The following is a 71,875-nucleotide window of genomic DNA, read 5'->3' on the forward strand; positions in this document are numbered from 1 at the left end:
GATGATTTACATTAATATAACTCGTGTTTGATTCATTGACATTATGCTCTCTGGATTTTACCCCTTGCTTGTGTTGGTCACATGTTGAACATTTAATAAAGATGTTAAGATTAAATCCTTTCTTGTCATCATTTGCTGTCATTTATCTTTCGTATTTCCAAATGAATGTGGATTCTAATGAGCATATAAAACCTCTGCCATCTTTATCCAACATATTTCCCTACCATTTTGAAAGAAGGGTTAAGGCTATGGTGTGTATCTCTGAAGGAGCAAAGTGTTGTTTGTGGGGATTTCCTTGGAAAGTGTTTTCACTTTATCCAGTGGACCAGTGTCAGTCATAGAGCCACTGCTGCTGCAATGACCCATGTGTGCCAGACTGACTTTATGTCACTTCATATAATAGTAGTTCAGAGAGATGTTCCGGTTTCTGCAGATACAAACTCAGAAACTTGTAAAATTACGTCTCAAAAGACATTCAGTATCTCTCAACAAGACATAAGAACCCTAGCATGCTGAGTGGTGGAAACAGTTACATATTAATAATGTCTGTCTATGAGTTAAAGACCAAACCGACAACGCTAAAAAATGTGTTTCTTTAAACGTATTCTGTGAGCAGTGAGCTGTAGCTATTCAAATGATGTCCAGTTTTAGCTGATGTGCATCTGTGTCTCTTGAGTGACAGAAAGTCAGTGGAAATGTTGGGCTGAGACTTTCAGAAGAGTCTCTGGAGAATCCAGCGAAAGCAGTATGCATACATGTCTCCATACCAGCTCAATGGCGCCCTCTTGTTCCAAACCAAGGCCATTACAGTAAAGACTGATTCCCTGAATTCCACCATTTACGGGTTTTATTAAATATATAGTAGGCTTGATTCTATTCATAGTAATATTGAAAAAGTCGTTCCTTTCATTAGGACCCAAGCTGCTTTACATGTGGGTGAAACAGAACAAAAAATATGAAATATTATATTTTAAAACAATTAAAACAATAAATAAACAAATAAATAAGGCGATGTAATATGTCTAAGTTGAGGTTGTAGATGTATTCAATATGTTGAAGTTTTAGTTGTAAGTAATATGTGGTTGTTCAATTAGCAGTTATACGTAATATCTTGTAGTTGAGGTAGTACTGTGTAATATCTTGTAGTTGAGGTAGTAGTGAGTAATATCTTGTAGTTGAGGTTGTAGTGTGTAATATCTTGTAGTTGAGGTGGTAGTTGTATGATATACGTGGTAGTTGAGGTAGTCGTTCTATTTAGTAGATGAGATAGTAGTTGTAAGTCATACGTGGTAGATGAAGTAGTAGTGTGTAATACGTGATAGTTGAGGTAGTAGTTGTATGTAATATGTGGTAGTTGAGGTAGTAGTGTGTAATATCTTGTAGTTCAGGTATTAGCTGTATGTAATACGTGGTAGTTGAGGTAGTAGTTGTATGTAATACGTGGTAGTTGAGGTAGTAGTTGTATGTAATACGTGGTAGTTGAGGTAGTTGTATGTAATACGTGGTAGTTGAGGTAGTACTTGTCTGTTTAATAATGCTGAGGAATCTAATGCTGGCTCTTGGTGGTGGCCCCTGGTTAGAGCCAGCTCTGTGCTCAGCGCTCTGTGTCAGAGTCTCTTCCCCCTCAGCAGCTGCAGCAGGTTCCTGCTGTAACAGCTCAGTGTCTACGCAGTGTGACTGAGGGAGGTATTTGTACGGCTCTCAATCACTGTGTGAACACATAGCTACCGTGGTCACCCAGACAGTAATATACTCCTGCATCCTCCCTCTGGACACCAGAGATGGTGAGAGTGTAGCTAGTCCCAGATCTACTGCCGCTGAACCGAGCTGAAGTCCCTGAAAAGAGGGTGACTGCACTGTATATCAGCAGTTTGGGAGCTTCTCCAGGTTTCTGGATGTACCAGCTGAGGTCATCACCAATATCTGAGCTCCCCGTGGCACTGATGGACACAGTCCCCTCCAGACTGACAGTCTTGGATTTGTCAGGTTGTGTCAGAAATGAACTGGCAGACGACTCTGAAATAAGAAGTGGAGGATGAGCCTTTTGATCCGACTTGAGACAGTATTCAGCGTAACGTTAGTTTAGAGCACATCAGGAGCAGAGAAGGGAGGAAATACAGCAGGATCAACACCGAATAGAGCCCAAACCAGCAGGAGGGATCAGAGTCAAGTCATAAGAACATGAGCAGAGTGACGGAGCCATAAGTCTCACCATGAGTAAGAAACGCCAACACTGCTAGCAAGGCTGTGGACGACCTCATCTTGCTGTGGGTGTGTTTGTGATGGCTTGCAGCGAGCATATTTAACTCTTGGCCCTCAGAGATACTCCAAGTCATGCAAAACAGCGAGCCTGTGGGCGGACGAGTATCTACTTTGAGAGACATGAAAGTGAGAGAGATGAGGTTGAGTGAGTTCATCACTTTTGAAAGAAAAATGTAAATCTTGCTAATGAATATATTTAGAAACGCTTCATGTTCTGCTAAATGGTGTAGTCATAAAAACATATTCAAATGTGAAATTAATAAATGTATATGCAAAAAGAAAATCCTGCAGTTCTGACCGCATTCATACGCCGCGTTTCCACTGCAGGGTGCGGAACGGATCGGATTGCAAAGGTGCGGTAGGGAGGGGGCGGTATAGCCCAGCTCAGTTCCGAGGTTGCGTTTCCACTGCCGACAGTACCCTTGGTGGTAGGCCGGATGTCGATCGCCGCGGCAGCTACGTAAACATCGTAAACAACGTCTTCCTCCCCAAGAATGCAGACGAACGTCTCCACCTCCTTGTTCGCCCAAGCAAGCTTTTTACGCGACATGTTAATTGTAAAGAATAATACCTCGAGGCTACTGTTTGTTTGTTTTTACCCCCGCGTCACCCGGAAGTGACGATTCTGTCGACCAATCAACGGAGGGGGGGTGTAGCTAGAATTTCACGGGACCCTTTCAGGCGTCTGGTCTCGTTTTGGGTACCGCAACGGAGGAGTCCCGAGAATGGGGCCGGAACGGGTACGGCAAAGTCCGGGTCACGCCCACTTTTGGCGGTGGAAACGCGACCCGACCCGCACCTTTGCGATCCGATCCGTTCCGCACCCTGCAGGTGCAGCCCACGCTGAGCGTCCTCCCTCCCTCCAGAGTGGAGCTGGAGCAGGGCAGTGCTACACTGCTGTGTGTGGCCAGTGGGGGCTTCCCCTCAGACTGGAAGCTTGGCTGGAAGGTGGGGGGCAGCAGCAGGTCTGGGGGGGTGTCTGATAGCCTGGGGGTCCAGGGGAAAGATGGCCACTACAGCTGGAGCAGCACCTTGACCCTCCCTGCAGACCAGTGGAGGAAGGCGGGCTCAGTGAGCTGTGAGGCCAGTAAGAATGGCCAGACGCAGCCTGTCACTCAAACCCTGAATCCTGGAGAGTGTTCAGAGTAGAGAGGCTCCAGCATGGAGGTACTGGAGGATACAGATCTCCTCTGACACGTCTGCTTTATGTCTCTCAGTCTCAGGTGGCACCGCAGCTTTTGTTGATTTACATTAATATAACATCATCCTTTCTGGTTTTTACCCCTTGGTTGTGTTGGTCTCATGTTGAACATTTAATAAAGATGTAAAGAATATATTCTTTCTAGTCATAATTTACTATCATTCATCTTCTGTATTTTAGAATGAATGTGGCTTCTAATGAGCATATAAAACCTCTGCTATCTTAATTTTACAAATGTCAGCACCATTTAGAATGAAGGTTTAAAGCTATAGTTCTTATCTCTGAAAGTGCAAAGTGTTGGTTGTGGGGATGTTGTTGGAAAGTGTGTTCACTTTATTCAGTGGACCAGTGTCAGTCATAGAGCCACTGCTGCTGAAATGACCCACGTGACAGACTGACTTTATGTCGATTCATATAATAATAGTTCAGAGAGAGGTCCAGGTTTCTGCAGATACCATCTTAGAAACATGTAAAAGTAAGTCTCAAAAGACATTCCGTTTCTCCCACCCAGATATAAGAAACCCTAGCAGGCTGAGTTGCAGAAACAGTAACATATTCATTCATAATGTCCGTCTATGAGTCAGACCAAACCGACGTCGCAAAAAAGTGTGTTTCATTAAACGTATTCTGTGAGCAGTGAACTGTAGCTATTCAAATGATGTCCATTTTTAGCTGATGTGCACCTGTCACTCTTGAGTGACAGAAAGTCAGTGGAATTGTAGGGCGGAGGTTTTCAAAGGAGTCTCTGGAGATTCCAGCGAAAGCAGTATGTGTGTGCATTTCTCCATACTAGCTCAATGTCGCTCTCTAGTGTCCGACCAACGCCATTACAATAAAGGCAGATTCCATGAACTCCCCTATCTTCAGGTTTTATTTAATAAACAGCTGGCTTCAATCCATTCATAATACTAATAATAAGAAAGTCGTTCCTTTCATCAGGACGCAAGCTGCTTTAAATGTGGGTGACAAAGAACAAAACAACGTGAAAGATTATATTTTGAAACAATCAAAACAATAAATAAACTAATAAATAAGAAAAGATGATGTTCCAAAGTCCAGGCCCACTAAGTGGGTCTTCAGGCAGCTCTAAAAAACGTCTGAGGGACGGAGATTCCGGGAGGGGGAGTAGGGTCTGAGGAGCTGTGAGAGGAGCGGGGGCTAGAGGGACTGGGGAGGAGGAGGAGGAGGAGGAGGAGGAGGAGGAGCAGGAGGAGGGGGAGCAGGAGGAGGAGGAGGAGGAGGAGGAGGAGGAGGGGGAGCAGGAGCAGGAGGAGGAAGAGGAGGAGGAGGAGGTGCTACAGGACCTTAATGGGAGCCGGTGGAATACAACATGTTGTATTCAACGTGTTGAAGTATTAGTTGTATGTAATACGTGGTAGTTCAAGTAGTAGTTGTGTATGGTAGTTGAGGTAGAACTTGAATGTAATACGTGGTAGTTGAGGTAGTAGTTGTATGTAACACGTGGTAGTTGTACTTGTATGTTTAATAATGCTGAGGGATCTAATGCTGGCTCTTGGTTGAGGCCCCTGGTTAGAGCCAGCTCTGTGCTCAGCGCTCTGTGTCAGAGTCTCTTCCCCCTCAGCAGCTGCAGCAGGTTCCTGCTGTAACAGCTCAGTGTCTACGCAGTGTGACTGAGGGAGGTTTTTGTACGGCTCTCAATCACTGTGTGAACACATTGCCACTATGGTAACTCTGACAGTGATAAACTGCTGCATCTTCACGCTGGGCGGCGGTGATGGTCAGAGAGAAGTCAGTGCTGCTTCCACTGCCACTAAACCGAGCTGGTGTTGGTGATACAAGTTGGTTTGCAAATTTTATGAAGAGCTTGGGGGATTCTCCAGGTTTCTGTTGGTACCAGTTTAGACGCTGACCATTACCATCGCTGTAAACCGCTGGGTTTGTTTTACAGGTCAGAGTGACTGTGGTTCCTTGATTAAAGGACACTACTGGTGTCTGAGTCACAGTCACCTGACTGCTGGTTCCTGTAGAAAACAAACAAACCAAACATTGAGTTATCCGATAGAAAACACAAGCAAACAGAGAAGGGTGGTCCACATCTTGACTGAGTGGAATGAACCAACCTGTTAAGGATCCACAGACCACTGTCCAGAAAAGGAGGGTGAGGTGATTCATGGTTGCCACGGTTTCTGGGGTGTTGAGTGACAGCTCAGAGTCCTGCAGTGTTGAACTCAGAGGACTTTAAACCCTCTCAGAACCCCAGTTTCAGCTGAGCATGCAAAGCTTCCTCTATATGGAAATGACCTGTTTCCACTCATCAGACTGGGGGTGAGAGTGACTGCAGACGTTCTGGGAGGACCGCTGTATCTCTTCTATATTCACACCATTGGAATACAAATTCAGATTTAATGGAAACTATTGGAATTTAAAATGCATAACATTTTATCTGGTTGAAGCCAATCCTGGTTTGTATGAAATCCTTTAACTTTCTATTTGTTTGAAATAAATTGTCGTTACATTATTACCTGAGCCCAGAATAATAGATAAAAACATATTGTTCTGTACACAATAAATGCATGAATATAACATTGGCTTGAAGGTTTTTTATGAAGTCAAATGAATAGACATGTTTTAAAACAATAAACCTTTTGTAAAAGAGCCTTTAAAAATGTTATGACAATAAATGAATGATGAATGTATTTCATTAAATTACTATACATTCATAAAATTTCTATATATTAATTATAATATTTCCAATGAATCAAATATTGACTAATTCATCCATTTTAGTGAAAAGCCAGTGTTTGTGTGTCAGTGAGATGAGACTTTAGTGTGCGGGAGGTTTTTGTACAGCCTCTTAATGAGTTTGTATCACTGTGGTACACTTTTGGTGGAGGCACCAAACTCATCTTTGACTGTAAGTACAAGGACACTTTTCTTTGCCTGGCATATTTATCTTTCTCTAAATATAATTAAGGGTGATAATCTTATGTTTTGGAATTTTCTATATTTTTAATTTCTTGTCGTTTTTTTAAAGATAAGCTGAGGACAAAGTGTAAATATATTGTGGTACAGAGTTCTGACTTTTAAAATACACTGCATATGTTAGATATGTTTATTTTTTTATGAAAAACCTCATTATTGCTGTGGCATTGTTCATTTATTTAATTGTCAAATTTATATAATTGTTATATTTAAGTTTGAAGAAATTCAAACTTGGGTAAAGTCGATTAATGTTAAACCAATATAATGCTAAATTTTGAAGTACAATCATTTTAAATATAAACATGTTGTTACCGTTTTAATGAAGAGATTTTAAACACAATGGTTTCCTTCCTCTTTAATATCACCAACTGCTGGTGAACAGGAAGCTGTCCCTTCCCTCTGTGCTCCTATGAGGCTGATGTTAACTGAGCCTGTTGTCCACTCCTCTCTCTCTCTTCCAGTGGGAGTGGTGCAGCCCACGCTGAGCGTCCTCCCTCCCTCCAGAGTGGAGCTGGAGCAGGGCAGTGCTACACTGCTGTGTGTGGCCAGTGGGGGCTTCCCCTCAGACTGGAAGCTTGGCTGGAAGGTGGGGGGCAGCAGTAGGTCTGGGGGGGTGTCAGATAGCCTGGGGGTCCTGGGGAAAGATGGCCACTACAGCTGGAGCAGCACCTTGACCCTCCCTGCAGACCAGTGGAGGAAGGCGGGCTCAGTGAGCTGTGAGGCCAGTAAGAATGGCCAGACGCAGCCTGTCACTCAAACCCTGAATCCTGGAGAGTGTTCAGAGTAGAGAGGCTCCAGCATGGAAGACCTGAAGAATACAGATCTCCTCTGACAAGTCTGCTTTATTTCTCTTTTTCTGAGGTGACACTGCAGATTTTGATAAATTACATTAATATAACATGTCTTCTAATCAATAACATGATGCTCTCTGGATTTGACCCCTTGCTTGTGTTGGTCACATGTTGAACATTTAATAAAGATGTTAAGATTAAATCCTTTCTTGTCATCATTTGCTATCATTTATCTTTCGTATTTCCAAATTAATGTGGATTCTAATGAGCATATAAAACCTCTGCCATCTTTATCCAACATATTTCCCTACCATTTTGAAAGAAGGGTTAAGGCTATGGTGTGTATCTCTGAAGGAGCAAAGTATTGTTTGTGGGGATTTCCTTGGAAAGTGTTTTCACTTTATCCAGTGGACCAGTGTCAGTCATAGAGCCACTGCTGCTGAAATGACCCATGTGTCTCAGACTGACTTTATGTCACTTCATATAATAGTAGTTCAGAGAGATGCTCCAGATTTCTGCAGATACAAACTCAGAAACTTGTAAAATTACGTCTCAAAAGACATTCAGTATCTCTCAACAGGACATAAGAACCCTAGCATGCTGAGTGGTGGAAACAGTAACATATTAATAATGTCTGTCTATGAGTTAAAGACCAAACCGACAACGCTAAAGAATGTGTTTCTTTAAACGTATTCTGTGAGCAGCGAGCTGTAGCTATTCAAATGATGTCCAGTTTTAGCTGATGTGCATCTGTGTCTCTTGAGTCACAGAAAGTCAGGGTAAATATAGGGCTGAGGTTTTCAGAACAGTCTCTTGAGACTCCAGTGAAAGAAGTATCTGTGCATGTCTCCATACCAGCTCAGTTGCGCCCTCTAGTGTTTAACCAACACATTGCAATAAAGACTGATTCCATGACCTCCACACTCTGTTCACCTCTTCAACAATAATTAAAATATTCCTGAGTAGCATAATTTTGTTTCATCAGGATTGACCCTTAGTTCATAGATAAATCACGTCAATCCAATATTAAATCTCCTTATTCCACGTGTGCCCTCTGACTGGACAGCACAAAGACACCGGGGAGCTATGGGGACAATGGCGTTTGGATCGTATTTATTATTGTTCTACGTACGGTTTGGTGACCCTGGTCAGAGTCCAGTTTATTATTTAGTACATGTTTTTTCGTGTCTGGTGGGGGGGTGGACTTCGGCTGGGGATCCCCCCCCCCCCCCCCTACCTGGTGTTGGGGGGCCGGAGTGTGTGTGGTCGATGGCTGGTTGAAGCAGCCTCACTGGGACAGGCTGCACACCTGTGGTGAATCAGTAATCAAGGCACAGGATAAACCAGTCGTACACGCACGCACGCACGCACGCACGCACGCACGCACGCACGCACGCACGCACGCACGCACGCACGCACGCACGCACGCACGCACGCACGCACGCACGCACGCACGCACGCACGCACGCACGCACACAGGACAGAACAGAGCTCTGTCACGTCTGTGTTCACCTCCTTGCGTTGTTTGTAATTTGTTGTTGTTGAGGCAGTAGGTTTATCCAATATGTTGCAGTTGCGGTAGTAGTTGTATGTAATACGTGGTGGTTGAGGTAGTACTTGTATATCACAGGTGGTAGTTGAGGTAGTAGTTGTATGCAATATGTTGTAGTTGAGGTAGTAGTGGTATATTAAACGTGGTAGTTGTACTTGTATGTTTAATAATGCTGAGGAATCTAATGCTGGCTGTTGGTTGAGGCCCCTGGTTAGAGCCAGCTCTGTGCTCAGCGCTCTGTGTCAGAGTCTCTTCCCCCTCAGCAGCTGCAGCAGGTTCCTGCTGTAACAGCTCAGTGTCTACGCAGTGTGACTGAGGGAGGTTTTTGTACGGCTCTCAATCACTGTGTGAACGCCCAGACACTGTTAGGATAGTGGAGACTCTGACAGTGATAAACTGCTGCATCTTCACGCTGGGCGCCGTTGATGGTCAGAGAGAAGTCAGTGCTGCTTCCACTGCCACTAAACCGAGCTGGTGTTGGTGATACAAGTTGGGTTGTATATTTTATGAAGAGCTTGGGGGCTTCTCCAGGTTTCTGTTGGTACCAGAACATATTATCTCCATCACTGTCTCTGTAAACCGCTGGGTTTATTTTACAGGTCAGAGTGACTGTGGTTCCTGGATTAAAGGACACTACTGGTGTCTGAGTCACAGTCACCTGACTGCTGGTTCCTGTAGGAAACAAACAAACCAAACATTGAGTTATCCAATAGAAAACACAAGCAAACAGAGAAGGGTGGTCCACATTTAGACTGAGTGGAATGAACCAACCTGTTAAGGATCCACAGACCACTGTCCAGAAAAGGAGGGTGAGGTGATTCATGGTTGCCACGGTTTCTGGGGTGTTGAGTGACAGCTCAGAGTCCTGCAGTGTTGAACTCAGAGGACTTTAAACCCTCTCAGAACCCCAGTTTCAGCTGAGCATGCAAAGCTTCCTCTATATGGAAATGACCTGTTTCCACTCATCAGACTGGGGGTGAGAGTGACTGCAGACATTCTGGGAGGACCGCTGTATCTCTTCTACATTCACACTTTTGGAATATGTATTCAGATTTACTGGAAACTATTGGAATTTATAATAATAATAATAAAAAATAATACATTTAATTTAGAGGCGCCTTTCAAGACACCCAAGGTCACCTTACAGAGCATATAGTCATCATTCAAAACTATGTAAAACGGACTAGGAATAAAAGGAAAACAGAGGTTAAACATGAATAATAATAATAATTAATAACACTCAAAGACGCCTAAAGTGAAAGGGGGACCTCACTAACCACCACCAATAATGCATAACTTTTTATCTGGTTGAAGCCGATCTTGGTTGGTATGAAATCCTTTAACTTTCCATTTGTTTGAAAGAAATTGTCGTTACATTATTACCTGAACCCAGAATAATAGATAAAAACATATTGTTCTGTATATAATAAATGCACGATTATAACATTGGCTTGAAGGTTTTTCATTGATTCGAATTAATAGACTTGTTTTAAAACAATAAACCGTTTGTAAGTGAGCCTTTAAAAATGAATGATGAATATATTTCATTAAATTACTATACATTCATACAATTAATATATATCAATTATAATATTTCCAATGAATCAAATATTGACTAATTCATCCATTTTTGTGAAAAGCCAGTGTTTGTGTGTCAGTGAGATGAGTCTTTAGTGTGCGGGAGGTTTTTGTACAGCCTCTTAATGAGTTTGTATCACTGTGGGTCACTTTTGGTGGAGGCACCAAACTCATCGTTGACTGTAAGTACAAGGACACTTTTTCTGGTTGGTTGAAGCAGCCTCACTGGGACAGGCTGCACACCTGTGGTGAATCAGTAATCAAGGCACAGGATAAACCAGTCGCACACACACACACACACACACACACACACACACACACACACACACACACACACACACACACACACACACACAGGACAGAGCTCTGTCACGTCTGTGGTCACCTCCTTGCGTTGTTTGTAATTTGTTGTTGTTGAGGCAGTAGGTTTATCCAATATGTTGCAGTTGCGGTAGTAGTTGTATGTAATACATGGTGGTTGAGGTAGTACTTGTATATTACAGGTGGTAGTTGAGGTAGTAGTTGTATGTAATATGTTGTAGTTGAGGTAGTAGTGGTATATTAAACGTGGTAGTTGTACTTGTATGTTTAATAATGCTGAGGGATCTAATGCTGGCTCTTGGTTGAGGCCCCTGGTTAGAGCCAGCTCTGTGCTCAGCGCTCTGTGTCAGAGTCTCTTCCCCCTCAGCAGCTGCAGCAGGTTCCTGCTGTAACAGCTCAGTGTCTACGCAGTGTGACTGAGGGAGGTTTTTGTACGGCTCTCAATCACTGTGTGAACACATAGACACTGTTAGGATAGTGGCCACTCTGACAGTGATAAACTGCTGCATCTTCACGCTGGGCGCCGTTGATGGTCAGAGAGAAGTCAGTGCTGCTTCCACTGCCACTAAATCGAGCTGGTGTTGGTGATACTAGGGTACTTATATAGCGTATGATGAGCTTGGGGGCTTCTCCAGGTTTCTGTTGGTACCAGTGTAGCCAATTGCTGTACACCGCAGGGTTTGTTTTACAGGTCAGAGTGACTGTGGTTCCTGGATTAAAGGACACTACTGGTGTCTGAGTCACAGTCACCTGACTGCTGGTTCCTGTAGAAAACAAACAAACCAAACATTTAGTCATCCAATAGAAAACACAAGCAAACAGAGAAGGGTGGTCCACATTTAGACTGAGTGGAATGAACCAACCTGTTAAGGATCCACAGACCACTGTCCAGAAAAGGAGGGTGAGGTGATTCATCGTTGCCACGGTTTCTGGGGTGTTGAGTGACAGCTCAGAGTCCTGCAGTGTTGAACTCAGAGGACTTTAAACCCTCTCAGAACCCCAGTTTCAGCTGAGCATGCAAAGCTTCCTCTATATGGAAATGACCTGTTTCCACTCATCAGACTGGGGGTGAGAGTGACGGCAGACGTTCTGGGAGGACCGCTGTGTCCCTTTTATCTTCACACTTTTGGAATTAAAATTCAGATTCACTGGAAACTATTGGAATTTATAATGTACGTAAATATATTTCTTTGGTTTATTTTGTATGATATCCTTAAACTTTCTAATATGTTGGAAAAAAATATTATTACATTATTATTACCTAAAACCAGAATAATAGATTAAAACATGTCATTCTTTTTATAATAAATGCATGATTATAAAATTGGCTTGAAGGTTTTTTTATTAAGTCAAATTATTAGAATTGTGTTAAAAAAAAACGCTTGTAAGTGTTCCTTTACATTTTTTTTGAAAATAAATATATGATGAATGTAGTTCGTTAAATCAATTCAAACAATTAATATATATTACTAATAATATTTCCAGGGAATGAAAAATGTATTAATTCATACATTTTAGTGAAAAGCCAGTGTTTGTGTGTCAGTGAGATGAGTCTTTAATGTGCGGGAGGTTTTTGTACAGCCTCTTAATGAGTTTGTATCACTGTGGTTGACTTTTGGTGGAGGCACCAAACTCATCGTTGATTGTAAGTACAAGAGACTTTTCTTTGCTTGGAATATTTAACTTTCTTTCCATTTATTTAAGCTTGATAATCTTTATATATTTTTACTTTGCTATAGTTTTAATTTCTTGTAGTTTTTTCAGAAAATAAGCTGAGGACAAAGTGTGAATTTATTGTGGTACAGAGTTCTGTCTTTTAAATTACCCTGAATATGTTGCATATGTTCTACAAAATAATGCATTCCATGAAAGACTTAATTATTGCTGTGGCATTATTTAATTGTTAAGTTGGATGATATTTAAACTTGTCGATAAATGTTAACCCAATAAATTGATGAATTTTGAAGTTAAATAAGGAACATGTAATTCCTGGTTTAATGAAGAACTTTTAAGAAAAATGGTTTCCTTCCTCTTTAATGTCACCAACTGCTGTCCCTTTCCTCTGTGCTCCTATGAGGCTGATGTTAACTGAGCCTGTTGTCCACTCCTCTCTCTCTCTCTTCCAGTGGGAGTGGTGCAGCCCACGCTGAGCGTCCTCCCTCCCTCCAGAGTGGAGCTGGAGCAGGGCAATGCTACACTAGTGTGTGTGGCCAGTGGGGGCTTCCCCTCAGACTGGAAGCTTGGCTGGAAGGTGGGGGGCAGCAGCAGGTCTGGGGGGGTGTCAGATAGCCTGGGGGTCCTGGGGAAAGATGGCCACTACAGCTGGAGCAGCACCTTGACCCTCCCTGCAGACCAGTGGAGGAAGGCGGGCTCAGTGAGCTGTGAGGCCAGTAAGAATGGCCAGACGCAGCCTGTCACTCAAACCCAGAATCCTGGAGAGTGTTCAGAGTAGAGAGGCTCCAGCATGGAGGTACTGGAGGATACAGATCTCCTCTGACACGTCTGCTTTATATCTCTCTGTCTCAGGTGGCACCGCAGCTTTAGATGATTTACATTAATATAACATGTCTTTGATTCATTAACATTTCAGATTTTTACCCGTTGCTTGTGTTGGTCACATGTTGAACATTTAATAAAGATATAAAGAATAAATTCTTTCTTGTCATCATTTACTATCGTTTATCTTCTGTAGTTTCGAATTAATGTGGCTTCTAATGAGCATATAAAACCTCTGCCATCTTCATCAAACAAATTTCCCCATGAGGGAAGGCTATGATGTATATCTCTGAATGAGCAAAGTGTTGGTTATTTGGATGTTGTAAAGTGTGTTCAGTGTATACAGTGGACCAGTGTCAGTCATAGAGCCATGGCTGCTGAAATGACCCATGTGTGTCAGACTGACTTTCTGTCACTTCATATAATAGTAGTTCAGAGAGATGTCCAGGTTTCTGCAGATACAATCTCAGAAACATAGAAAATTACGTCCCAAAATAAATTCAGTATCCCTCACCAAGACGTAGGAACCCTAGCATGCTGAGTGGGGGAAACAGTAACATATTCATAATGTCTGTCTATGAGTCAAAGACCAAACCGACAATGCTAAAAGATGTGTCTCTTTAAACGTATTCTGTGAGCAGTGAGCTGTAGCTATTCAAATGATGTCCAGTTTTAGCAGATGTGCACCTGTGTCTCTTGAGTGACTGAAAGTCAGAGTAAATGTAGGGCTGAGACTTTCAGAAGAGTCTCTGGAGAATCCAGTGAAAGCAGTATGTGTGCATGTCGCCATACCTGCTCAATGGCGCCCTCTAATGTCATACCAACGTCATAACAATAAAGACGGATTCCATGAACTCCAATCTGTTCACCTCTTTAGCAATAATTTAAATGTTCCTGAGTAGTTTAGTTTTGTGTCATCTGGATTGACCCATGGTTCATAGATTAATCAGATCAATCCATTTTAAATCTCCTTATTTCATGTTCTCTCTGACTGGACAGCCAAAAGACACCGGGGAGGTGTGGGGACAATGGGGTTTGGATCGTATTTATAAGCGTTCTACTCATGGTTTGGTAACTCTGTTAAGAGTCCGGTTTACTGTTGGGTATGCTAACCCTGGTCAGAGTCTGGTTTATTATTTATGTATTTGTTATGCTTTGGCTCTGGACTCTGGATCATCCATCCCCCCCCTCTCCTCTCTCTCTGGTGTTGGGGGGGGTGGAGTGTGTGTGGTCGATGGCTGGTTGAGGCAGCCTCTCCTGGCCTGAGTCAGGCTGATTGGACTCTGGGGCTTGGAAAGGCTGCACACCTGTGGAGGATCAGTGATCAATAAACACAGGATAAACCAGACCTACACACACACACACACACACACACACACACACACACACACACACACACACACACACACACACACACACACACACACACACACACACACACACACACACACACACACACACACACACACACACACACACACACACACACACACACACACACACTCTGGGCAGAGCTCTGTCACGTCTGCGTTCACCTCCTGCTCAGCTTTTATCGTCGTGACAACTCTCAAATGAAGGGCTTTACAACATCTAGCTGTGTGTTGGTGTCGGAGGAGACCAGCAAAGCAGTAGTTGTAAATAATATGTTGTAGTTGAGGTAGTAGTTGTATGTAATATGTGGTAGTTGAGGTAGTAGTTTTATCTAATATGTTTTAGTTAAGGTAGTAGTTGTATGTAGGCTACTATGTTGTAGTCAGGGTAGTAGTTGTACGTAATATGTGTGGTAGTTGAGGAATTCGTTTTTTCCAATATCTTGTAGTTGAGGTAGTTGTATGTAATACGTGGTAGTTGAGGTAGTAGTTGTATGTAATATCTTTTAGTTTAGTACTTGTATATTTACTAATGCTGAGGAATCTAATGCTGGCTCTTGGTTGAGGCCCCTGGTTAGAGCCAGCTCTGTGCTCAGCGCTCTGTGTCAGAGTCTCTTCCCCCTCAGCAGCTGCAGCAGGTTCCTGCTGTAACAGCTCAGTGTCTACGCAGTGTGACTGAGGGAGGTTTTTGTACGGCTCTCAATCACTGTGTGAACACATCAACACTGTTAGGATAGTGGAAACTCTGACAGTGATAAACTGCTGCATCTTCACGCTGGGCGCCGTTGATGGTCAGAGAGAAGTCAGTGCTGCTTCCACTGCCACTAAACCGAGCTGGTGTTGATGATTCACGTGTACTTATATAGCGTATGATGAGCTCGGGGGCTTCTCCAGGTTTCTGTTGGTACCAATATATACCCTGTTGTACATCACTCCATCTGTAAACCGCTGGGTTTGTTTTACAGGTCAGAGTGACTGTGGTTCCTGGATTAAAGGACACCACTGGTGTCTGAGTCACAGTCACCTGACTGCTGGTTCCTGTAGAAAACAAACAAACCAAACATTGAGTTATCCAATAGAAAACACAAGCAAACAGAGAAGGGTGGTCCACATTTAGACTGAGTGGAATGAACCAACCTGTTAAGGATCCACAGACCACTGTCCAGAAAAGGAGGGTGAGGTGATTCATGGTTGCCACGGTTTCTGGGGTGTTGAGTGACAGCTCTGAGTCCTGCAGTGTTGAACTCAGAGGACTTTAAACCCTCTCAGAACCCCAGTTTCAGCTGAGCATGCAAAGCTTCCTCTATATGGAAATGACCTGTTTCCACTCATCAGACTGGGGGTGAGAGTGACTGCAGACGTTCTGGGGGACCGCTGTATCTCTTCTATATTCACACTTTTGGAATACAAATTCAGATTTACTGGAAACTATTGGAATTTATAATGTATAACATTTTATCTGGTTGAGGTCGATCTTGGTTTGTATGAAATTCATTAATTTTCAAAATTGTGTGTAAAAAAGTTACTCAGCGGAACCTAAAATGTTATAATAAATAAAAACATATTATTCTTTGGAATCAAATGCATGTTTATTACCTCATTCTTTCATTTTGAAAGCTCTCACAAGTTCAATTTGTGGACTGGTTTGGCTCGTTTATTTGTTCAGTTTGATTGTGAGACACAAAAGATTGTTTTAAAATGTTATATATTTTTTTAATTCTACTAATTCGATCTAAAGTAGAAAAATCAATAGCTGTAGAGAGTAAAACATTGAATAATTAAAATATTTCTGTGAAAAGCAAGTGTTTGTGTCAGTGAGATGAGTCTTTAATGTGCGGGAGGTTTTTGTACAGCCTCTTAATGCGTTTGTATCACTGTGGTGGACTTTTGGTGGAGGCACCAAACTCATCGTTGACTGTAAGTACAAGGACACTTTTTGTGTGTCTGGCATTGTACTAACTATTGTCTATCTTTCCTGTAAAGATATATATAGATTTAATTTTTAACTAACTTTAATTGTAACTTTTTTCTTAAGAAAGGTTAATGACAGTGTAAACATTTTCTCTGGAGTTCAGTCATTAAATGTTATTGTTGATAGTGTTTTTCAAATGCTTTCTTTATTGTGAGAATTCATAATTCATTGAGAATATAATTGAGTTACTTTGAACTTCATTAATTTGACTAAACAGTTTCGTTCAGTTTCTGTTTCGAAATCTAAAAATGCAGTCATCATTTATTTAATATAATATGTAATCTGTATTGTATTGATGTGCTTAAAATATCCAGTTAATAGAATTTTCTTGCTAAATCCGAATTGAAATATTATAAAAAGGAAGTGAAAGAAAGAATTATTAAGAAAAGCAACCTGACAGTTCAAATGTGTCATGAATGAGGTTGTACATTTCCATGTTACAAGAAACAATATTTCTTGATGATTGCTAATGTTCCCTTCCCTCTGTGCTCCTATGAGGCTGATGTTAACTGAGCCTGTTGTCCACTCCTCTCTCTCTCTTCCAGTGGGAGTGGTGCAGCCCACGCTGAGCGTCCTCCCTCCCTCCAGAGTGGAGCTGGAGCAGGGCAGTGCTACACTAGTGTGTGTGGCCAATGGGGGCTTCCCCTCAGACTGGAAGCTTGGCTGGAAGGTGGGGGGCAGCAGCAGGTCTGGGGGGGTGTCTGATAGCCTGGGGGTCCTGGGGAAAGATGGCCACTACAGCTGGAGCAGCACCTTGACCCTCCCTGCAGACCAGTGGAGGAAGGCGGGCTCAGTGAGCTGCGAGGCCAGTAAGAATGGCCAGACGCAGCCTGTCACTCAAACCCTGAATCCTGGAGAGTGTTCAGAGTAGAGAGGCTCCAGCATGGAGGTACTGGACGATACAGATCTCCTCTCACATGTCTGCTTTATGTCCCTCTGTCTCAGGTGGCACCGCAGCTTTTGTTGATTTCCATTGATATAACACGTGTTTGATTCATTAACATGTTGCTCTCTGGATTTTACCCCTTGCTTGTGTTGGTCACATGTTGAACATTTAATAAAGATTTAAAAAATAAATTCTTCATTATCATCATTAATTATTATTTATCTTCTGTATTTTAAATTGAATGCTGCTTCTAATGAGCATATAAAACCTCTGCTATCTTCATTAAACAAATTTCAACACCATTATGAATGAAGTCTTAAAGCTATGGTGTGTATCTCTGAATGAGCAAAGTGTTGGTTGTGTGGATTTCCTTGTAAAGTTTGTTCAGTGTATTCAGTGGACCAGTGTCAGTCATAGAGCCACTGCTGCTGAAACGACCCACGTGTCAGACTGACTTTCTGTCGATTCATAAAATAGTTCAGAGAGATGTCCAGGTTTCTGCAGATACCAACTTAGAAACTTGTAAAGGTACGTCTCAAAAGACATTCAGTTTCTCCCACCAAGATATAAGAACCCTAGCATGCTGAGTGGTGGAAACAGTAACATATTTGTAATGTCTGGATATGAGTCAAAGAACAAACCGACGTCAAAAAGATGTGTTTCATGAAACATATTCTGTGAGCAGTGAACTGTAGGTATTCAAATGATATCCATTTTTAGCTGATGTGCACCTGTGTCTGTTGAGCGACAGAAAGTCAGTGGAATTGTAGGGCGGAGGTTTTAAATGGAGTCTCAGGAGATTCCAGTGAAAGCAGTATGTGCGCATTTCGCCATACTAGCTCAATGTCGCTCTCTAGTGTCCGACCAACGCCATTACAATAAAGGCTGATTCCATGAACTCCCCTATCTTCAGGTATTATTTAATAAATAGCTGGCTTCAATCGATTCATAATATTAATAATAAGAAAGTCATTCCTTTCATCAGGACGCAAGATGCTTTATATGTGGGTGACAAAGAACAAAATAATGTCAAATATTATATTTTGAAACAATCAAAACAATAAATAAACAAATAAATAAGAAAAGATCATGTTCCAAAGTCCAGGCCCAGTAAGTGGGTCTTCAGTCAGCTTGTGAAAACGCAGATGGATCCAGCGTTGAGGATCTCCCGGGGAGCGAGTTCCACAGAGTGGGGGCAGCCACCCTAAAGGCTCTGTCCATAGCTGAAGTCCCTAACCCGGGGTGGGGGGTGGGGGGGGTAAAGCAGTCCGTGGTCTGAGGAACGGAGATTCTGGGAGGGGGAGTAGGGTCTGAGGAGCTGTGAGAGGAGCGGGGGCTAGAGGTACTGGGGGGTGAGGAAGAGGAAGAGGAGGAGGGGGAGGAGGAGGAGGAGGAGGAGGAGGAGGAGGAGGAGGTGCTGCAGGACCATAATGGGAGCCGGTGGAGGTGGATGAGGGGGGGGGGGGGGGGATTGGTACACTGGAGCCGATCCAGGGCTCTGAGGGGACCCCCCAGTGAGGGACGGCCCCAGTCTGGACATGTTTCTGAGGGGGTCCAATGCCTCTCTGTTGATGGACTCCATGTGGGGAACCAGTGATAGGGATGAGTCTGGGACCCCCCCAGGGTGGGGACTGGAGAGAAGGGGCAGACGGAGCAGCCGTCCATGGAAGGACCAGACCCCCGACCTTCTGGGGCCTTGGGGGCCCCAACCAGCCCCAAACGGGGGGGGGGGGGGGGGGGGGGGGGGGTTGTAGTTGAGGTTGTAGTTATATTCAATAGGTTGAAGTTTTAGTTGGATGCAAAACAATGTAGTTCATGTAGTACTTGTATGTAAAATCTTGTTGTTGAGGTAGAAGTAATATATTACATGCAGTAGGTGAGGTAGTTCTATTTAGTAGTTGAGGTAGTAGTAGTAGTATGTAATATATTGTAGTTGATGTGGTACTTGTATGTAATACGTGCTAGTCGAGGTAGTACTTGTCTGTTTAAAAATGTTGAGGGATCTAATGCTGGCTCTTGGTTGAGGCCCCTGGTTAGAGCCAGCTCTGTGCTCAGCGCTCTGTGTCAGAGTCTCTTCCCCCTCAGCAGCTGCAGCAGGTTCCTGCTGTAACAGCTCAGTGTCTACGCAGTGTGACTGAGGGAGGTTTTTGTACGGCTCTCAATCACTGTGTGAACACATAGACACTGTTAGGATAGTGGAAACTCTGACAGTGATAAACTGCTGCATCTTCACGCTGGGCGCCGGTGATGGTCAGAGAGAAGTCAGTGCTGCTTCCACTGCCACTAAACCGAGCTGGTGTTGATGATTCACGTGTACTGACACGTGTTATTAGGAGCTTGGGTTCTTCTCCAGGCTTCTGTTGATACCAGAATATAAAATCATTGTTGTAAACCGCTGGGTTTGTTTTACAGGTCAGAGTGACTGTGGATCCTGGAGTAACGGACACTACTGGTGTCTGAGTCACAGTCACCTGACTGCTGGTTCCTGTAGAAAACAAACAAACCAAACATTGAGTTATCCAATAGAAAACACAAGCAAACAGAGAAGGGTGGTCCACATCTTGACTGAGTGGAAAGAACCAACCTGTTAAAGATCCACAGACCACTGTCCAGAAAAGGAGGGTGAGGTGATTCATGGTTGCCACGGTTTCTGGGGTGTTGAGTGACAGCTCTGAATCCTGCAGTGTTGAACTCAGAGGACTTTAAACCCTCTCAGAACCCCAGTTTCAGCTGAGCATGCAAAGCTTCCTCTATATGGAAATGACCTGTTTCCACTCATCAGACTGGGGGTGAGAGTGACTGCAGACGTTCTGGGAGGACCGCTGTATCTCTTCTACATTCACACTATTGGAATACAAATTCAGATTTACTGGAAACTATTGGAATTTTTAATGCATAACATTTTATCTGGTTGAGGTCGATCTTGGTTTGTATGAAATCCTTTGACTTTCTAATTGAGGGATATTATGACCTAAAACCAGAAAAATAGATAAAAACATATTGTTCTGTTTGTAATAAATGCATGATTATAACATTGGCTTGAAGGTTTTTTATTCGGTCAAATAATTAGACTTGTGTTAAAACAATAAACCTTTTGTAATTTTGCGTTTAAAAATGTTATGAAAATAAATTACTAAATGTATTTCATTAAATCTATTCCAACAATTAATGTATATTGATTATAATATATCCAGTGAAGCAAATATTGACTTATTCATCCATCTAGTGAGAAGCCAGTGTTTGTGTGTCAGTGAACTGAGTCTTTATTGTGCGGGAGGTTTTTGTACAGCCTCTTAATGAGTTTGTATCACTGTGGGTCACTTTTGGTGGAGGCACCAAACTCATCGTTGACTGTAAGTACAAGGACACTTTTCTTTGCCTGGCATATTTAACTTTCTCTAGATATAATTAAGCGTGATAATCTTATCTTTTGGAACTTTCTATATTTTTAATTTCTTGTTGTTTTTTTAAAGATAAGCTGAGGACAAAGTGTAAATATATTGTGGTACAGAGTCCTGTCTTTTAAATTACACTGCATACGTTACATATGTTCTACAATATAATGTATTTCATGAAAGACCACATTATTGCTGTGACATTATTCATTTATTGAATTGGCAAATCAGTCATATTTAAGTTTGAAGAAATTCACACTTGTCAATTATTGTTAACCCAATAAAATGCTAAATTTTGAAGTTCAATCATTTTAAATATAAACATGTTGTTACCGTTTTAATGAAGAGATTTTAAACACAATGGTTTCCTTCCTCTTTAATGTCACCAACTGCTGGTGAACAGGAAGCTGTCCCTTCCCTCTGTGCTCCTATGAGGCTGATGTTAACTGAGCCTGTTGTCCACTCCTCTCTCTCTCTTCCAGTGGGAGTGGTGCAGCCCACGCTGAGCGTCCTCCCTCCCTCCAGAGTGGAGCTGGAGCAGGGCAGTGCTACACTAGTGTGTGTGGCCAGTGGGGGCTTCCCCTCAGACTGGAAGCTTGGCTGGAAGGTGGGGGGCAGCAGCAGGTCTGGGGGGGTGTCAGATAGCCTGGGGGTCCTGGGGAAAGATGGCCACTACAGCTGGAGCAGCACCTTGACCCTCCCTGCAGACCAGTGGAGGAAGGCGGGCTCAGTGAGCTGTGAGGCCAGTAAGAATGGCCAGACGCAGCCTGTCACTCAAACCCTGAATCCTGGAGAGTGTTCAGAGTAGAGAGGCTCCAGCATGGAGGTACTGGAGGATACAGATCTCCTCTGACACGTCTGCTTTATGTCTCTCTGTCCAATGTCGCACTATAGCTTTTGTTGATTTACATTAATATAACTTGTGTTTGATTCATGAACATTATTCTCTCTGGTTTTTACCCCTTGCTTGGATTTGTCACATGTTGAACATTTAATAAAAACGCAAAAAATACAATATTACTTGTGATATTTTCTAATCGTGTAACTGCTGTGTCTGTCGATTAATCTTTACACCAATGAGTGTATCCAATAAAGGTTATCTTTATTAGACAAGCTTCATCACCATTTTGAATGAAGGCTTAAAGCTACGATGTATATCTCTGAATGAGCAAAGTGTTGGTTGTGTGGATGTCGTTGTAAAGTGTGTTCAGTGTATCCTGTGGACCAGTGTCAGTCATAGAGCCACTGCTGCTGAAATGACCCATGTGTGTCAGAATGACTTTATGTCACTTCATGAAATAGAAGTTCAGAGAAATGTCCAGGTTTCTGCAGGCACATACTTGTAAACATGTGAAAGTATGTCTCAAGAGACAATCAGTATATCCCACACAGACCTTAGAACCCCTAGCATGCTGAGTGGTGGAAACAGTAACATATTCATTTTGTCTGTCTACGAGTCAAAGAACAAACCGGCATCGCTAAAAGATGTGTTTCATTAAACGTATTCTTTGAGCAGTGAACCGTAGCTATTCAAATTATGTCCAGTTTTAGCAGATGTGCACCTGTGTCTGTCGAGTGACAGAAAGTCAGTGGAAATGCAGGGCTGAAACTTTCAGAACAGTCTCTGGAGATTCCAGGGAAAGCAGTATGTGTGCATGTCTCCATACCAGCTCACTGGCGCCCTCTAGTGTCAAACCAACGCTATACAATAAGGACTGATTACATGAACTAAATTATGTTCAGGTTTTATGAAATATAGAGCAGACTATATTCTATTCATAATAATACAAATAAAGTCGTTCCTTTCATCAGGACCCAAGCTGCTTTAAGTGTTGTGGACACAGAACAAGAAAATATGAAATATTATATTTTCAAACAATCAAAACAATAAATAAACGAATCAATAAGAAAAGATCATGTTCCAAAGTCCAGGCCCAGTAAGTGGGTCTTCAGGCAGCTTGTGAAAACGAAGATGGGTCCAGCGTTGAGGATCTCCCGGGGAGCGAGTTCCACAGAGTGGGGGCAGCCACCCTAAAGGCTCTGTCCATAGCTGAAGTCCCTAACCCGGGGTGGGGGGGTGGGGGGGGGTAAAGCAGTCCGTGGTCTGAGGGACGGAGATTCTGGGAGGGGGAGTAGGGTCTGAGGAGCAGTGAGAGGAGCGGGGGCTAGAGGGACTGAGGGGTGAGGAGGAGGAGGAAGAGGAAGAGGAAGAGGAAGAGGAGGAGGAGGAGGGGGAGGGGGAGGAGGAGGAGGTGCTACAGGACCTTAATGGGACCCGGTGGAGGTGGATGAGGGGGGGGGGGATTGGTACACTGGAGCCGATCCAGGGCTCTGTGGGGACCCCCCAGTGAGGGACGGCCCCAGTCTGGACATGTTTCTGAGGGGGTCCAATGCCTATCTGTTGATGGACTCCATGTGGGGAACCAGTGATAGGGATGAGTCTGGGACCCCCCCAGGGTGGGGACTGGAGAGAAGGGGCAGACGGAGCAGCCGTCCATGGAAGGACCAGATCCCCGACCTTCTGGGGCCTGGGGGGCCCCAACCAGGACTCTGTCTTCTTACTGCTGAGGTGGAGGAGGTTGGCAGACATGCAGAGTGACGGGGGGGGGGGGGGGGGGTGATGTAATGTGTGGAAGTTGAGGTTGTAGCTGTATTCAATATGTTGATGTTTGAGTTGTATACAAAGTATTGAAGTTGAGGTAGTAGTTGTATGTATGATATTGTAGTTGAGGTAGTACTTGTGTGTGATATGTGGTAGTTGAGGTAGTATTTGTGTGTGATACGTGGTAGTTGAGGTAGTATTTGTGTGTGATACGTGGTAGTTGAGGTAGTATTTGTATGTAATACGTATTAGTTGAGGTAGTAGTTGTATGTTTAATAATGCTGAGGGATCTAATGCTGGCTCTTGGTTGAGGCCCCTGGTTAGAGCCAGCTCTGTGCTCAGCGCTCTGTGTCAGAGTCTCTTCCCCCTCAGCAGCTGCAGCAGGTTCCTGCTGTAACAGCTCAGTGTCTACGCAGTGTGACTGAGGGAGGTTTTTGTACGGCTCTCAATCACTGTGTGAACACCCAGACGCTGTTAGGATAGTGGAGACTCTGACAGTGATAAACTGCTGCATCTTCACGCTGGGCGCCGGTGATGGTCAGAGAGAAGTCAGTGCTGCTTCCACTGCCACTAAACCGAGCTGGTGTTGGTGATACAAGTTGGTTTGCAAATTTTATGAAGAGCTTGGGGGATTCTCCAGGTTTCTGTTGGTACCAGTTTAGATGCTGACCATTACCATCGCTGTAAACCGCTGGGTTTGTTTTACAGGTCAGAGTGACTGTGGTTCCTTGATTAAAGGACACTACTGGTGTCTGAGTCACAGTCACCTGACTGCTGGTTCCTGTAGAAAACAAACAAACCAAACATTGAGTTATCCGATAGAAAACACAAGCAAACAGAGAAGGGTGGTCCACATCTTGACTGAGTGGAATGAACCAACCTGTTAAGGATCCACAGACCACTGTCCAGAAAAGGAGGGTGAGGTGATTCATGGTTGCCACGGTTTCTGGGGTGTTGAGTGACAGCTCAGAGTCCTGCAGTGTTGAACTCAGAGGACTTTAAACCCTCTCAGAACCCCAGTTTCAGCTGAGCATGCAAAGCTTCCTCTATATGGAAATGACCTGTTTCCACTCATCAGACTGGGGGTGAGAGTGACTGCAGACGTTCTGGGAGGACCGCTGTATCTCTTCTATATTCACACCATTGGAATACAAATTCAGATTTAATGGAAACTATTGGAATTTAAAATGCATAACATTTTATCTGGTTGAAGCCAATCCTGGTTTGTATGAAATCCTTTAACTTTCTATTTGTTTGAAATAAATTGTCGTTACATTATTACCTGAGCCCAGAATAATAGATAAAAACATATTGTTCTGTACACAATAAATGCATGAATATAACATTGGCTTGAAGGTTTTTTATGAAGTCAAATGAATAGACATGTTTTAAAACAATAAACCTTTTGTAAAAGAGCCTTTAAAAATGTTATGACAATAAATGAATGATGAATGTATTTCATTAAATTACTATACATTCATAAAATTTCTATATATTAATTATAATATTTCCAATGAATCAAATATTGACTAATTCATCCATTTTAGTGAAAAGCCAGTGTTTGTGTGTCAGTGAGATGAGACTTTAGTGTGCGGGAGGTTTTTGTACAGCCTCTTAATGAGTTTGTATCACTGTGGTACACTTTTGGTGGAGGCACCAAACTCATCTTTGACTGTAAGTACAAGGACACTTTTCTTTGCCTGGCATATTTATCTTTCTCTAAATATAATTAAGGGTGATAATCTTATGTTTTGGAATTTTCTATATTTTTAATTTCTTGTCGTTTTTTTAAAGATAAGCTGAGGACAAAGTGTAAATATATTGTGGTACAGAGTTCTGACTTTTAAAATACACTGCATATGTTAGATATGTTTATTTTTTTATGAAAAACCTCATTATTGCTGTGGCATTGTTCATTTATTTAATTGTCAAATTTATATAATTGTTATATTTAAGTTTGAAGAAATTCAAACTTGGGTAAAGTCGATTAATGTTAAACCAATATAATGCTAAATTTTGAAGTACAATCATTTTAAATATAAACATGTTGTTACCGTTTTAATGAAGAGATTTTAAACACAATGGTTTCCTTCCTCTTTAATATCACCAACTGCTGGTGAACAGGAAGCTGTCCCTTCCCTCTGTGCTCCTATGAGGCTGATGTTAACTGAGCCTGTTGTCCACTCCTCTCTCTCTCTTCCAGTGGGAGTGGTGCAGCCCACGCTGAGCGTCCTCCCTCCCTCCAGAGTGGAGCTGGAGCAGGGCAGTGCTACACTGCTGTGTGTGGCCAGTGGGGGCTTCCCCTCAGACTGGAAGCTTGGCTGGAAGGTGGGGGGCAGCAGTAGGTCTGGGGGGGTGTCAGATAGCCTGGGGGTCCTGGGGAAAGATGGCCACTACAGCTGGAGCAGCACCTTGACCCTCCCTGCAGACCAGTGGAGGAAGGCGGGCTCAGTGAGCTGTGAGGCCAGTAAGAATGGCCAGACGCAGCCTGTCACTCAAACCCTGAATCCTGGAGAGTGTTCAGAGTAGAGAGGCTCCAGCATGGAAGACCTGAAGAATACAGATCTCCTCTGACAAGTCTGCTTTATTTCTCTTTTTCTGAGGTGACACTGCAGATTTTGATAAATTACATTAATATAACATGTCTTCTAATCAATAACATGATGCTCTCTGGATTTGACCCCTTGCTTGTGTTGGTCACATGTTGAACATTTAATAAAGATGTTAAGATTAAATCCTTTCTTGTCATCATTTGCTATCATTTATCTTTCGTATTTCCAAATTAATGTGGATTCTAATGAGCATATAAAACCTCTGCCATCTTTATCCAACATATTTCCCTACCATTTTGAAAGAAGGGTTAAGGCTATGGTGTGTATCTCTGAAGGAGCAAAGTATTGTTTGTGGGGATTTCCTTGGAAAGTGTTTTCACTTTATCCAGTGGACCAGTGTCAGTCATAGAGCCACTGCTGCTGAAATGACCCATGTGTCTCAGACTGACTTTATGTCACTTCATATAATAGTAGTTCAGAGAGATGCTCCAGATTTCTGCAGATACAAACTCAGAAACTTGTAAAATTACGTCTCAAAAGACATTCAGTATCTCTCAACAGGACATAAGAACCCTAGCATGCTGAGTGGTGGAAACAGTAACATATTAATAATGTCTGTCTATGAGTTAAAGACCAAACCGACAACGCTAAAGAATGTGTTTCTTTAAACGTATTCTGTGAGCAGCGAGCTGTAGCTATTCAAATGATGTCCAGTTTTAGCTGATGTGCATCTGTGTCTCTTGAGTCACAGAAAGTCAGGGTAAATATAGGGCTGAGGTTTTCAGAACAGTCTCTTGAGACTCCAGTGAAAGAAGTATCTGTGCATGTCTCCATACCAGCTCAGTTGCGCCCTCTAGTGTTTAACCAACACATTGCAATAAAGACTGATTCCATGACCTCCACACTCTGTTCACCTCTTCAACAATAATTAAAATATTCCTGAGTAGCATAATTTTGTTTCATCAGGATTGACCCTTAGTTCATAGATAAATCACGTCAATCCAATATTAAATCTCCTTATTCCACGTGTGCCCTCTGACTGGACAGCACAAAGACACCGGGGAGCTATGGGGACAATGGTGTTTGGATCGTATTTATTATTGTTCTACGTACGGTTTGGTGACCCTGGTCAGAGTCCAGTTTATTATTTAGTAGATGTTTTTTCGTGTCTGGTGGGGGGGTGGACTTCGGCTGGGGATCCCCCCCCCGCTCCCTACCTGGTGTTGGGGGGGTGGAGTGTGTGTGGTCGATGGCTGGTTGAAGCAGCCTCACTGGGACAGGCTGCACACCTGTGGTGAATCAGTAATCAAGGCACAGGATAAACCAGTTGTACACACACACACACACACACACACACACACACACACACACACACACACACACACACACACACACACACACACACACACACACACACACACACACACACACACACACACACACACACAGAGAGGACAGAGCTCTGTCACGTCTGTGTTCACCTCCTTGGGTTGTTTGTAATTTGTTGTTGTTGAGGCAGTAGTTTTATCCAATATGTTGCAGTTGCGGTAGTAGTTGTATGTTATACGTAGTAGTTGAGGTAGTAGTTGTAAGTAATATGAGGAGGTTGAGGTAGTAGTTGTATATGTAATATGTTGTAGTTGAGGTAGTAGTGGTATATTAAACGTGGTAATTGTACTTATATGTTTAAAGGTTGGGTACGGAATTTGCTTTTTTGGCCATTTTTGCAAAATTACTTGAAATCCTTATCATAACCCGCTTACAGCCACTGAGTTAGAAGTACTGACATGAAAATTAAACAAGTCAATCATCTGTGGAACGGGCAGGGCTCGAAAAACTCCAGCCAATCATTTGGATTGCCACCTCGTTGCATTGGACAGTAAGTACGTCAATCAAACGGTCGTACTGCACTCCCCCTCCCCCGCGCCCCGCGCGCGACCCCTTCGTGCAGTACTCGTGACCCAGAGCAAGCTCCTGTTTGTTGTTATCCTGCGGTAGCTACTGGAACTAGTTAATCCACATTTGGACCTAGCAGTAGAAGACAATTTCCATGGCAGACAAGACGCCACCATCCCCACCACCACCACCACCACCACCACCACCACCAGCAAAGAGAAGGAAAACTCTTTTTCAGAGAGTAATTGATAATAAAAACGCTGAAAGAGAAAAACTGAAATCAAGAATAATCCTAGGCGCTGCTTTCGAACGTTGGCGGCAACTGAAGGACGAGAAGGGTCTAAAAACCGATGCTTGTGTGGCGGTTGACATAGTTTCAAAGTTTATACCGTTTATACTCGGTAATACCGGTGTTGAGACGAGTGTATTACTCGTTGTGAAAATGTCCACACCGCAGCAACCCTAGTGAAAACCAGGACTTCCAATACAATTATATGAAACAAACATACATTTTCTAAAAATAGTACTGATTTATGTGACCGTTTAATGTTTATAACATCTGGTGCAACCATAGCCGCGAGAACGTATTCTCAGCAGGGGGTGCTGGAAAAAAAAAACTCAGCCTGCACTAGACTCGCAACTCGTTACATTGATAAAAAAAGATATATAGCAGCACAGCTCAATTACACCAGTGCATGCGCGCACAGTTGAAAATCGATCGTTGTGTTCACTTTCTTCACACCATGGTTCACATCCAGCTGCTCACAGAACAAGTTTAGCGCACCACCGCTACCCTCACACTTTTTCATCTAACCTTTTTTCAGCACTAGGTCATATGAGCATTAAATAAATGCTGCGTCTCAAAATGCCTTGGACAGCAGCGAGGATGACTCGCTTTGCCACGGGCCGAAACAGTTCGGAGCGACCACAGCCAGAGCGAACACAGCGGGGCAGAGGAGTGTCAGGAATAGTCTTTGGTGTACACATCAGTACGGCCTATTTGCACTACTGTTTAGTGGCAATGCAGTGTTTTATTCTATGCCTTTTTATTTTCGTATATTATTTCAATGAATACAATTTATTTATTCATAAAAACAAGATCTGGTCTTCAAATCTTTTTTCCAAATATAGGTCGTCTTACAATGGGGTTTGTGTTTATATTCGGACCAATACGGTACAGCGGGCGCTCACATGACGTTAAGCATTTCCTGGTGCATAATGTGACGCTTCAGAACCTAAAATCCCGTTTATCCCCGTTGACACGACAACACATAACCGCCGTTTTCAGAAATCTCCGCTTTGGCCGGAGTTTTTAGAAATGATCGTTTTCTGTGATAAGACAGGGCCTCGGACAGGGGGTGTTGCAGCACCCCCAGCACCCCTACTTCCCGCGGTACTGGGTGCAACTTACAGCTGAATGTAGTGCCATGTTGTTAAACGAAAACCTACGCTAGCCTGGCTCGCTCTCGCGCATCTCTGTTCGCGCTCGTGCATGATTGCGCGTCCAGGTACTTGGAATGGGTGGATTCAGAAGTCAGCGTTGAAGGAGAGGGGGTAGGACCATTTGAGTTGTGTATTTTCAAAATCTGCTGGCGTTTCGCAAATCGCATACCCAACCTTTAATAATGCTGAGGAATCTAATGCTGGCTCCTGGTTAGAGCCAGCTCTGTGCTCAGCGCTCTGTGTCAGAGTCTCTTCCCCCTCAGCAGCTGCAGCAGGTTCCTGCTGTAACAGCTCAGTGTCTACGCAGTGTGACTGAGGGAGGTTTTTGTACGGCTCTCAATCACTGTGTGAACACATAGCTACTATGGTAACTCTGACAGTGATAAACTGCTGCATCTTCACGATGGGCGCCGTTGATGGTCAGAGAGAAGTCAGTGCTGCTTCCACTGCCACTAAACCGAGCTGGTGTTGGTGATACAAGGGTATTTTTGTTTTTTATGATGAGCTTGGGGGCTTCTCCAGGTTTCTGTTGGTACCAGTGTAGACAATAATTATTCCGAACCGCCGGGTTTGTTTTACAGGTCAGAGTGACTGTGGATCCTGGAGTAAAGGACACTACTGGTGTCTGAGTCACAGTCACCTGACTGCTGGTTCCTGTAGAAAACAAACAAACCAAACATTGAGTTATCCAATAGAAAACACAAGCAAACAGAGAAGGGTGGTCCACATTTAGACTGAGTGGAATAAACCAACCTGTTAAGGATCCACAGACCACTGTCCAGAAAAGGAGGGTGAGGTGATTCATGGTTGCCACGGTTTCTGGGGTGTTGAGTGACAGCTCAGAGTCCTGCAGTGTTGAACTCAGAGGACTTTAAACCCTCTCAGAACCCCAGTTTCAGCTGAGCATGCAAAGCTTCCTCTATATGGAAATGACCTGTTTCCACTCATCAGACTGGGGGTGAGAGTGACTGCAGACGTTCTGGGAGGACCGCTGTATCTCCTCTACATTCACACTTTTGGAATACAAATACAGATTTAATGGAAACTATTGGGATTTAAAATGTGTTATATTTCTCTGGTTAAATTGATCTGGGTTTGTATGAAATCCTTTAATTTTATTATTTTGATGAAATGTATTCTCATAACATTATTTACTAAAAATAGAATAATAGATAATAATTTATTCTTCAGTTTTTAATAAATACATGATTATAACATTGTCTTGAGGTTTTTTAATGAGTCAAATGATTGGACTAATGTTAAAGCAATCCACTGTTTGTTAGTGATCCTTCAACAATTAAATGAAAATATATGTTGAATAAATACATTTGTTTAATCCATGTACATTCAGACAATAGATAAAAAATTATAATAATTGTTTGAGCGAATCAAATATTGAATGTTTCAGAGATTTTTGTCAAAAAGCGAGTGATTGTGTGACAGTAAGATGAGCCTTTAATATGCGGGAGGTTTTTGTACAGCCTCTTAACGAGTTTGTATCACTGTGGTACACTTTTGGTGGAGGCACCAAACTCATCGTTGACTGTAAGTACAAGGACACTTTTTTGTATCATACAAACTTAGAAAACTACCTTTTGATTAACTTACATGGAAAGATAGATTTAGATTTTCTTTGTTTTTAACTAATATCATTTTTCGTAGGATAGGCTAATGACAGTTTAAACATCATTTAATGGAGTTCAGTCGTTCGATTTTATTGTTGACATTTTTTCCAAATCATGTCTTTCTTATGAGAATTCATAATTTATTGAAAACATTATTGATTTACTTTTAACTACATTATATTGAAAATCAAGTTTCAATCAGGTTCTGTTTTAAAAGCAAAAAATGCAGTCATCATTTAATGAATATAATATTATATCCGTATTATGTGCTTATAATATCCTGTTAAGAGTTTTCTTGCAAAATCCGAAATGAAATATAAAAAAAAGGAAGTGAAAGAAATATTTATTAAGATGGCAACCTGGCAGTTGACATGTGTCATGAATAAGGTTGTATACATTTCCACTTTACAATAAACAACATCTCTTGATGACTGCTGATGTTCCCTTCTCTGTGCTCCTATGAGGGCTGATGTTAACTGAGCCTGTTGTCCACTCCTCTCTCTCTCTTCCAGTGGGAGTGGTGCAGCCCACGCTGAGCGTCCTCCCTCCCTCCAGAGTGGAGCTGGAGCAGGGCAGTGCTACACTGCTGTGTGTGGCCAGTGGGGGCTTCCCCTCAGACTGGAAGCTTGGCTGGAAGGTGGGGTGCAGCAGCAGGTCTGTGGGGGTGTCTGATAGCCTGGGGGTCCTGGGGAAAGATGGCCTCTACAGCTGGAGCAGCACCTTGACCCTCCCTGCAGACCAGTGGAGGAAGGCGGGCTCAGTGAGCTGTGAGGCCAGTAAGAATGGCCAGACGCAGCCTGTCACTCAAACCCTGAATCCTGGAGAGTGTTCAGAGTAGAGAGGCTCCAGCATGGAGGTACTGGAGGATACAGATCTCCTCTGACACGTCTGCTTTGTGTCTCTCTGTCTCAGGTGGCACCGCAGCTTTAGATTTACATTCATAGAACATGTCTTGGATTCATTATATTATGCTTTCAGATTTTTACCCGTTGCTTGTGTTGGTCACATGTTGAACATTTAATAAAGATTTAAAGAATAAATTCTTTCTTGTCATCATTTACTATTGTTTATCTTCGGTGTTTTCGAATTAATGTGGCTTCTAATGAGCATGTAATACCTCTTCCATCTTCATCAAACAAATTGACCCACCATTTTGAAAGCAGTCGGTGTGTATCTCTGAATAAGCAAAGTGTTGGTTTCGGGATGTCGTTAATGTAAAGTGTGTTCACTGTATTCAGTGGACCGGTGTCAGTCATAGAGCCACTGCTGCTCACTGTCAGACTGACTTCTGTCACTTCAATTAATAATAGTTCAGAGAGATGTCCAGGTTTTTGCAGATACAAACTCAGAAACATGTCAAAGTAAGTCTCAAAAGACATTCAGGTTCTCCCACCCAGACATAAGAACCCTAGCAGGATGAGTGGGGGAAATAGTAACACATTCATAATGTCCGTCTATGAGTCAGACCAAACCGACGTCGCAAAAGAATGTGTATCATTAAACGTATTCTGTGAGCAGTGAACTGTAGCTATTCAAATGATATCCATTTTTAGCTGATGTGCACCTGTGTCTCTTGAGCGGCAGAAAGTCAGTGGAATTGTAGGGCTGATGTTTTCAAAGGAGTCTCTGGAGATTCCAGTGAAAGCAGTATGTCCGCATTTCTCCATACCAGCTCAATGTCGCCCTCTAGTGTCCGACCAACGCAATTACGATAAAGACTGATTCCATGAACTCCACTATCTTCAGGTTTTATTTAATAAATAGCTGGCTTCAATCCAATCATAATACTGATAATAATAAAGTCATTCCTTTCATCAGGACGCAACCTATTTTAAATGTGGGTGACAAAGAACAAAACAACGTGAAAGATTATATTTTGAAACAATCAAAACAATAAATAAACTAATAAATAAGAAAAGATCATGTTCCAAAGTCCAGGCCCAGTAAGTGGGTCTTCAGGCAGCTTGTGAAAACGCAGATGGATCCAGCGTTGATGATCTCCCGGGGAGCGAGTTCCACAGAGTGGGGGCAGCCACCCTAAAGGCTCTGTCCATAGCTGAAGTCCCTAACCCGGGGTGGGGGGGTGGGGGGGTGGGGGGGTAAAGCAGTCCGTGGTCTGAGGAACGGAGATTCTGGGAGGGGGAGTAGGGTCTGAGGAGCTGTGAGAGGAGCGGGGGCTAGAGGGACTGGGGGGGAGGAAGAGGAAGAGGAGGAGGAGGAGGAGGAGGAGGAGGAGGAGGTGCTACAGGACCTGACTGGGAGCTGGTGGAGGTGGATAAGGGGGGGGGGGGGGGGGGGGAGGTTGGCAAGAGATTGGCAGGCATGCAGAGTGACTGGGGGTGGGGGGTGGGGGGGGTGATGTATTATGTTGAAGTTCAGGTTGTAGTTGTATTCAATGTGTTGAAAGTTTAGTTGTATGCAAAATATTGTATTTTATGAAGTACTTGTACGTAATATCTTGTAGTTGAGGTAGAAGTTTTATGTCATACGTGATAGTTGAGGTAGTACTTGTATGTTTAATAATGCTGAGGAATCCAATGCTGGCTCTTGGTTGAGGCCCCTGGTAAGAGCCAGCTCTGTGCTCAGCGCTCTGTGTCAGAGTCTCTTCCCCCTCAGCAGCTGCAGCAGGTTCCTGCTGTAACAGCTCAGTGTCTACGCAGTGTGACTGAGGGAGGTTTTTGTACGGCTCTCAATCACTGTGTGAACACACTGCCACTATGGCGACTCTGACAGTGATAAACTGCTGCATCTTCACGCTGGGCGGCGTTGATGGTCAGAGAGAAGTCAGTGCTGCTTCCACTGCCACTGAACCGAGCTGGTGTTGGGGATACAAGTTGGTTTGCAAATTTTATGAAGAGCTTGGGGGCTTCTCCAGGTTTCTGTTGATACCAGAACATACCCTCATCTCCATCACTCCATCTGTGAACGGCTGGGTTTGTTTTACAGGTCAGAGTGACTGTGGTTCCTGGATTAAAGGACACTACTGGTGTCTGAGTCACAGTCACCTGACTGCTGGTTCCCGTAGAAAACAAACAAACCAAACATTGAGTTATCTAATTGAAAACACATCAAACAGAGAAGGGTGGTCCACATTTTGACTGAGTGGAATGAACCAACCTGTTAAGGATCCACAGACCACTGTCCAGAAAAGGAGGGTGAGGTGATTCATGGTTGCCACGGTTTCTGGGGTGTTGAGTGACAGCTCAGAGTCCTGCAGTGTTGAACTCAGAGGACTTTAAACCCTCTCAGAACCCCAGTTTCAGCCGAGCATGCAAAGCTTCCTCTATATGGAAATGACCTGTTTCCACTCATCAGACTGGGGGTGAGAGTGACTGCAGACATTCTGGGGGGACTACTATATCTCTTCTACACACACCATTGGAATACAAATTCAGATTTAATGGAAACTATTGGAATTTAAAATGCATAACATTTTATCTGTTTGAAGCCAATCCTGGTTTGTATGAAATCCTTTATCTTTCTATTTGTTTGAAATAAATTGTCGTTACATTATTACCTGAACCCAGAATAATAGATAAAAACATATTGTTCTGTACATAATAAATGCATGAATATAACGTTGGCTTGAAGGTTTTTTATGAAGTCAAATTAATAGATATGTTTTAAAACAATAAACCTTTTATAAAAGAGCCTTTAAAAATGTTATGACAATAAATGAATGATTTATGTATTTCATTAAATTACTATACATTCATAAAATTACTATATATTAATTATAATATTTCCAATGAATCAGATATTGACTAATTCATCCATTTAAGTGAAAAGCCAGTGTTTGTGTGTCAGTGAGATGAGTCTTTAATGTGCGGGAGGTTTTTGTACAGCCTCTCGATGAGTTTGTATCACTGTGGTACACTTTTGGTGGAGGCACCAAACTCATCGTTGACTGTAAGTACAATGACACTTTTCTTTGCCTGGCATATTTAACTTTCTCTAAATATAATTAAGGGTGATAATCTTATGTTTTGGAATTTTCTATATTTTTCATTTCTTGTCGTTTTTTAAAGATAAGCTGAGGACAAAGTGTAAATATATTGTGGTACAGAGTTCTGACTTTTAAAATACACTGCATATGTTAGATATGTTCTACAATATAATGTATTTCATGAAAGACCTCATTATTGCTGTGGCATTATTCATTTATTGAATTGGCAAATCAGTCATATTTAAGTTTGAAGAAATTCACACTTGTCGATTAATGTTAACCCACTAAAATGCTAAATTTTGAAGTTCAATCATTTTAAATATAAACATGTTGTGACCGTTTTAATGAAGAGATTTTAAACACAATGGTTTCCTTCCTCTTTAATGTCACCAACTGCTGGTGAACAGGAAGCTGTCCCTTCCCTCTGTGCTCCTATGAGGCTGATGTTAACTGAGCCTGTTGTCCACTCCTCTCTCTCTCTTCCAGTGGGAGTGGTGCAGCCCACGCTGAGCGTCCTCCCTCCCTCCAGAGTGGAGCTGGAGCAGGGCAGTGCTACACTAGTGTGTGTGGCCAGTGGGGGCTTCCCCTCAGACTGGAAGCTTGGCTGGAAGGTGGGGTGCAGCAGCAGGTCTGTGGGGGTGTCTGATAGCCTGGGGGTCCTGGGGAAAGATGGCCACTACAGCTGGAGCAGCACCTTGACCCTCCCTGCAGACCAGTGGAGGAAGGCGGGCTCAGTGAGCTGTGAGGCCAGTAAGAACGGCCAGACGCAGCCTGTCACTCAAACCCTGAATCCTGGAGAGTGTTCAGAGTAGAGAGGCTCCAGCATGGAGGTACTGGAGGATACAGATCTCCTCTGACACGTCTGCTTTATGTCTTTCTGTCCCAGGTGGCACTGCAGCTTTTGTTGATTTACATTAACATAACACGTGTTTGATTCATTAACATGATGCTGTCTGGATTTCTGGATTTCTCTCTGCCTTCAGATTTTTACCCCTTGCTTGGATTTGTCACATGCTGAATACTGAATAAAGATTTAAAAAATAAATTACCTCTATTCATCATTTACTATCATTTATCGAATGTATTTTTTAATTAATGTATCTTCTAATGAGAATATAACACCTGTTATCTTTATTAAACAAACTTCACCACCACCATTTTGAATGAAGGGTTAGAGCTATAGTGTGTATCTCTGAATGAGCAAAGTGTTGGTTGTCTGGATGTCCTTGTAAAGTGTGTTCAGTGTATTTAGTGGACCAGTGTCAGTCATAGAGCCACTGCTGCTGAAATGACCCATGTGTGTCAGACTGAATGTCACTCCATAAGATAGTAGTTCAGAAAAATTTCCAGTTTTTGAAGATACAACTTAGAAGCATGTAAAAGTAGGTCTCAAGAGACATTCAGTATCCCTCACCAAGACACAGGAACCCTAGTTTGATGAGTGGTGGAAACAGTAACAAATTCATAGTCTGTCTATGAGTCAAAGACCAAACCGACATCGCTAAAAGATGTGTTTCTTTAAACGTATTCTATGAGCAGTGAGCTGTAGCTATTCAAATGATGTCCAGTTTTAGCTGATGTGCACCTGTGTCTCTCGAGTGACAGAAAGTCAGAGTAAATGTAGTGCTGAAACTTTCAGAAGAGTCTCTGGAGATTCCAGTGAAAGCAGCATGTGTGCAGGTCTCCATACAAGCTCGATGGCGCCCTCTAGTGTCAAACTAACGCCATAACAATAGGATTCCATGACTTCCACTCTGGTGAACAATATCTTAACAATTTTGGAGTAGTATGCTTTTGTTTCATCAGGATTGACCTTGGCTTATAGATAAATCACAATTACATTTAAAAGTTCAAAAGTTTCAAACGCTCAAAAGTTTTATTCTCTTTTTTATTCTCTACAAACTTTGGGACCCTACTCATTCCACATTGTGTCAACTAGAGACTCGACTAATTCTAAAATGTTCAGATTAGCTTGGAATCGTGCGCTTCTATTCAAATATTTTTTATATTTTAAACTTAAGATATTCTACTTTGAAATATATATTATTTTACATTGCAAGTCAATGGGATTATAATATATATTATTTCCTAAAGAAATAATAGTTATATGAAAGATAAAAAAAAGCATTGGGATTCCTCAGCTCCAACTGAACAACATTCAGGATTTTCTTTATCAGATGTTTATTAAAAGCCTTTTGTTTTTAAACATAGAGTTGAATATAATCTCTCAGGGAAACGTGTCAGAAGGGAGATGAAGAAGTGCTGTACGATATTGAAATAATCAGCGTTGATTTAATGCCTCGCCAACGCCCACCCCTCCGCAGCGTTCGTTGAAAGGGGCCCTATTATGCCATTTTTTACTGTTCATTATTTAATTTGTTTGACCTCATAGAATTGATTTACAACAATAAAGGGTTGTCTAGCGCATTATTTTTTCTCCTACTTTTATGAGTATTACAACCCCTATATGAAACACCCTGTTGCTTAGAATTGGACTGCTACCCATGCAAGTGAACGGAGCGTTCCACGGCATTGAGAAGACCCGTGTAATAAAGGCCTATAAAATGTCTGTTTACGGCATAGATTTCTCCTCAAATTAGGCCAATAAAGCAATGATAAAAAATACTAAAAAAACCCTAACGCTTGATCAAAGGCCCGACCCGACCCGGCAGGCCAGGTCGGGTCAATAAAAAACCCTCATTGTTTAACATGAATTGGCTAAACAAATGACCACTGTAGTATATTTAAACACAATTCAAATTGTGCAGAGAATTATTTCCATTGGTCATTCTCAGTGGCGGCTGGCGATCAAACATGTTGGTGGGGCACAGTAATAGACAGGAGGTCTGAGGTTCTCCCCCCCCCCCGCCCCCCCCATAATATTTTTGGGAATTAAATAGATTTATTTCCTGTATTCTGGTGCATTTTGGGGATGGCCACTACCTATTTACCTGCTTTTCATTCAGATTCATAGCCTACATCCTGACTTGCAGGGCCTGGACCAGCTTACACTACATATACAGACCAACTTCATGGCCATTACAGGGTTTGCTATTTCACCCATTGTTGTTATTCTGATATTGAGACAAATCATGATCATTGTCCTATAGCGTCCATTTTTTGTGAGTCTCAATGTCTACTTCAAATGCAGTTAGAAATATGGAACAGTTGCTTAATTTTGTTTACATGCTACAGGCCGAAAGACTAAATTAATATGTAACTTACTTGCTCCTTTTAAGTATAACATTGCTTGGGGAGTCCAATTCCTCCACTGAAAAGTGTGGAAAGTGCTTACAACTCTCTGCTGGTTAGCGATCTATGACACTGTTGTTTTTTAGTGGTCGTCAGGAAAAAAACAAAAGGGGTAACACTGTCGATAATTATCAAATAAAACATAGGGGGTAAAACTGTTGTCTTTCTTTGGTCATCAAGAAAAAAACACATGGGGTAACACTGTCGTTTTAATCAAATGAAACACAAGGGGTAACACTGTCGTTTTAATCAAATTAAACATAAGGGGTAACACTGTCGTTTTTTATCGGTCGTCATGAAAAAAACAAAAGCGGTAACACTGATGTTTTTATCAAATGAAACATGAGGGGTGACACTGTCATTTTTCTTTGGTCGTCATGAAAAAAACCATAAGGGGTAACACTGTTGTTTTTCATTGGTCGTCATGAAAAAAAACACAAGGGGCAAGACTGTTGTTTTTTATTGATCGTCATGAAAAAAACCTAAGGGGTAACACTTTCGATTTTTATTGCTCGTCATGAAAAAAAAAGGTATTTGAAAATAAAATGTTGTCCTTGTCAAATAAAATATAAGGTGTAATATGGCGACACATTAGTGCCATAATTCACTAACGTGATAAAAGATGCATTCGGGCGTATTATATTATTCCACACGTGTAGATATTAACTGCGAGCGCGCAAATGATCTCTGCGCGCGCAAAACAGCCTCTCGCGCGCGCAAATTACCACAGCGCGCGCAAAACAGCCTCTCTCGCGCGCAAATTACCTCAGCTCGCGCAAAACCTCTCGCGAAAGATGTTTTTACGCTCTCGCTCAAATTTAATTTTGGCACTATGGGGGAGGGAACCATGGCAGGGCGGGCTTTCCTATGATTGGCCGTTTCTGAAGCGCGATATTTGATTGACAGCCCTCCTCTCATTCAATTCGGAATTGTACAGTAAATGGCTGAAACGATAGTTACGTATTGTAACTCCAGATTCTATGAGTATAGGCGCAGCCTATACTCATAGAATCGGCCATAGAAGTGTCGGCCTCATTGTCCTTTAAATAGCTGAAGAAAAGCTGTTTATTGGGAGCAGAATGTCCGCCGGCGCCCGACTATATCTGCGAAATGCGGACGTCGTTGAGGCACGCCGCACGCGGACGTAATTGAGGCCCACGCTGTTGGTGGTCGGGGATTACAAAATGTTCAGTGCTACGGCTCACGCCTAGGGATAACCCAATAGCGATAGCCTTAAAAGGCTGCGCCTTTACTCATAGAATCTAGAGATACAATAAGTAGGTAACTATCGTTTCAGCCATTTACTGTACAATTCAGAATTGAATGAGAGGAGGGCTGAGGAGGGCTGTCAATCAAATATCGCGCATCAGAAACGGCCAATCATAGGAAAGCCCGCCCTGCCTTGGTTCCCTCCCCCATAGTGCCAAAATTAAATTTGAGCGAGAGCGTAAAAACATCTTTCGCGAGAGGTTTTGCGCGTGCTGAGGTAATTTGCGCGCGCGAGAGGCTGTTTTGCGCGCGCTGAGGTAATTTGCGCGCGCGAGAGGCTGTTTTGCTCGCGCAGAGATCATTTGCGCGCTCGCAGTTAATATCTACGCGTGTGGAATTATATAATACGCCCGAATGCATCTTTTATCACATTAGTGAATTATGGCACTAATGTGTCGCCATAGTGTAACACTGATGTTTTTCATCAGTCATCATGGGAAAATAACATAAGGGGTAATACTGTTGTTTTTATAAAATGAAACGTCGAGGGTAACACTGTTGTTTTTTATTTGTCGTCATGAAAAACCCATAAGGGGTAACACTGTCGAAATGTATCGAATAAAACTGTCGTTTTTATCAAATGAAACATGAGGGGTGACACTGTTGTTTTTTATTGGTCGTCATGAATAAAATATAAGGGGTAACACTGTTGTTTTTCATCAGTCATCATGGGAAAATAACATAAGGGGTAACACTGTCGTTTTTATCAAATGAAACGTCGAGGGTAACACTGTCGTTTTTTATTGGTCATGAAAAAAAACATAAGGGGCAACACTGTTGTTTTTTATTGGTCATCATGAAAAAAACATAAGGGGTAACGCTGTTGTTTTTTATTCGTCGTCATGAAAAAAAACATAAGGGGTAACACTGTCGTTTTTTATTGGTCGTCAAGAAAAAAAACATAAGGAGTAACACTGTCGTTTTTTATTTGTTGTCATGAAAAAAAACATAAGGGTAACACTGTTGTTTTTTATTGGTCATCATGAAAAAAAACATAAGGGGTAACACTGTTGTTTTTTATTGGTCATCATGGAAAAAAACATAAGGGGTAACACTGTGGTGTTTTATTGGTCATCATGAAAAAAAACATAAGGGGTAACACTGTTGTTTTTTATTGGTCGTCATGAAAAAAAACATAAGGGGTAACACTGTCGTTTTTTATTGGTCATGAAAAAAAACGTAAGGGGTGACACTGTTGTTTTTAATTGGTCATCATGAAAAAAAACATAAGGGGTAACACTGTTGTTTTTTATTGGTCATCATGAAAAAAAACATAAGGGGTAACACTGTGGTGTTTTATTGGTCATCATGAAAAAAAACATAAGGGGTACCACTGTTGTTTTTTATTGGTCGTCATGAAAAAAAACATAAGGGGTAACACCGTTGTTTTTTATCGGTCGTCATGAAAAAAAACATAAGGGGTAACACTGTCGTTTTTTATCCGTCGTCATGAAAAAAAACATAAGGGGTAACACTGTTGTTTTTTATTGGTCGTCATGAAAAAAAACATAAGGGGTAACACTGTTGTTTTTTATTTGTCGTCATGAAAAAAAACATAAGGGGTAACACTGTCGTTTTTTATTGGTCATGAAAAAAAACGTAAGGGGTGACACTGTTGTTTTTAATTGGTCATCATGAAAAAAAACATAAAAAACACTGTTGTTTTTTATTCGTCGTCATGAAAAAAAACATAAGGGGTAACACTGTTGTTTTTTATTCGTCGTCATGAAAAAAAACATATGGGGTAACACTGTTGTTTTTTATTCGTCGTCATGAAAAAAAACATAAGGGGTAACACTGTCGTTTTTTATTCGTCGTCATGAAAAAAAACATAAGGGGTAACACTGTTGTTTTTTATTGGTCGTCATGAAAAAAGACAAAATGGGTAACACTGTTGTTTTTTATTCGTCGTCATGAAAAAAAACATATGGGGTAACACTGTTGTTTTTTATTCGTCGTCATGAAAAAAAACATAAGGGGTAACACTGTCGTTTTTTATTCGTCGTCATGAAAAAAAACATAAGGGGTAACACTGTCGTTTATTATTCGTCGTCATGAAAAAAAACAAAGGGTAACACTGTTGTCTTTGTCAAATAAAATATAAGGGGTAACACTGTCGTTTTTACTGGTCGTCATGAAAAAAAACATAAGGGAAATAATAGAAATACACACATATATTTTAATGTCATCTATATCCTCTTTATTGATGATTGATTATTGTGTGTTGTCTACGTCTCAGTGGTGCACTGGAGTGCACTCTGCCTAATGCCCTGGAGACCGGGGTTCAAGTCCGGTTGATGTCTTCTGTCGGATGGCTCTTATTTCTATTTCATACGATTTATAAAGTCAAGTGTAACATTTGTGATGAAATTATCGGGTGTCTTGTTGGTGCATTGTTAAGTTCGGAGGTTATCACTCTTAACAGCTCATGTTCGCAACCCTGCAAAAACGTTCGACAGGGGTGCCATTGTAGTTATTTATTGGTCAACATGGAAAAAACATTAGGGGTAACTGTCGTTTTTTATTGGTCGTCATGAAAAAAAACACACTGTTGTTTTTTATTGGTCTTCATGAAAAAAAACATAAGGGGTAACACTGTCGTTTTTTATCCGTCGTCATGAAAAAAAACATAAGGGGTAACACTGTTGTTTTTTATTAGTCGTCATGAAAAAAAACATAAGGGGTAACACTGTTGTTTTTTATTTGTCGTCATGAAAAAAAACATAAGGGGTAACACTGTCGTTTTTTATTGGTCATGAAAAAAAACGTAATGGGTGACACTGTCGTTTTTTATTGGTCATCATGAAAAAAAACCTAAGGGGTAACTCCGTTGTTTTTTATTGGTCATCATGAAAAAAAACATAAGGGGTAACACTGTTGTTTTTTGTTGGTCATCATGAAAAAAAACATAAGGGGTAACACTGTTTTTTATTGGTCATCATGAAAAAAATCATAAGGGGTAACACTGTTGTTTTTTATTGGTCATCATGAAAAAAAACATAAGGGGTAACACTTTCGTTTTTTATTGGTCGTCATGAAAAAAAACATAAGGGGTAACACTGTTGTTTATTATTCGTCGTCATGAAAAAAAACATAAGGGGTAACACTGTTGTTTTTTATTGGTCGTCATGAAAAAAAACATAAGGGGTAACACTGTCATTTTTTATTGGTCGTCATGAAAAAAAACATAAGGGGTAACACTGTTTATTATTCGTCGTCATGAAAAAAAACATAAGGGGTAAAACTGTTGTTTTTATTGGTCGTCATGAAAAAAAACATAAGGGGTAACACTGTTGTTTATTATTCGTTGTCATGAAAAAAAACATAAGGGGTAACACTGTCGTTTTTTATTGGTCGTCATGAAAAAAAACATAAGGGGTAACACTGTTGTTTTTTATTGGTCGTCATGAAAAAAAACATAAGGGGTAACAGTGTTGTTTTTCATTGGTCATCATGAAAAAAAACATAAGGGGTAACACTTTCGTTTTTTATAGGTCATTTTTTTTTTCACAGCTCATGTTCGCATCCTTGCAAAAACGTTCGACAGGGGTGCCATTGTAGTTATTTATTGGTCAACATGGAAAAAACATTAGGGTTAACTGTCGTTTTTTATCGGCCGTTATGAATTAAATATCAGGGGAAACACTGTCGATATTTATCAAATGAAAGATAGGGGGTGGCACTGTTGTATTTTTCTTTGGTCCTCATAAAAAAAAACATAGGGTAACACTGTCGTTTTTTATTGGTCGTCATGGAAAAAAACATAAGGGGTAACACTGTCGTTTTTTATTGGTCGTCATGAAAAAAAACATATGGGGTAACACTGTTGTTTTTTATTGGTCGTCATGAAAAAAAACATAAGGGGTAACACTGTCGTTTATTATTCGTCGTCATGAAAAAAAACATAAGGGGTAACACTGTTGTTTTTTATTGGTCATCATGAAAAAAAACAAAGGGTAACACTGTTGTCTTTGTCAAATAAAATATAAGGGGTAACACTGTCGTTTTTACTGGTCGTCATGAAAAAAAACATAAGGGAAATAATAGAAATACACACATACATTTTAATGTCATGTATATCCTCTTTATTGATGATTGATTATTGTGTATTGTCTACGTCTCAGTGGTGCACTGGAGTGAACTCTGCCTATTGCCCTGGAGACCGGGGTTCAAGTCCGGTTGATGTCTTCTGTCGGATGACTCTTATCTCTATTTCATACGATTTATAAAGTCAAGTGTAACCTTTGTGATGAAATTACCAGGTGTCTTGTTGGTGCATTGTTAAGTTCGGAGGTTATCACTCGTAACAGCTCATGTTCGCATCCCTGCAAAAACGTTCGACAGGGGTGCCATTGTAGTTATTTATTGGTCAACATGGAAAAAACATTAGGGGTAACTGTCGTTTTTTATCGGCCGTCATGAATTAAATATCAGGGGAAACACTGTCGATATTTATCAAATGAAAGATAGCGGGTGGCACTGTTGTTTTTTTCTTTGGTCCTCATAAAAAAAAACATAGGGTAACACTGTCGTTTTTTATTGGTCGTCATGAAAAAAAAAACACTGTTGTTTTTTATTGGTCTTCATGAAAAAAAACATAAGGGGTAACACTGTCGTTTTTTATCCGTCGTTATGAAAAAAAACATAAGGGGTAACACTGTTGTTTTTTATTGGTCGTCATGAAAAAAAACATAAGGGGTAACACTGTTGTTTTTTATTGGTCGTCATGAAAAAAAACATAAGGGGTAACACTGTCGTTTTTTATTGGTCGTCATGAAAAAAAACATAAGGGGTAACACTGTCGTTTTTTATTGGTCGTCATGAAAAAAAACATAAGGGGTAACACTGTCGTTTATTATTCGTCGTCATGAAAAAAAACATGAGGGGTAACACAATTGTTTTTTATTGGTCATCATGAAAAAAAACAAAGGGTAACACTGTTGTCTTTGTCAAATAAAATATAAGGGGTAACACTGTCGTTTTTACTGGTCGTCATGAAAAAAAACATAAGGGAAATAATAGAAATACACACATACATTTTAATGTCATGTATATCCTCTTTATTGATGATTGATTATTGTGTATTGTCTACGTCTCAGTGGTGCACTGGAGTGAACTCTGCCTATTGCCCTGGAGACCGGGGTTCAAGTCCGGTTGATGTCTTCTGTCGGATGACTCTTATCTCTATTTCATACGATTTATAAAGTCAAGTGTAACCTTTGTGATGAAATTACCAGGTGTCTTGTTGGTGCATTGTTAAGTTCGGAGGTTATCACTCGTAACAGCTCATGTTCGCATCCCTGCAAAAACGTTCGACAGGGGTGCCATTGTAGTTATTTATTGGTCAACATGGAAAAAACATTAGGGGTAACTGTCGTTTTTTATCGGCCGTCATGAATTAAATATCAGGGGAAACACTGTCGATATTTATCAAATGAAAGATAGCGGGTGGCACTGTTGTTTTTTTCTTTGGTCCTCATAAAAAAAAACATAGGGTAACACTGTCGTTTTTTATTGGTCGTCATGGAAAAAAACATAAGGGGTAACACTGTCGTTTTTTATTGGTCGTCATGAAAAAAAACATAAGGGGTAACAATGTTGTTTTTTATTGGTCTTCATGAAAAAAAACATAAGGGGTAACACTGTTGTTTTTTATTTGTCGTCATGAAAAAAAACATAAGGGGTAACACTGTCGTTTTTTATTGGTCATCATGAAAAAAAACATAAAAAACACTGTTGTTTTTTATTCGTCGTCATGAAAAAAAACATAAGGAGTAACACCGTTGTTTTATATTCGTCGTCATAAAAAAAAACATAAGGGGTAACACTGTCGTTTTTTATTGGTCATCATGAAAAAAAACATAAGGGGTAACACTGTTGTTTTTTATTGGTCATCATGAAAAAAAACATAAGGGGTAACACTGTTGTTTTTTATTGGTCATCATGAAAAAAATCACTGTTGTTTATTATTGGTCATCATGAAAAAAAACATAAAGGGTAACACTTTTGTTTTTTATTGGTCGTCATGAAAAAAAACATAATGGGTAACACTGTTGTTTTTTATTGGTCGTCATGAAAAAAAACATAAGGGGTAACACTGTTGTTTTTTATTGGTCGTCATGAAAAAAAACATATGGGGTAACACTGTTGTTTTTTATTTGTTGTCATGAAAAAAAACATAAGGGTAACACTGTCGTTTTTTATTGGTCATGAAAAAAAAACATAAGGGGTAACACTTTTGTTTCTTATTCGTCGTCATGAAAAAAAACATATGGGGTAACACTGTGTTTTATTTGTCGTCATGAAAAAAAACATAAGGGGTAACACTGTGGTGTTTTATTGGTCATCATGAAAAAAAACATAAGGGGTAACACTGTTGTTTTTTTTAGGTCATCATGAAAAAAAACATAAGGGGTAACACTGTGGTGTTTTATTGGTCATCATGAAAAAAAACATAAGGGGTAACACTGTCGTTTTTTATTGGTCATCATGAAAAAAAACATAAAAAACACTGTTGTTTTTTATTCGTCGTCATGAAAAAAAACATAAGGAGTAACACCGTTGTTTTATATTCGTCGTCATAAAAAAAAACATAAGGGGTAACACTGTCGTTTTTTATTGGTCATCATGAAAAAAAACCTAAGGGGTAACACCGTTGTTTTTTATTGGTCATCATGAAAAAAAACATAAGGGGTAACACTGTTGTTTTTTATTGGTCATCATGAAAAAAAACATAAGGGGTAACACTGTTGTTTTTTATTGGTCATCATGAAAAAAATCACTGTTGTTTATTATTGGTCATCATGAAAAAAAACATAAAGGGTAACACTTTTGTTTTTTATTGGTCGTCATGAAAAAAAACATAATGGGTAACACTGTTGTTTTTTATTGGTCGTCATGAAAAAAAACATAAGGGGTAACACTGTTGTTTTTTATTGGTCGTCATGAAAAAAAACATATGGGGTAACACTGTTGTTTTTTATTTGTTGTCATGAAAAAAAACATAAGGGTAACACTGTCGTTTTTTATTGGTCATGAAAAAAAAACATAAGGGGTAACACTTTTGTTTCTTATTCGTCGTCATGAAAAAAAACATATGGGGTAACACTGTGTTTTATTTGTCGTCATGAAAAAAAACATAAGGGGTAACACTGTGGTGTTTTATTGGTCATCATGAAAAAAAACATAAGGGGTAACACTGTTGTTTTTTTTAGGTCATCATGAAAAAAAACATAAGGGGTAACATTGTGGTGTTTTATTGGTCATCATGAAAAAAAACATAAGGGGTAACACTGTCGTTTTTTATTCGTCGTCATGAAAAAAAACAAAAGGAGTAACACTCTTGTTTTTTATTGGACGTCATGAAAAAAAACATGAGGGGTAACACTGTTGTTTTTTATTCGTCATCGTGAAAAAAAACATAAGGGGTAACACTGTTGTTTTATATTCGTCGTCATGAAAAAAAACATAAGGGGTAACACTGTTGATTTTTATTGGTCATCATGAAAAAAAACATAAGGGGTAACACTTTTGTTTTTTATTGGTCGTCATGAAAAAAAACATAAGGGGTAACACGGTCGTTTTTTATTGGTCATCATGAAGAAAAACCTAAGGGATAACACTCTTGTTTTTTATTGGTCATCATGAAAAAAAAAATAAGGGGTAACACTGTTGTTTATTATTGGTCGTCATGAAAAAAAACATGAGGGGTAACACTGTTGTTTTATATTCGTCGTCATGAAAAAAAACATAAGGGGTAACACTGTTGATTTTTATTGGTCATCATGAAAAAAAACGTAAGGGGTAACACTTTTGTTTTTTATTAGTCGTCATGAAAAAAAACATAAGGGGTAACACTGTCGTTTTTTATTGGTCATCATGAAGAAAAACCTAAGGGATAACACTCTTGTTTTTTATTGGTCATCATGAAAAAAAAAATGAGGGGTAACACTGTTGTTTATTATTGGTCGTCATGAAAAAAAACATGAGGGGTAACACTGTTGTTTTATATTCGTCGTCATGAAAAAAAACATAAGGGGTAACACTTTTGTTTCTTATTCGTCGTCATGAAAAAAAACATATGGGGTAACACTGTGTTTTATTTGTCGTCATGAAAAAAAACATAAGGGGTAACACTGTGGTGTTTTATTGGTCATCATGAAAAAAAACATAAGGGGTAACACTGTTGTTTTTTTTAGGTCATCATGAAAAAAAACATAAGGGGTAACACTGTGGTGTTTTATTGGTCATCATGAAAAAAAACATAAGGGGTAACACTGTCGTTTTTTATTGGTCATCATGAAAAAAAACATAAAAAACACTGTTGTTTTTTATTCGTCGTCATGAAAAAAAACATAAGGAGTAACACCGTTGTTTTATATTCGTCGTCATAAAAAAAAACATAAGGGGTAACACTGTCGTTTTTTATTGGTCATCATGAAAAAAAACCTAAGGGGTAACACCGTTGTTTTTTATTGGTCATCATGAAAAAAAACATAAGGGGTAACACTGTTGTTTTTTATTGGTCATCATGAAAAAAAACATAAGGGGTAACACTGTTGTTTTTTATTGGTCATCATGAAAAAAATCACTGTTGTTTATTATTGGTCATCATGAAAAAAAACATAAAGGGTAACACTTTTGTTTTTTATTGGTCGTCATGAAAAAAAACATAATGGGTAACACTGTTGTTTTTTATTGGTCGTCATGAAAAAAAACATAAGGGGTAACACTGTTGTTTTTTATTGGTCGTCATGAAAAAAAACATATGGGGTAACACTGTTGTTTTTTATTTGTTGTCATGAAAAAAAACATAAGGGTAACACTGTCGTTTTTTATTGGTCATGAAAAAAAACATAAGGGGTAACACTTTTGTTTCTTATTCGTCGTCATGAAAAAAAACATATGGGGTAACACTGTGTTTTATTTGTCGTCATGAAAAAAAACATAAGGGGTAACACTGTGGTGTTTTATTGGTCATCATGAAAAAAAACATAAGGGGTAACACTGTTGTTTTTTTTAGGTCATCATGAAAAAAAACATAAGGGGTAACATTGTGGTGTTTTATTGGTCATCATGAAAAAAAACATAAGGGGTAACACTGTCGTTTTTTATTCGTCGTCATGAAAAAAAACAAAAGGAGTAACACTCTTGTTTTTTATTGGACGTCATGAAAAAAAACATGAGGGGTAACACTGTTGTTTTTTATTCGTCATCGTGAAAAAAAACATAAGGGGTAACACTGTTGTTTTATATTCGTCGTCATGAAAAAAAACATAAGGGGTAACACTGTTGATTTTTATTGGTCATCATGAAAAAAAACATAAGGGGTAACACTTTTGTTTTTTATTGGTCGTCATGAAAAAAAACATAAGGGGTAACACGGTCGTTTTTTATTGGTCATCATGAAGAAAAACCTAAGGGATAACACTCTTGTTTTTTATTGGTCATCATGAAAAAAAAAATAAGGGGTAACACTGTTGTTTATTATTGGTCGTCATGAAAAAAAACATGAGGGGTAACACTGTTGTTTTATATTCGTCGTCATGAAAAAAAACATAAGGGGTAACACTGTTGATTTTTATTGGTCATCATGAAAAAAAACGTAAGGGGTAACACTTTTGTTTTTTATTAGTCGTCATGAAAAAAAACATAAGGGGTAACACTGTCGTTTTTTATTGGTCATCATGAAGAAAAACCTAAGGGATAACACTCTTGTTTTTTATTGGTCATCATGAAAAAAAAAATTAGGGGTAACACTGTTGTTTATTATTGGTCGTCATGAAAAAAAACATGAGGGGTAACACTGTTGTTTTATATTCGTCGTCATGAAAAAAAACATAAGGGGTAACACTGTTGTTTTTTATTGGTCGTCATGAAAAAAAACATAAGGGGTAACACTGTTGTTTTTTATTGGTCGTCATGAAAAAAAACATAAGGGGTAACACTGTCGTTTTTTATTGGTCGTCATGAAAAAAAACATAAGGGGTAACACTGTCGTTTTTTATTGGTCGTCATGAAAAAAAACATAAGGGGTAACACTGTCGTTTATTATTCGTCGTCATGAAAAAAAACATGAGGGGTAACACAATTGTTTTTTATTGGTCATCATGAAAAAAAACAAAGGGTAACACTGTTGTCTTTGTCAAATAAAATATAAGGGGTAACACTGTCGTTTTTACTGGTCGTCATGAAAAAAAACATAAGGGAAATAATAGAAATACACACATACATTTTAATGTCATGTATATCCTCTTTATTGATGATTGATTATTGTGTATTGTCTACGTCTCAGTGGTGCACTGGAGTGAACTCTGCCTATTGCCCTGGAGACCGGGGTTCAAGTCCGGTTGATGTCTTCTGTCGGATGACTCTTATCTCTATTTCATACGATTTATAAAGTCAAGTGTAACCTTTGTGATGAAATTACCAGGTGTCTTGTTGGTGCATTGTTAAGTTCGGAGGTTATCACTCGTAACAGCTCATGTTCGCATCCCTGCAAAAACGTTCGACAGGGGTGCCATTGTAGTTATTTATTGGTCAACATGGAAAAAACATTAGGGGTAACTGTCGTTTTTTATCGGCCGTCATGAATTAAATATCAGGGGAAACACTGTCGATATTTATCAAATGAAAGATAGCGGGTGGCACTGTTGTTTTTTTCTTTGGTCCTCATAAAAAAAAACATAGGGTAACACTGTCGTTTTTTATTGGTCGTCATGGAAAAAAACATAAGGGGTAACACTGTCGTTTTTTATTGGTCGTCATGAAAAAAAACATAAGGGGTAACAATGTTGTTTTTTATTGGTCTTCATGAAAAAAAACATAAGGGGTAACACTGTTGTTTTTTATTTGTCGTCATGAAAAAAAACATAAGGGGTAACACTGTCGTTTTTTATTGGTCATCATGAAAAAAAACATAAAAAACACTGTTGTTTTTTATTCGTCGTCATGAAAAAAAACATAAGGAGTAACACCGTTGTTTTATATTCGTCGTCATAAAAAAAAACATAAGGGGTAACACTGTCGTTTTTTATTGGTCATCATGAAAAAAAACATAAGGGGTAACACTGTTGTTTTTTATTGGTCATCATGAAAAAAAACATAAGGGGTAACACTGTTGTTTTTTATTGGTCATCATGAAAAAAATCACTGTTGTTTATTATTGGTCATCATGAAAAAAAACATAAAGGGTAACACTTTTGTTTTTTATTGGTCGTCATGAAAAAAAACATAATGGGTAACACTGTTGTTTTTTATTGGTCGTCATGAAAAAAAACATAAGGGGTAACACTGTTGTTTTTTATTGGTCGTCATGAAAAAAAACATATGGGGTAACACTGTTGTTTTTTATTTGTTGTCATGAAAAAAAACATAAGGGTAACACTGTCGTTTTTTATTGGTCATGAAAAAAAAACATAAGGGGTAACACTTTTGTTTCTTATTCGTCGTCATGAAAAAAAACATATGGGGTAACACTGTGTTTTATTTGTCGTCATGAAAAAAAACATAAGGGGTAACACTGTGGTGTTTTATTGGTCATCATGAAAAAAAACATAAGGGGTAACACTGTTGTTTTTTTTAGGTCATCATGAAAAAAAACATAAGGGGTAACACTGTGGTGTTTTATTGGTCATCATGAAAAAAAACATAAGGGGTAACACTGTCGTTTTTTATTGGTCATCATGAAAAAAAACATAAAAAACACTGTTGTTTTTTATTCGTCGTCATGAAAAAAAACATAAGGAGTAACACCGTTGTTTTATATTCGTCGTCATAAAAAAAACATAAGGGGTAACACTGTCGTTTTTTATTGGTCATCATGAAAAAAAACCTAAGGGGTAACACCGTTGTTTTTTATTGGTCATCATGAAAAAAAACATAAGGGGTAACACTGTTGTTTTTTATTGGTCATCATGAAAAAAAACATAAGGGGTAACACTGTTGTTTTTTATTGGTCATCATGAAAAAAATCACTGTTGTTTATTATTGGTCATCATGAAAAAAAACATAAAGGGTAACACTTTTGTTTTTTATTGGTCGTCATGAAAAAAAACATAATGGGTAACACTGTTGTTTTTTATTGGTCGTCATGAAAAAAAACATAAGGGGTAACACTGTTGTTTTTTATTGGTCGTCATGAAAAAAAACATATGGGGTAACACTGTTGTTTTTTATTTGTTGTCATGAAAAAAAACATAAGGGTAACACTGCTTTTTTTTATTGGTCATGAAAAAAAAACATAAGGGGTAACACTTTTGTTTCTTATTCGTCGTCATGAAAAAAAACATATGGGGTAACACTGTGTTTTATTTGTCGTCATGAAAAAAAACATAAGGGGTAACACTGTGGTGTTTTATTGGTCATCATGAAAAAAAACATAAGGGGTAACACTGTTGTTTTTTTTAGGTCATCATGAAAAAAAACATAAGGGGTAACATTGTGGTGTTTTATTGGTCATCATGAAAAAAAACATAAGGGGTAACACTGTCGTTTTTTATTCGTCGTCATGAAAAAAAACAAAAGGAGTAACACTCTTGTTTTTTATTGGACGTCATGAAAAAAAACATGAGGGGTAACACTGTTGTTTTTTATTCGTCATCGTGAAAAAAAACATAAGGGGTAACACTGTTGTTTTATATTCGTCGTCATGAAAAAAAACATAAGGGGTAACACTGTTGATTTTTATTGGTCATCATGAAAAAAAACATAAGGGGTAACACTTTTGTTTTTTATTGGTCGTCATGAAAAAAAACATAAGGGGTAACACGGTCGTTTTTTATTGGTCATCATGAAGAAAAACCTAAGGGATAACACTCTTGTTTTTTATTGGTCATCATGAAAAAAAAAATAAGGGGTAACACTGTTGTTTATTATTGGTCGTCATGAAAAAAAACATGAGGGGTAACACTGTTGTTTTATATTCGTCGTCATGAAAAAAAACATAAGGGGTAACACTGTTGATTTTTATTGGTCATCATGAAAAAAAACGTAAGGGGTAACACTTTTGTTTTTTATTAGTCGTCATGAAAAAAAACATAAGGGGTAACACTGTCGTTTTTTATTGGTCATCATGAAGAAAAACCTAAGGGATAACACTCTTGTTTTTTATTGGTCATCATGAAAAAAAAAATGAGGGGTAACACTGTTGTTTATTATTGGTCGTCATGAAAAAAAACATGAGGGGTAACACTGTTGTTTTATATTCGTCGTCATGAAAAAAAACATAAGGGGTAACACTTTTGTTTCTTATTCGTCGTCATGAAAAAAAACATATGGGGTAACACTGTGTTTTATTTGTCGTCATGAAAAAAAACATAAGGGGTAACACTGTGGTGTTTTATTGGTCATCATGAAAAAAAACATAAGGGGTAACACTGTTGTTTTTTTTAGGTCATCATGAAAAAAAACATAAGGGGTAACACTGTGGTGTTTTATTGGTCATCATGAAAAAAAACATAAGGGGTAACACTGTCGTTTTTTATTGGTCATCATGAAAAAAAACATAAAAAACACTGTTGTTTTTTATTCGTCGTCATGAAAAAAAACATAAGGAGTAACACCGTTGTTTTATATTCGTCGTCATAAAAAAAAACATAAGGGGTAACACTGTCGTTTTTTATTGGTCATCATGAAAAAAAACCTAAGGGGTAACACCGTTGTTTTTTATTGGTCATCATGAAAAAAAACATAAGGGGTAACACTGTTGTTTTTTATTGGTCATCATGAAAAAAAACATAAGGGGTAACACTGTTGTTTTTTATTGGTCATCATGAAAAAAATCACTGTTGTTTATTATTGGTCATCATGAAAAAAAACATAAAGGGTAACACTTTTGTTTTTTATTGGTCGTCATGAAAAAAAACATAATGGGTAACACTGTTGTTTTTTATTGGTCGTCATGAAAAAAAACATAAGGGGTAACACTGTTGTTTTTTATTGGTCGTCATGAAAAAAAACATATGGGGTAACACTGTTGTTTTTTATTTGTTGTCATGAAAAAAAACATAAGGGTAACACTGTCGTTTTTTATTGGTCATGAAAAAAAACATAAGGGGTAACACTTTTGTTTCTTATTCGTCGTCATGAAAAAAAACATATGGGGTAACACTGTGTTTTATTTGTCGTCATGAAAAAAAACATAAGGGGTAACACTGTGGTGTTTTATTGGTCATCATGAAAAAAAACATAAGGGGTAACACTGTTGTTTTTTTTAGGTCATCATGAAAAAAAACATAAGGGGTAACATTGTGGTGTTTTATTGGTCATCATGAAAAAAAACATAAGGGGTAACACTGTCGTTTTTTATTCGTCGTCATGAAAAAAAACAAAAGGAGTAACACTCTTGTTTTTTATTGGACGTCATGAAAAAAAACATGAGGGGTAACACTGTTGTTTTTTATTCGTCATCGTGAAAAAAAACATAAGGGGTAACACTGTTGTTTTATATTCGTCGTCATGAAAAAAAACATAAGGGGTAACACTGTTGATTTTTATTGGTCATCATGAAAAAAAACATAAGGGGTAACACTTTTGTTTTTTATTGGTCGTCATGAAAAAAAACATAAGGGGTAACACGGTCGTTTTTTATTGGTCATCATGAAGAAAAACCTAAGGGATAACACTCTTGTTTTTTATTGGTCATCATGAAAAAAAAAATAAGGGGTAACACTGTTGTTTATTATTGGTCGTCATGAAAAAAAACATGAGGGGTAACACTGTTGTTTTATATTCGTCGTCATGAAAAAAAACATAAGGGGTAACACTGTTGATTTTTATTGGTCATCATGAAAAAAAACGTAAGGGGTAACACTTTTGTTTTTTATTAGTCGTCATGAAAAAAAACATAAGGGGTAACACTGTCGTTTTTTATTGGTCATCATGAAGAAAAACCTAAGGGATAACACTCTTGTTTTTTATTGGTCATCATGAAAAAAAAAATGAGGGGTAACACTGTTGTTTATTATTGGTCGTCATGAAAAAAAACATGAGGGGTAACACTGTTGTTTTATATTCGTCGTCATGAAAAAAAACATAAGGGGTAACACTGTTGATTTTTATTGGTCATCATGAAAAAAAACATAAGGGGTAACACTTTTGTTTTTTATTGGTCGTCATGAAAAAAAACATAAGGGGTAACACTGTCGTTTTTTATTGGTCGTCATGAAAAAAACCATAAGGGGTAGCTCTGTTGTTTATTATTCGTCGTCATGAAAAAAAACATAAGGGGTAACACTGTTGTTTTTTATTGGTCATCATGAAAAAAAACATAAGGGGTAACACTGTTGTTTTTTATTGGTCATCATGAAAAAAAAACAAAGGGTAACACTGTTGTCTTTGTCAAATAAAATATAAGGGGTAACACTGTCGTTTTTACTGGTCGTCATGAAAAAAAACATAAGGGAAATAATAGAAATACACACATACATTTTAATGTCATGTATATCCTCTTTGTTGATGATTGATTAATGTGTATTGTCTACGTCTCAGTGGTGCACTGGAGTGCACTCTGCCTATTGTCCTGGAGACCGGGGTTCAAGTCCAGTTGATGTCTTCTGTCGGACGACTCCTATCTCTATTTTATACGATTTATAAAGTCAAGTGTAACCTTTGTGATGAAATTATTAGGTGTCTTGTTGGTGCATTGTTAAGTTCGGAGGTTATCACTCTTAACAGCCCATGTTCGCATCCCTGCAAAAACGTTCGACAGGGGTGCCATTGTAGTTATTTATTGGTCAACATGGAAAAAACATTAGGGGTAACTGTCGTTTTTTATCGGCCGTCATGAATTAAATATAAGGGGAAACACTGTTGATATTGATCAAATGAAAGATAGGGGGTGGCACTGTTGTATTTTTCTTTGGTCCTCATAAAAAAAAACATAGGGTAACACTGTCGTTTTTTATTGGTCGTCATGAAAAAAAACATAAGGGGTAACACTGTTGTTTTTTATTGGTCGTCATGAAAAAAAACATAAGGGGTTACACTGTTGTTTTTTATTGGTCATCATGAAAAAAAACATAAGGGGTAACACTGTTGTTTTTTATTGGTCGTCATGAAAAAAAACATAAGGGGTAACACTGTTGTTTTTCATTGGTCATCATGAAAAAAAACATAAGGGGTAACACTGTTGTTTTTTATTGGTCGTCATGAAAAAAACCATAAGGGGTTACACTGTTGTTTTTTATTGGTCATCATGAAAAAAAACATAAGGGGTAACAGTGTTGTTTTTCATTGGTCATCATGAAAAAAAACATAAGGGGTAACACCGTTATGTTTTTTTTCATGACGACGAATATAAAACAAGGGGTAACACCGTTGTTTTATATTCGTCGTCATTAAAAAAAACATAAGGGGTAACACTGTCGTTTTTTATTGGTCATCATGAAGAAAAACCTAAGGGATAACACTCTTGTTTTTTATTGGTCATCATGAAAAAAAAAATAAGGGGTAACACTGTTGTTTATTATTGGTCGTCATGAAAAAAAACATGAGGGTTAACACAGTTGTTTTTGATTGGTCGTCATGAAAAAAAACATAAGGGGTAACACTGTTGTTTTTTATTCGTCATCGTGAAAAAAAACATAATGGGTAACACTGTTGTTTTTTATTGGTCATCATGAAAAAAAACATAAGGGGTAACACTGTTGTTTTTTATTGGTGATCATGAAAAAAAACAAAGGGTAACACTGTTGTCTTTGTCAAATAAAATATAAGGGGTAACGCTCGTTTTTACTGGTCGTCATGAAAAAAAACATAAGGGAAATAATAGAAATACACACATACATTTTAATGTCATGTATATCCTCTTTATTGATGATTGATTATTGTGTATTGTCTACGTCTCAGTGGTGCACTGGAGTGCACTCTGCCTAATGCCCTGGAGACCGGGGTTGAAGTCCGGTTGATGTCTTCTGTCGGACGACTCTTATCTCTATTTTATACGATTTATAAAGTCAAGTGTAACCTTTGTGATGAAATTATCAGGTGTCTTGTTGGTGCATTGTTAAGTTCGGAGGTTATCACTCTTAACAGCTCATGTTCGCATCCCTGCAAAAACGCTCGACAGGGGTGCCATTGTAGTTATTTATAGGTCAACATGGAAAAAACATTAGGGGTAACTGTCGTTTTTTATCGGCCGTCATGAATTAAATATAAGGGGAAACACTGTCGATATTTATCAAATGAAAGATAGGGGGTGGCACTGTTGTTTTTTTCTTTGGTCCTCATAAAAAAAAACATAGGGTAACTGTCGTTTTTTATTGGTCGTCATGAAAAAAAACATAAGGGGTAACACTGTCGTTTATTATTCGTCGTCATGAAAAAAAACATAAGGGGTAACACTGTTTATTATTCGTTGTCATGAAAAAAAACATAAGGGGTAGCACTGTCGTTTTTTATTGGTCGTCATGAAAAAAAACATAAGGGGTAACACTGTTGTTTTTTATTGGTCGTCATGAAAAAAAACATAAGGGGTAACACTGTTGTTTTTTATTTGTCGTCATGAAAAAAAACATAAGGGGTAACACTGTCGTTTTTTATTGGACATCATGAAAAAAAACGTTAGGGGTGACACTGTTGTTTTTTATTGGTCATCATGAAAAAAAACATAAAAAACACTGTTGTTTTTTATTCGTCGTCATGAAAAAAAACATAAGGGGTAACACTGTCGTTTTTTATTCGTCGTCATGGAAAAAAACATAGGGGGTAACACTGTCGTTTTTTATTCGTCGTCATGAAAAAAACCAAAAGGAGTAACACCGTTGTTTTATATTCGTCGACATGAAAAAAAACATAAGGGGTAACACTGTCGTTTTTTATTGGTCATCATGAAAAAAAACCTAAGGGGTAACACTCTTGTTTTTTATTGGTCATCATGAAAAAAAACATGAGGGGTAACACTGTTGTCTTTTTCAAATAAAATATAAGGGGTAACACTGTCGTATTTTATTGGTCGTTATGAAAAAAAACATGAGGGAAATAATATAAATACACACATACATTTTAATGCCATGTATATCCTCTTTATTGATGATTGATTATTGTGTATTGTCTTCGCCTCAGGGGTAACACTGTCGTTTTTTATTGGTCGTCATGACAAAAAACATAAGGGGTAACACTGTTGTTTTTTAATGGTCGTCATGAAAAAAAACATAACCCTGCGTTCACAACAAAAAATGCATTTGCTGCCCGTACGCGTTGTCGCCGAGGTTTTGCGGCCGGCAAATCAAGTTTTGCAGCGCAGCAAAAGTTTTGCGGCGCAGCAAAACTTTTTTTCCATATATGCATGGCATGGCCTGCCCGGCATGCCATGCATATATGGATGCAGCTTTTAAGGGGACGCAAAACACAGCTTTGGCAACGCTGTTGAACGCTGATTGGCCGTCATCACGCGTTTGCTGCAGAAAAGTTGAAATATCTCGTCTCTACATTCATTTTGAATGGGATCGTGCTGCGCGGCATCTTTTTGCATCTTTTGGTGTGAACCCAGGGTGACGCCTCGTTTCCACATACATACATTCTCGTATGCGATCCAACCGTCTCCGACCGAAAGTCCATTCATTCCTATGTGATTCTCCGTAATGTCCGTTTTTCCTCCGAGACTCCTCCCCTCCGTAAAATTTCTGTCCGGTATGTCCGTAATATACGTTCAAAAAATTTAACTTTCGCCGTCGTTTTACGGAGATACCGTATGAAAGTTTTTATGTTTTTCACAAAACATGTGAGTACCTGGCAGGCCAAACTCCTCACCGATCTCTTTCCAAGACTGGTTGGTTTTGTTTTTATCTCTGTATATGTCGATCCTCATGTTCCAAAGTACCGGTCTCCTAAAAACGGCCATTATCATACGCTCCCCTATCTTTTGTCCGTAAATAAATTCATATCCGTAGGTAAAACACTAGCATAGCAGCGGGAACGTATTCTCCGCAGGGGGTGCTTGGTCATCATGAAAAAAAAAATAAGGGGTAACACTGTTGTTTATTATTGGTCGTCATGAAAAAAAACATGAGGGTTAACACAGTTGTTTTTGATTGGTCGTCATGAAAAAAAACATAAGGGGTAACACTGTTGTTTTTTATTCGTCATCGTGAAAAAAAACATAATGGGTAACACTGTTGTTTTTTATTGGTCATCATGAAAAAAAACATAAGGGGTAACACTGTTGTTTTTTATTGGTGATCATGAAAAAAAACAAAGGGTAACACTGTTGTCTTTGTCAAATAAAATATAAGGGGTAACGCTCGTTTTTACTGGTCGTCATGAAAAAAAACATAAGGGAAATAATAGAAATACACACATACATTTTAATGTCATGTATATCCTCTTTATTGATGATTGATTATTGTGTATTGTCTACGTCTCAGTGGTGCACTGGAGTGCACTCTGCCTAATGCCCTGGAGACCGGGGTTGAAGTCCGGTTGATGTCTTCTGTCGGACGACTCTTATCTCTATTTTATACGATTTATAAAGTCAAGTGTAACCTTTGTGATGAAATTATCAGGTGTCTTGTTGGTGCATTGTTAAGTTCGGAGGTTATCACTCTTAACAGCTCATGTTCGCATCCCTGCAAAAACGCTCGACAGGGGTGCCATTGTAGTTATTTATAGGTCAACATGGAAAAAACATTAGGGGTAACTGTCGTTTTTTATCGGCCGTCATGAATTAAATATAAGGGGAAACACTGTCGATATTTATCAAATGAAAGATAGGGGGTGGCACTGTTGTTTTTTTCTTTGGTCCTCATAAAAAAAAACATAGGGTAACTGTCGTTTTTTATTGGTCGTCATGAAAAAAAACATAAGGGGTAACACTGTCGTTTATTATTCGTCGTCATGAAAAAAAACATAAGGGGTAACACTGTTTATTATTCGTTGTCATGAAAAAAAACATAAGGGGTAGCACTGTCGTTTTTTATTGGTCGTCATGAAAAAAAACATAAGGGGTAACACTGTTGTTTTTTATTGGTCGTCATGAAAAAAAACATAAGGGGTAACACTGTTGTTTTTTATTTGTCGTCATGAAAAAAAACATAAGGGGTAACACTGTCGTTTTTTATTGGACATCATGAAAAAAAACGTTAGGGGTGACACTGTTGTTTTTTATTGGTCATCATGAAAAAAAACATAAAAAACACTGTTGTTTTTTATTCGTCGTCATGAAAAAAAACATAAGGGGTAACACTGTCGTTTTTTATTCGTCGTCATGGAAAAAAACATAGGGGGTAACACTGTCGTTTTTTATTCGTCGTCATGAAAAAAACCAAAAGGAGTAACACCGTTGTTTTATATTCGTCGACATGAAAAAAAACATAAGGGGTAACACTGTCGTTTTTTATTGGTCATCATGAAAAAAAACCTAAGGGGTAACACTCTTGTTTTTTATTGGTCATCATGAAAAAAAACATGAGGGGTAACACTGTTGTCTTTTTCAAATAAAATATAAGGGGTAACACTGTCGTATTTTATTGGTCGTTATGAAAAAAAACATGAGGGAAATAATATAAATACACACATACATTTTAATGCCATGTATATCCTCTTTATTGATGATTGATTATTGTGTATTGTCTTCGCCTCAGGGGTAACACTGTCGTTTTTTATTGGTCGTCATGACAAAAAACATAAGGGGTAACACTGTTGTTTTTTAATGGTCGTCATGAAAAAAAACATAACCCTGCGTTCACAACAAAAAATGCATTTGCTGCCCGTACGCGTTGTCGCCGAGGTTTTGCGGCCGGCAAATCAAGTTTTGCAGCGCAGCAAAAGTTTTGCGGCGCAGCAAAACTTTTTTTCCATATATGCATGGCATGGCCTGCCCGGCATGCCATGCATATATGGATGCAGCTTTTAAGGGGACGCAAAACACAGCTTTGGCAACGCTGTTGAACGCTGATTGGCCGTCATCACGCGTTTGCTGCAGAAAAGTTGAAATATCTCGTCTCTACATTCATTTTGAATGGGATCGTGCTGCGCGGCATCTTTTTGCATCTTTTGGTGTGAACCCAGGGTGACGCCTCGTTTCCACATACATACATTCTCGTATGCGATCCAACCGTCTCCGACCGAAAGTCCATTCATTCCTATGTGATTCTCCGTAATGTCCGTTTTTCCTCCGAGACTCCTCCCCTCCGTAAAATTTCTGTCCGGTATGTCCGTAATATACGTTCAAAAAATTTAACTTTCGCCGTCGTTTTACGGAGATACCGTATGAAAGTTTTTATGTTTTTCACAAAACATGTGAGTACCTGGCAGGCCAAACTCCTCACCGATCTCTTTCCAAGACTGGTTGGTTTTGTTTTTATCTCTGTATATGTCGATCCTCATGTTCCAAAGTACCGGTCTCCTAAAAACGGCCATTATCATACGCTCCCCTATCTTTTGTCCGTAAATAAATTCATATCCGTAGGTAAAACACTAGCATAGCCGCGGGAACGTATTCTCCGCAGGGGGTGCTGGAAAAAAAAACCTCAGCCTGCACTAGACTCGCAACTCGCTACATTGATAAAAAAGATATATAGCAGCGCAGCTCAATTACACCAGTGCATGCGTGCACAGTCGAAAATCGATCGTTGTGTTCACACCATGGTTCACATCCAGCTGCTCACAGAACAAGTTTAGCGCACCACCGCTCCCCTCACGCTTTTTCATCTAAATTTTTTCCGCACTAGGTCATATGACCATTAAATAAATGCTGCGTCTCAAAATGCCTTGGACAGCAGCGAGGATGACTCGCTTTGCCACGGGCCGAAACAGTGCGGAGCGACCACAGCCAGAGCGAACATAGCGGGGCAGAGGAGTATCAGGAATAGTCTTTGGTGTACACATCAGTACGGCCGATTGGCACTACTGTTTAGTGGCAATGCAGTGTTTTATTCTATGCCTTTTTATTTTCGTATATTATTTCAATGAATGACCGGGGACATTAGAATTGTTGATCCTCCTCATTTTTTTCCGGTCAATGACCGGTAATAACCGACAACGGAAACTCTGCTAGAATTTATAGCAGAGTGAAGATTTTGTCAGATTTTTGGTGTTGACGGTGAAAGTTAGGCCGGTTTATAGCCTATAAACCGGCCTAACTTTCACCGTCAACACTGAACCCCTTCTTCTTCGCACGGCTGTCAACATCCGAAACATACGCTAGTTAGATTTTCTCAAACAGCAGTTTCAAGTACGGGTAGCATAGAACTAACGTTAGCCAAGTGGGGGCTCCATGATTGCTAAATCTAACGAGAGAGGTAAAATTGCCATTAAGGAAGGAAAGCATAGTATGCCTTGCGACTGTGCTTCGCAGTATGCCTTGCGAAACCCAGTAGGCCTATGCCTTTCGAAACACCTCGTGATTGGTTGATGAAACGCTACCAGGAACGCCTAAAGGGCGTTCTTGTGTCATGACGGAAACGCCCAAGCCTGCAGCTGGACCCTTCTCGGTTCAGGGACACCTCCACACTCGAGGTGCCGGTGATCGAACTAGCTACCTTCCGGTGACCAGCCAACCCGCTCTACCTCCTGATCCACATGCCGCCCCAAGATGACATCACCCGGGACCACTGACCTATAGGACGGCCCACTGACCTATAGGACGGCCCACTGACCTATAGGACGGCCCACTGACCTATAGGACGGCCCACTGACCAATAGGACGATCCACTGACCTATAGGACTGGCCCACTGACTGGAGAGGGAGGGGGAGGGAGGGAGGGATGGAGTGTGAGAGGGAGAGGGGGAGAGAGAGTAAGAGGGACAGAGACAGAGAGAGACAGATAGACACACGGACAGAGAGGGGGTGAGGGAAGGAGAGAGGGAGGGAGAGAGACAAAGGAGGAGAGGGAGGGAGAGAGCGGGAGGGGGAAAGAGACAGGTCGAGGGGGAGAGGGAGAGAGGGGGAAAGGGAGACGGAGGGAGAGAGGGAGGGAGGGAGGGAGGAGAGAGACAGGTAGAGGGGGAGAGAGGGAGGGAGAGAGGAGGCGAGACTCTCAGAGTGTAATAGAAGTTCAGAGAGATGTCCAGGTTTCTGCAGATATAACCTTAAAAACATGAACATTTTCATCTCAAAAGACATTCAGTATCTCCCTCCAATACATAGGAACCCTATCATACCGAGTGGTGGAAACAGTAACATATTAATGATGTCTGTCTTGGATCTTTAAACGTATGCTGTCAGCAGTGAACTGTAGCTATTCAAATGGCATCCAGTTTATTTGAGCAGATGTGCACCTGTGTCTCTTGATGGCAGAAAGTCAGTGGAAATGTAGGGTTGAGGTTTTCAGAAGAGTCTCTGGAGATTCCAGTGAAAGCACTGTGTGCATTTCTCCATACCAGCTCGATGGGGCCCTCTTGTGTCAAACTAACGCCATAACAATAGGATTCCATGACCACTCTGGTGAACAATAATTTAACAATTTTGGAGTAGTATGCTTTTGTTTCATCAGGATTAACCTTGGCTCATAGATAAATCACAATTACATTTAAAATCTCCTTAATAGGTGAGTGCTGCATGCAGCGCTCAACTGTTTTTAAGTTTTATTCTCTTTATATTCTCCACAAACTTTGGGAGCCTACTCATTGCACATTGTTTCAACTAGAGACTCAAGACTAATTTTAAAATGTTCAGATTAGCTTGGAATCGTGCTCTTCTATTCAAATATTTTTCATATTTTAAACTAAAGATATTCTACTTTGAAATATATATTATTTTACATTGCTAGTCAATGGGATTATAAAATATATTATTTCCTAAAGAAATAATAGTTCTATGAAAGATAAAAAAAATAGCATTGGGATTCCTCAGCCTCCAACTGAACAACATTCAGGATCTTCTTTTTCAGATGTTTATTAAAAGCCTTTTGTTTTTAAACATATTGTCATATAATCTCAGGAAAAACGTGTCAGAAGGGAGATGAAGAAGTGCTGTACGATATCGAAATAATCAGCGTTGATTTAATGCCTCGCCAGCGCCCACCCCTCCGCAGCGTTCGTTTAAAACCTCATGCCACTCACCAGGAATCTCCAGATTGGGAAACCGATATTAATAATAATAATAATAATAATAATGATGATGATGATGAAGAAGGGCAGTCAGTGGAAGTCTGTAACCATGGCGTTTCTGTGCAAAAACAGGAAGAGTTTGGTTCCTAGTGAGAGTCGTTGAACCGTCGTCCGGCAGCGAGCCTCATTGTTTGTCTTTCGTTCCGTCGAGGGTAACCGTTCCCGACGTCGACGGACGGGCGGGGGGGGGTCCTCATCTGCCCCCCGGGTGGTCTGTGTGCATCTCCGGCGTGTACGTCAGCAGGACTATCATCACCCACAGGTGCAGGAGACCCTGCGGGAGGAACAGGAAGTCCACGCGGTGAGCTGGGGGCCCTCTCTGTGTTAGCTCTGGCGTGTTGTTCATTGCTATCCTGGTTTTATGTGCGTTGCTATGTATGAAGTATAGGCTACTTTGAATCAAAACGTATGAGAAAGGTGCTAACTGAATCGAATGCTCCGTTCTCTCTGCACCACTGCTGGAGCTTCAACAGATCCCGGAGTGGTCGCCAAAACTAACAAACATTTACAATACTTCATTGAGCCTGTGTGAGGACATTGACAGCAGCCCCACATCCTGTTGCTGCATTTATATCACGCATTTCTGACCAGTGGCCACTCAAAGCGCTTTACAACATGACCCAACATTCACCCATTCAGGTGCACGTCACGTTCACACACCGACGGCGGCGTCGACCATGACAGCCAGCTCGTCGGGAGCAGTCAGGGAGAGGTGCCTTGCTCAGGGACTCCTAGACACCGGGAAGCCCGAGAGATGGAACTAGAAACCCATCGGTTACCAGCCAGCCCGCTCTACCTCTTGAGCCACACGCCGCCCGACAACAAATGTGTGAGTTATACACATATCACAGAAAGCACACATTTTGGTTGCATTTAAAAAAAATATTCTCATGGCTCGGCAGTTTAAACCCTGTCGCGATGTACAAGAGTCAGAGATACTCACGATGTACAAGATAACAAACACTCTGGCGATGGGGTAGCGTCGCAGGAAGATCCCCAGTCTGATGCTGAAACAAGAACACGGGCCCAGCATTATGGATCGTTCCAGATGCCTCGGACACCAGCCTTCCAGCTTGTACTTGTGACGTAATTTTCTGTCTCGTAGCACTCATAGCGTTCCCGTTCTTCTTTGTGATTGTCTCATGTCATTGGCTAGTCGATGTTATTGTTAGCTACATTAGCCTCTTTAGCAAACAAGCTCGAAAACAAACAACAAACTTTACAATGTGTTGTACGCACAGCAAGACCGTGCGATGCATAAATTGGTGACCGGAAAAAAAGTAATCAAGTGTGTAAGACCATTTAAAATAAATATATCAAAATGACCAACGTGGTACGAATAAATCTCTTTACGGGCGCAGCCATTTTTTGTGCCTCCGTGAAATGCCGCAAGAAAGCTGGGAGATTTCCCCACGTGCAACTCGGAAGGCTGGTGTCCGAGGCATCTGGAACACACCACCAGAAACCGGGAGTGACCCGTCCTAGGGACACGGTGTCGGGGGACGCGCCGAGCAGCGCAGACTGACCTGAAGCGGTCGATGGTGCTGGCCGCCTTGCGCACCTGGCCGTACATGCCGGGGCTGTCCTGGTCGCTGAAGAGCACGGGCGTGGCCCTCTGTCGCGCCCCTGGAGGACCACACACACACACACACACACACACACACACACACACACACACACACACACACACACACACACACACACACACACACACACACACACACACACACACACACACACACACACACACACACAATGGTCAATGGAGTGCATCTATCCAGCGCTTTTTCTAACCAGTGGCCACTATACTTAACAATATTTCCCAACATTCACCCGTTCATTCATACACATTCACACACCGATGGCGGGGTCAACCATGTACGGTGACAGCCGGCTGGTCGAGAGCAGTCGGGGTGAGTGTGTTGCTCAGGGACACCTCGACCCTCGGCTAGGAGGAGCCGGGGATCGAACTAGCAGCCTTCCGGTGTCCAGCCAAATCTCTCTACCTCCTGAGCCACATGTTTGCAGGTACACAGGAAGAATTTACGAATACTGCAATACTCTTTCTGGAATACGGCAAAATAGGGGTTTTAAATGGTATCCAGATTTTGATAATTATGTCAGGCAGTTCATGAACCTAAAAGGTTAAATGTGATCATTATCAGGAACAATTCAGATATCTAAAAAATAAATGAAACCAACTGCAGTAACCCGTGTTCACCAGCGGGTGGCGGTGTTACCCTGTTACATTTCCAACGTGGGGTTGCCCCTCAACTCCTCCCCTCCTACCTGCTCCCTCCAGGCTGCCCATGTGGATGGCCTGCCCGCCGCTCGGAGCCCCTCCCTGGGCGCTCTTCAGCTGCTGCTCCAGCCTCTCCAGCTGGAAGGCCAGGGAGCTCTTCTCCGTGCCCAGCGCCTCCAGCATGGTCTGCTTCTGGATCAGCGTCTCCGTCAGCTGGTGCAGACGGCTCTCCAGCTCCACCTGGCTGCTGCTGCTCAGAGCCTTATTGGTCAGCTGGCCGGGACCAAGGGATGAGTGACAGGTCAGGGGGGAGGGGGGGCGTTGGTAAAGAGAGCTGAGGTGCAGCGGGGGGACGAAGGCGAGGAGGTGAGGAGGTGAGGGGGTCTACCTGGTTCCTCAGCTTCTGGATCTCGTCCTCCCGGTCTTTGATCCGGCTCTGCAGGCTGGCTTTGGTGCGGTGACTCTCCTCCTCCAGGTACTGCAGCTCCTGAGGACACAAATAGAACATTGGTATTGAAAAAAGACTAAAGTGGAACAGAAATCTGGATATCGAGCCATAAAATAAATAATATGATAAAATACGTCTGGTAAATCGAACCTATCCCGGACATGTGCTGCCCCTGCCCCTGCCCCTGTCCTAGCATTAGCTTGGTGTATCTGTCTCCCACCTGTTTTAATGAGGTTAGCGTTAGCTTGGTGTAGCTCTGTCTCCCACTGGTTTAATGAGGTTAGCGTTAGCTTGGTGTAGCTCGGTCTCCCACTGGTTTAATGAGGTTAGCGTTAGCTTGGTGTAGCTCTGTCTCCCACTGGTTTAATGAGGTTAGCTTGGTGTATCTGACTGTCTCCCACCTATTTTAATGCGGTTAGCGTTAGCTTGGTGCTCCTCCCCCACCTGTTTGTGTCGGTCCAGCTCGGCCTCTGCCTCCTGCTTGGCTCTGATCTGCATGGCCTGCTGGTCCTGGAGCTCCATCTGCTGCTGCCTCCACGTCTCCACCTCGCTCATGGCCTGGCTCTCCAGCTCCTAAGGGTAGTGGCACGGTTGTCTTTCAGAAATCCTACAAAGTGAGGCCATGTTCTGTGTACATTTAACTGACGCTGCTCAGGATATGTAGATGTTTTTCTTTTGTTGTTCTTTGCAATTTCTTGTTTTTGTTTATATTATCGCCTTAATTCAGATGCGGTTTTACCCATCCTAAATATCAGCTGCAATGGCCTTGCCTGACCAGAGGTGGCGCTGTGGCTACATTTAAATGTGAGTCTTTAGTGAGCCCCTTTTCTTGCTCATGAGCCCCATGGTAGTCAGTAGTTGAACCAACCGCCTTCTCACCCAGACGTTCCCAGACCCCCTCTGATGTGGGGGCCCAAAGGGGGCCCCGCTCACCTGGACCTCGGCCCGCAGCGCGTGGACCTGGCCCTGCAGCCTCTGCACCTCCTCCTTCTGGAGCTCCTTCTCGTGGCGCATCTCCTCCAGCTCCAGGACCGCGCCCCGGCCGCTGTCCAGGGCGTCCAGCCCCGAGCCCTCCTTCAGGCTGGAGATGAGCTTCTCCTTGGACTGGGGGGGGGGGGGGAGACAGAGGAGAGGGAGTGAGGCTGGAGCTTCTCCTTGGACTGGGGGGGGGGGGGGGGAGACAGAGGAGAGGGAGTGAGGCTGGAGCTTCTCCTTGGACTGGGGGGGGGGGGGGGGGGATAGAGGAGAGGGAGTGAGGCTGGAGACCAGCTTCTGGTTCAGGGACAGCTCCACACTCAGCTAAGAGAAGCCGGGGATCGAACTAGCTACCTTCCGGTGACCAGCCAACCCGCTCTACCTCCTGATCCACATGCCGCCCCAAGATGACATCACCCGGGACCACTGACCTATAGGACGGCCCACTGACCTATAGGACGGCCCACTGACCTCTAGGACGGCCCACTGACCAATAGGACGGCCCACTGTCCTCTAGGACGGCCCACTGACCAATAGGACGGCCCACTGACCAATAGGACGGCCCACTGACCAATAGGACGGCCCACTGTCCTCTAGGACGGCCCACTGACCAATAGGACGGCCCACTGTTCTATAGGACGGCCCACTGACCAATAGGACGGCCCACTGACCAATAGGACGGCCCACTGTCCTCTAGGACGGCCCACTGTCCAATAGGACGGCCCACTGACCTCTAGGACGGCCCACTGTCCAATAGGACGGCCCACTGTCCAATAGGTAGGCCCACTGACCTCTAGGACGGCCCACTGACCTCTAGGACGGCCCACTGACCTCTAGGACGGCCCACTGTCCAATAGGACGGCCCACTGTCCAATAGGACGGCCCACTGTCCAATAGGACGGCCCACTGACCAATAGGACGGCCCACTGACCAATAGGTCGGCCCACTGACCAATAGGTCGGCCCACTGACCAATAGGACGGCCCACTGACCTATAGGACGGCCCACTGACCAATAGGACGGCCCACTGGCCTATAGGACGGCCCACTGACCAATAGGACGGCCCACTGTCCAATAGGACGGCCCACTGACCTATAGGACGGCCCACTGACCAATAGGACGGCCCACTGACCAATAGGACGGCCCACTGACCAATAGGACGGCCCACTGACCTCTAGGACGGCCCACTGTCCAATAGGACGGCCCACTGACCTCTAGGACGGCCCACTGTCCAATAGGACGGCCCACGGTCCAATAGGACGGCCCACTGTCCAATAGGACGGCCCACTGACCAATAGGACGGCCCACTGACCTATAGGACGGCCCACTGACCTATAGGACGGCCCACTGACCAATAGGACGGCCCACTGACCTATAGGACGGCCCACTGACCAATATGACGGCCCACTGTCCTATAGGACGGCCCACTGACCAATAGGACAGCCCACTGACCAATAGGACGGCCCACTGACCAATAGGACGGCCCACTGACCTATAGGACGGCCCACTGACCAATAGGACGGCCCACTGACCTACAGGACGGCCCACTGACCTGCAGGACGGCCCACTGACCTGCAGGATGCGCGAGGCCTTGTGCTTGTAGTCCTGCAGCTCCTGCCGGCCCAGCTCGGCGGCGGCCCGGGCGCTCCTCGTCTGCTGCTGCAGGTCGTCGGCGCGGCGCCGCTCCTCGGCCGCCCGCCGCTCCGCCGCCGTCACCGTCTCCGCCAGAGTCTGCCGCTCGGCCTCCGCCCTGGAGAGACGCACCGCGGCCTCGCTCTGGGGGAGGGAGAGAGAGAGAGAGAGAGAGAGGGGGGGAGGGTTGGGAGAAAGAAAGAAAGAAAGAAAGAAAGAAAGAAAGAAAGAAAGAGGAGCAGTGGGTTGCGATGAGGTTCTCCGAGACATAAATAAAGAATAAGTGAGGGGGGGGGGGGGGGGGGGGGAAGAGGAATAATGTATTGTACGAGTGGAAGCAGGGAAGCACAATGGGAGTCTAACCAGGAACCTCTCGGCTGGAAGTCAACCACCCTAACCACTAGGATGATATTGGCGCTTTCTGGGTAAACAGAGCTGAGGCCATGCCCACAGGCCTCCCATTGGCTCCTACCTGCATCTGTCTGTAGTTGTCCTGCTCTCGCCGGAGGGTTAGCTCCGCCTCCCTCAGCCCCTGTTGCAGTGTCTCCAGGGCCTGCGACTGCATGCTGCTGCCTTCTGATTGGTCCTGCAGCAATCTGAAACCAAGAGGGAGTTCGGGGTCAGAAGGCCATCGTCCGGTAGGCTGCGGGACATTGACGATCGAGCCCGAGACCCTTCCGACTTTTACCGGGACTTCTCGCTCTGCGCCGCCTCCAGTGCCGAGTTGCGGCTCTTCAGCAGCTGGTCGGCCTCGTCCAATCGGATCTTGAGGACCGCCAGCTGGCCGTCTTTGGCAGACAGGGCTTCTGTGAGGTCATCAACCTGCGACCGGAACTCTCGGACCACGCGGTCCGTGGTGGACTGGTCCGAGTTCCACTTGTCGGAGCGGAGGCGGGCCTGGTTCAGATCTAGTGTGCCGAGGGGGGGGGGGGGGGGGGTGAAGACAGAATCATCATCACAAATGATCACTTCAATCATTGACACAAATTCAACATGTATTAAAGAAGGCACTGATCTATACAAAGAATGATTTTATAGAATCCACCTGACATTGTCCAATCCCGATACTGGTGGTCAAGTCAAACGCCTTTGACCATTGGATGACTCTTATTGGATGCTCTTAAGTGCAACCAACTTTTAAGTTTAAAAATGTACAAAAAGCAAAAATTTAGGAGGAAGCCTATATAGACTATACCAGTGGTTCTCAAACTGTTCTACTAGTGTACCGCCTCCGAGATATTTTTTAAGCTGAGTACCCCCTTCACCGGCCCAAAACATCTGTAAAAAAATAAATACAATTAATTAGGCATGTGCTTTCTATTTGGCAGTTTAGTGAGGAAGATGAGCCTGGGCTTCATGCATCTGTTGGCTAATGTCTCCCCTCAAAAGAAGCAAAACGCCAGGGGAGGGTCAGAGCATGGAGAGGGGAACCCCACTCAAATACATTCCTCCTGAAGCTGACCACAGTTTGGCGTTTCTGGACGCGCCCTCTTTTTCACAGATTCTCCTTCCTCCTTGTTGTCAGATTTACGTTTTCAACCACTTGTCCATTTACTCGATTCTCTTTTGTCTAGCTTTCAGATTATTGTTATAACTGTACGATTTTTTTTACAGGCGAAACCCTTTCACTACTCAAAATTGCCCCCCCCAGGGGTATGCGTCCCCCCGTTTGAGAACCACCGATATGGACCATACTGCGATACAAGCCTCCATACCTAAAACCTAAAGCCGTGTGTCCCGGTCCCCGGGCCCGTGCGGTCGACCTACCCTCCTGCATGGCCTTGGCCCTCTGGATGAGCGAGGCCATCTCCTGGTTGAGGGAGGTCACCTCGTTGCGCAGCAGCTGGTTCTCCAGGCGCAGGCTGGACAGCTCCTGGCTCCGGGACTCGTCCGGGAACAGGGGCTCCGGTCGGCCCGAGTCCTGGGGGGCCGACAGCCCGGAGTCTGAGCCGTCGGGGGTGTCTGGGCGGAGGAAGGTCGACGGGTTGAAGGAGGAAAAGGATCAGAATATATAAGAGTTTATAAATATGTTGATGTCGGTGGGGGGGAGGTAGGGGGGCCTTACCCCCATCCACCCCTCTTAATCCCTTACTTTATGCTGTACGTCCTGGCACTTAATGTACACACTTATAGAACTCAGTTATATAGCATCTTAAGGAGGGATCGACCGATATTGATTTTTTTAGGGCCGATCAATCAGCCTTAGCCGATAACCGATACGCTGATACCGATTTTCTTGAGCCGATACTACCCTGGAAATCCAGAGTTCTCACGAGAGCACAATTTGAATTTGCTCAGCTAGTCACTCTGGGAACAAGCAATATATACTTGTGTATATTCTGGGCCTCCTCTGAACATTAATCAATCACATCGATGTATCAACATATCACTAATCTTAAGTATCTTGGCTGCATATGGGGAATGGTTAAGGTAGCAATTGTTAGTGCTTGGCACTTTGTTCTATGAACATCCTTACTGTGCCGACAGCGATATATTGTTGTTTCTCTTTCTTCTGCCAAATGTATTTACTTGAAGTCGCTTTGGATGTAAATGTGAGGTGAATATGAAAGCCGGAGCACTGAGATAGTGAGACGGATAGGGTGAGATGACACTCGATAAAGAGAGATAGAGCGATAGCAGCGATGAAGAGAAAGTGAGCGAGATAAACGGATGAAGATTGAGAGAGATGCAGATTGAGCGATGAAGACAGAGCTAAACAGATGAAGACTTAAAGAGATGTAGAGAGGGGAAAGGAGCAGAGAGGACGAGTGAGATGTCAGAGACAGAGTTAGAGTGCAATGAAGAGAGATAGACACATGAAGATATAAAGAGAGATACAGAGATGGAAAGCGACAAAGAGAAAGAGAGAGAGAGAGGGAGAGATACACAGACAGAGCTATAGAGAGAGACGTAGAGCGAGATCCCAGAGGGAGAAAGCCGCTTCCAAATGGGCTGCCATGACTCCAGACAGCATCCAATCAGCTAAAAGAGGCTCCTACCGCGGCCGGGGTCCCGGGCAAGGCCCTCCTCCGACGTTTTCATGCTGTGCGTCGACAAGGAGCTGAGGCTGGACGCCCGGGAGATCCCAAGGGTGGAGTGGGGCGTGGAGGTCCCGGAGGCCAACGCGCTGGACATGGGTGTGGAGGTAGAGGGCGGAGCTTGGGGCTCCACCACGGGGA

At 41.5% G+C, this 71,875-nt stretch overlaps 2 protein-coding genes and 4 gene segments (V, D, J or C); 4 read left to right on the top strand and 2 right to left on the bottom strand.

Annotated features, from left to right (window-relative positions):
- The window catches only part of LOC132458209 (immunoglobulin kappa constant-like), a 3,283-nt gene extending 3,174 nt beyond the window's left edge, over window positions 1-109 (top strand). Inside the window, exon 4 of the C gene segment in view lies at window positions 1-109. This exon is cut by the window's left edge and continues 417 nt beyond it.
- An 8,980-nt stretch (window positions 110-9,089) lies between these two features.
- LOC132458210 (immunoglobulin kappa light chain-like) lies at window positions 9,090-11,563 on the bottom strand. The gene is made up of 4 exons (XM_060052758.1): window positions 11,512-11,563; window positions 11,097-11,412; window positions 10,478-10,530; window positions 9,090-9,421 (listed from the first exon to the last, which is right to left on the bottom strand). Exons 1-4 carry the CDS (start codon window positions 11,561-11,563, stop codon window positions 9,090-9,092), a joined length of 753 nt encoding a protein of 250 aa, XP_059908741.1.
- A 255-nt stretch (window positions 11,564-11,818) lies between these two features.
- Window positions 11,819-13,228, top strand: LOC132458211 (immunoglobulin kappa constant-like). The segment is given in 3 exon segments: window positions 11,819-11,824; window positions 12,230-12,293; window positions 12,775-13,228. Coding segments are annotated over 3 exon segments (396 nt in total).
- A 3,172-nt stretch (window positions 13,229-16,400) lies between these two features.
- On the top strand, window positions 16,401-17,629 carry LOC132457432 (immunoglobulin kappa constant-like; the record flags this gene model as incomplete). The annotated part of the segment is given in 2 exon segments: window positions 16,401-16,431; window positions 17,032-17,629. Coding segments are annotated over 2 exon segments (357 nt in total), but the record flags the coding sequence as incomplete, so codon positions are not given.
- A 12,641-nt stretch (window positions 17,630-30,270) lies between these two features.
- Window positions 30,271-31,925, top strand: LOC132457419 (immunoglobulin kappa constant-like). The segment is given in 2 exon segments: window positions 30,271-30,805; window positions 31,398-31,925. Coding segments are annotated over 2 exon segments (411 nt in total).
- A 31,244-nt stretch (window positions 31,926-63,169) lies between these two features.
- golga5 (golgin A5) overlaps window positions 63,170-71,875 on the bottom strand; it is a 9,703-nt gene continuing 997 nt past the window's right edge. The window contains exons 2-13 of the mRNA XM_060051468.1: window positions 71,696-71,875; window positions 70,464-70,658; window positions 69,385-69,604; window positions 69,169-69,292; window positions 68,637-68,840; window positions 67,024-67,194; window positions 66,535-66,663; window positions 66,031-66,129; window positions 65,690-65,915; window positions 64,927-65,026; window positions 64,344-64,407; window positions 63,170-63,674 (exon numbers count right to left, since the gene is read on the bottom strand). The exon at window positions 71,696-71,875 is cut by the window's right edge and continues 507 nt beyond it. Of these exons, the coding sequence (XP_059907451.1) occupies window positions 63,594-63,674; window positions 64,344-64,407; window positions 64,927-65,026; window positions 65,690-65,915; window positions 66,031-66,129; window positions 66,535-66,663; window positions 67,024-67,194; window positions 68,637-68,840; window positions 69,169-69,292; window positions 69,385-69,604; window positions 70,464-70,658; window positions 71,696-71,875 (1,793 nt within the window). The 3' untranslated portion in view covers window positions 63,170-63,593. The remainder of the gene's footprint in view (window positions 63,675-64,343; window positions 64,408-64,926; window positions 65,027-65,689; window positions 65,916-66,030; window positions 66,130-66,534; window positions 66,664-67,023; window positions 67,195-68,636; window positions 68,841-69,168; window positions 69,293-69,384; window positions 69,605-70,463; window positions 70,659-71,695) is intronic.

This window comes from Gadus macrocephalus, chromosome 5, assembly GCF_031168955.1.
Source record: "Gadus macrocephalus chromosome 5, ASM3116895v1".
NCBI lineage: Eukaryota > Metazoa > Chordata > Actinopteri > Gadiformes > Gadidae > Gadus > Gadus macrocephalus.

Coding starts and splice junctions, on each gene's coding strand:
- LOC132458210 (XM_060052758.1), bottom strand. CDS start 11,563: ATGAATCACCTCACCCTCCTTTTCTGGACAGTGGTCTGTGGATCCTTA. Junction 11,413..11,511: donor GGTCTGTGGATCCTTAACAG/GTTGGTTCATTC, acceptor TGTTTTCTACAG/GAACCAGCAGTCAGGTGACT. Junction 9,422..10,477: donor GTTTGGTGCCTCCACCAAAA/GTGACCCACAGT, acceptor TGTTTCCTACAG/GAACCAGCAGTCAGGTGACT.